General features: G+C 41.9%; 2 protein-coding genes across 8 annotated transcripts; one reads left to right on the forward strand and one right to left on the reverse strand.

Moving 5' to 3' along the window:
- Positions 1 to 9,620: 9,620 nt before the first annotated feature.
- On the reverse strand, positions 9,621 to 21,771 carry MORF4L2 (mortality factor 4 like 2). Of its 6 annotated transcripts, none has more exons than XM_015076941.3 (4): positions 21,706 to 21,771; positions 18,856 to 18,944; positions 12,510 to 12,614; positions 9,621 to 11,176 (listed from the first exon to the last, which is right to left on the reverse strand). In XM_015076941.3, the coding sequence occupies exon 4, from the start codon at positions 11,150 to 11,152 to the stop codon at positions 10,286 to 10,288; it is 867 nt and encodes a 288-aa protein (XP_014932427.1). In that variant the 5' UTR covers positions 11,153 to 11,176; positions 12,510 to 12,614; positions 18,856 to 18,944; positions 21,706 to 21,771; the 3' UTR covers positions 9,621 to 10,285. The 6 variants fall into 6 exon arrangements, with proteins under 6 accessions (XP_014932427.1, XP_026909163.1, XP_026909162.1 ...); XM_027053362.2 differs by having other exon boundaries at positions 12,510 to 12,587; positions 21,706 to 21,734; XM_027053361.2 differs by lacking the exon at positions 21,706 to 21,771 and adding an exon at positions 20,316 to 20,469 and having other exon boundaries at positions 12,510 to 12,587.
- Positions 20,657 to 48,065, forward strand: TMEM31 (transmembrane protein 31). Of its 2 annotated transcripts, XM_053201490.1 has the most exons (3): positions 20,657 to 20,923; positions 44,007 to 46,143; positions 47,125 to 48,065. In XM_053201490.1, the coding sequence occupies exons 2-3, from the start codon at positions 46,024 to 46,026 to the stop codon at positions 47,530 to 47,532; spliced, it is 528 nt and encodes a 175-aa protein (XP_053057465.1). In that variant the 5' UTR covers positions 20,657 to 20,923; positions 44,007 to 46,023; the 3' UTR covers positions 47,533 to 48,065. The 2 variants fall into 2 exon arrangements, 1 of the variants encoding a protein (XP_053057465.1); XR_008289808.1 differs by lacking the exons at positions 44,007 to 46,143; positions 47,125 to 48,065 and adding an exon at positions 22,281 to 32,394.
- Positions 48,066 to 72,089: the final 24,024 nt, after the last annotated feature.

Here is a 72,089-nt window from a genome sequence, read left to right on the forward strand (position 1 = left end):
AATGTAAACTATAAAATGAAAAAAAGAAACAAAAGAAAATATTCATAAGAATTCATGGGGGAATGCTTTTCTAAAGCACTGAAACAAAAAATTACAAATTGTAAAGAAAAATTGACATGTGTAATATATGAAAATTTTCTGTGAAGCAGAGCAATAATGAATGTGCCTTTGGCTTTTGGTTTTCACTATGATGCCATTTTGGGAGATCTTCACATTTCCAGACCATTCTTCAAGGTCGTGGAAGCCTGATGGATGCTAGTTGGGCTAGATTCCAGTTGGGGTAAGTTTTCAGGGGCTCACTGTGCCAGTTTGACAAGACAGGGAGAATGCAACTCTCTGGCTCTCAGAGGGGTGGCATTCAGGCAGAATGTGGAAGGGTTCACCCAAGTCACACTCCTCTGCAGGGTGCGTCTGATTTTGGTTTCTCTGCTCCAGGCTGCAGCAGGCACCAGACCCTCTGAGGCTGATGGCCAGATTGTCCTGGACATACTTACCTGGGGGGCAAAAACTGTCCCCATTGCAAGTCAGAACACTTTGCCTTTCCTTCCTTTTCCCTTTTTCTTTTGGGGAACTTTTTTTAGAGGAAGAGATAAAGTCCCAAGGATTCATAACTAGAAACATTGGCTGGGATAGTCTTTGAGTAGGCAGATGTCTGACCTGGGTCTGACCAGGTAACTTGGGGCTGAAGCAGAAGGAGCTGGCCCTCAGAGTCCAGTGAAGTAGCCCCCACAAATGGAGTTAGGCATTAGACAAAACCTCACCCACCCCTCTTGTACCTGCCTTATGTAGACTCCCCAAAGGGCCTCAGATGTGCCCCAACCTGTTTTGGTAGTCTTGTGGTGACTTTTGCTATGTGTGCCTGGTGTAGTGCTTCTGATGTCTGTGTCATCCTAGGCCCATAGGCAGAGGTGAGCCCAAGTAAAGGGAACTTGCAAAGGCATGAGGTTGAATGATGTAGGAGAAAACGGGTTTCACTTGTGTGAACATCCGCATGACTTGAGGGGCCAGGGCCATCAAGTTGTAAATTGGTGTGAAGAAGCTTTTGAAGGCATTAATGGTAGATGGTCAGCAACATCCAGAGCCTGGTTCTCTGGGGTTCTCACCACTTTCCTGCTCACACAGAAGGCTGGTATCCCCATTACATGTACAAGAAGTGACTTGCCTAGCCAACTCCAGAGCAGAAAGCATTGAGGGTCTCAGACCCTGGATAGAACCCTTTGCTAACCAGGATACTCAGGCTTTTAGGTGACAGTGCTTGAAAGTGGGAGCTTCTCTGGTGACTTAGTAAAAATGAATCAGCTTCTGGTTCCTTGCAAAAATTCAGTCTCTAATCAGAGAAGGTACGTGGATGACTGCGAGAAAAAGTCATTAGGCCTGTGGTAGCCATGGAGTCACACAGCTATTTCCTCAAAAGAACATTTGGATCTTGCCTGATGTTTATGCTAAAACTACACTTTCCTTAGACTGCTCCCACACTATAACTGAGCATAGTTGTACAGCTAGAGCCGGGCCATTTGTGCTCATTGGAGGACCTTTTGTAATCTTTTGTTTGTACTCCCTGTTGGCCTGGTGCAGACTTTCTCATTATTGTACTGCAGTCTGGGATTCTCCCTGCCTAATCCTCCCTCCGAACCTCTCCTTTCACAGGTGTAACACGTGCATCACAGTCTGAAGTCCCTCCCCATCTTCTGCTTCTTCCCCTTTTATCTTTCATAGGTGTTTCCCTAATAAATCTCTTGTATGTCTACTCTTGTCTTAGCATTTGCTTCTAGGAGGGTCTGAACTGGTAACAGGGTCAGGGTATTTTCACAGATGTGATCTCAAGTTTCATATTTCTCAATAGTTGTACTATTTTTTCAAGAGGCAGGCTAGTATAATAAAGAGCTTAACTGACCGTGTTCAAGTCCTAGATCTACCACTTTTGTGTAGCCACTGTTTGGCTTCTGTACCCCTTTTCTTAAAAGAGGATAATCACATTACTTCCTCTTAGGGTTCTTGTGAGGTTTATGTGAATTATTATACAGACCACTTAGTTTCTCACACATATTAAATAGCATCAGCTGTTTTACCATCTTTGATAGATGAAGTCAGAATAGGGGAAGGATAAAAAAAAAAAAAAGAAGAGGGGAAGGATATTACCAGGTCCTGTAGCTATTGAGGAGTTTGGTGCTGGAACTCTCAATCTAAAGTTCTGGAGCTCTTAAGTATGTATGCTTTATTGATTTTTAACCTAGAAGTTAAAATTCAGGTTCAGGAAAACACATGAAACAGTTCCATGGCATAACAATTGTGTCTCCTACCTTCAACTCCATTGGATGGAGAATGGTATGATATCATCCCTTTTCCTATAGTGTATTCATTAGACAACTTATTCTGGAATATAGAAAAGGCACTGAAGTGCATACCTGTGTCTCCCCTTATTATGTTTACAAATGCTCTTTATGGTAGAGAGTGTCAAAGGCATGTTTTTCAAGGAAGGAAAAAGGCAAGGTAGGTAGGGACCTAACATTTGCTTGAGTGCCCACTAAGGGCCAGATGCAGTGTTTGGTGTTTTGGTTTGATTCTCTTAAAACACTGTAAGAACACTGTAAGGCAGGTATTTCCTTACATGAAGAAGAAACAACTCAGAGAGTGTGAGTGTATTTTCCAAGGCCCTAAATATAGTATGTTGTGGAGCCAGTATTTTGACCTAGGTTCATAACACTCCAAAACCCATACTCCTACCTTTTACATTTTTTTGAACTTTAGATGGTGACCTTCCAGGACTGGAGATCTGGTTGGTTTAAATTTCCATGAGGGCTGTTAAACTGGAAGTTTCCTCTTTTGCATGAAGATGAAAATAGAAATTAAATTCCAAAGCCAGGTTTTCAAAGAAAATGACCAAGCAACTCTAAAACTTAAGAGGGTTAAAAGCGTTAAGAGAGAGGAGATACAGAGAAGGAATTTTTGTGAGGAGGATTTCTTTGGAGTGAGCTTCCAAGGGGGAAGAGTTGGGGTGCTTTCTCCTTCATCCTAAGGCTTCAACTGGACCCCATGAAGCTTGACAGGTTCTCCTAGAGTTTGGAAGCATAGTGAAATGGGATCTGAATCCACCATGAGAAATCTTATGGGCTAGAGAATGTGGCTGTGACGATGGTGTGAGCAAAGGAGAGATAACTGTATTGGGATATCTACACTCCCATTGTGTTGGGGGCAAAAGATATATGGGTGTTTCTCATGTACCAAAAGTGGGCTGTGCAGGAGAACAATCTGGTATTGAGGGGCCTGATGAAGAGAACTGTTTGGGGTTGCTATGGATTCCATCAGAGAAACTGTGGAATGGACAGCTGAGAAACTGTGGAATGGACAGCTGAAAAACTGAGAGCTTAAGAGGAAACAGCAATAGAATGTTTTGCTTCTGACACAAGAGTTGAAGTGGGAGAACCTCAGATGAGAATCTGCTTTTAAATGTTGGCTAGATCTAGAAAGCATGAAGCCAACTTACTACACAACCATAAAGAGCATTCTGTTTACTCCCTCCCTTCAACCCTAGACAGTCCTCAAGTCAAAATTAGCAAGCTAAGGAGGATGGAGAAAGAAAAGAAACCCAGCACATCACTTACCCCCAAAGTGAGAAGTCCACCTGAATTTGGTGCTAGCTGAGTTCAGAGGGTTCTTTATTATTAGGAACTGGGGGTTCTGGTCACTGAAATGAGGGTTGATTTAGGATTTTTTTAAAAAAGCCATTATCTTTATTTTTTATTTACAACTTTTTTATTACAATAAAATGAAATATATTGTGTATAAAATATACATTTAACCATTTTTTTCATTTTTAATTATTTTTTTTATTTTTTAATTTGCATCCAAGTTAATTAGCATGTAGTGCAATGATTTCAAAAGTAGATTCTAGTGATTCATCCCCAATGTATAAAACCCAGTGCTTATCCTCAAAAGTGTTCTCCTTAATGCCCCTCACCCATTTAGCCCATCCCCCACTCCCACTCCTCCAACAGTTTGTTCTCCATTTTTAAGAGTCTCTGTTTTGTCCCCCTCCCTGTTTTTATATTATTTTTGCTTCCCTCCCCTATGTTCATCGTTCTGTATCTTAAATTCCACATATGAAGGATTTAAAGTGACTGTAGGGCTCTTTGGGGTGAGCAACAAAGCCACAGGGCCTGGGCAAAGCTTAATTAATTAATTAATTTATTTATTTTTGGTATTCTTTATTTTATTTTATTTATTTATTTTTAATATGAAATTTATTGCCAATTTGGTTTCCATATAACACCCAGTGCTCATCCCAACAGGTGCCCTCCTCAATGTCCATCACCCACTTTCCCCTCTCTCCAACCCCCCATCAACTCTGAGTTTATTCTCAGTTTTTAAGAGTCTCTTATGGTTTGCCTCCCTCCCTCTCTAACTTTTTTTTCCCTTCCCCTCCCCCATGGTCTTCTGTTAAGTTTCTCAGGATCCACATAAGAGTGAAAACATATGGTATCTGTCTTTCCCTCTATGACTTATTTCACTTAGCATAACACTCTCCAGTTCCATCCACGTTGCTACAAAAGGCCGTATTTCATTCTTTCTCATTGCCAAGTAGTATTCCATTGTATATATAAACCACAATTTCTTTATCCATTCATCAGTTGATGGACATTTAGGCTCCTTCCATAGTTTGGCTGTTGTTGAAAGTGCTGCTGTAAATATTGGGGTACAAGTACCCCTATGCATCAGCACTCCTGTATCTCTTGGGTAAATTCCTAGCAGTGCTATTGCTGGGTCATAGGGTAGATCTATTTTTAATTTTTTGAGGAACTTCCACACTGTTTTCCAGAGAGGCTGCAGGAAAAAACCTCTCTGACCTCAGCCACAGCAATTTCTTACTTGATACATCTCCAAAGGCAAGGGAATTAAAAGCAAAAATGAACTATTGGAACCTCATCAAGATAAAAAGCTTCTGCACTGCAAAGGAAACAATCAACAAAACTAAAAGGCAACTGACGGAATAGGAAAAGATATTTGCAAATGACAAATCGGACAAAGGGCTAGTATCCAAAATCTATAAAGAACTCACCAAACTCCACACCCATAAAACAATCCAGTGAAGAAATGGGCAAAAGACATGAATAGACACTTCACTAAAGAAGACATTCAGATGGCCAACGGGCCCATGAAAAGATGCTCAATGTCACTCCTCATCAGGGAAATACAAATCAAAACCACACTGAGATACCACTTCACGCCAGTCAGAGTGGCTAAAATGAACAAATCAGGAGACTATAGATGTTGGCGAGGATGTGGAGAAACGGGAACCCTCTTGCACTGTTGGTGGGAATTCAAACTGGTGCAGCCACTCTGGAAAACAGTGTGGAGGTTCCTCAAAGCTTAATTTTAAAGTAATAGTATTAGACAAAAATAAACTTGCATTTTGCAACTGTTGTTCTTGCTCAGTAGATTGACTGTCTCTGCTTGGTATGATGTTTGTGATGTGCCATGCTGTATTTTTGCATTAATTTTGCTACACCAGCTTTCTTTTGCTTAGTATTTACCTGATACATATTTTTCCATCCTTTTATTTTGGACTTTTCTGGATAATTTTAAGAGCGCCTTTGAGAAAAAGCATGAAACTGAATTCTGTGCCTTGAAAAAAAATCCAATCTTAGGTTTTCTTTTACTATGAGTTTAATCTATGTACATTCATCATTATTGACATGGATATATTTCTTCCTTTCTATTTTGTTTTTTATCATGTGTTTTCTTTGCATCCTTCCCTTCCTCTCCTTTCTTGCCTTCTGTTGGACGAAGGGAATTTTCTTTGGAAATTTGGAGTTTACACATTCTATTTTTATTTAATTTTTTAAATTTGATAAACACATTCTATTTTTAATCTTTTAGTGCTTATATTAAGATTTTTTCTAAATTGTTTATCAAACTGTATTTTTAAACAAAATATAGACTATCTCTAACTTCTCTTCCTTACACAGACTTTTATATTTTGAAATTTAAAAAAATGCACAATTTCTGATAACTAGAATTTCTGTACACAAACTGTTAACCATTATTACAGTTCACAGTTCACAATGCATGTTTAAATATATCATCTCATTTGATTCTAGAAAAAGCTCAGCTAAGTGTTACTTCCATAATGAATTAATGAATGCGGCAAAAAAGAGAAAATTGAGCAAAGAGCTCTTCAATTCTTCATGGTAATCTTTAAAGTACCTTAAAATTCTGGGGACCTCAGGTTGAGAACCACAGATATTAGGAATATAGTCTTCACCCTTTCCTTGTGGGAAGGGAGAGAGGAGAGAATTATTTTTGAACATTTATTCTGTGCCAGAAACTTGTCTTAGGCAAAACAAGCCTCTATTTAATGGTTACTTTCTTTACTTTCTAGTTGTTTTATGGGTGTCATGAGAGTTATTTCACAACATGCTTCTGTACCAATCCATATACATTCTCCATTATGGAAAACAGGCTTATTTATGTTGATGATACTGATGAAAATAATAAATAGCAATTATAGTTACTATTTATTATGGAACCACAACATTAGCAAGGCACTTAATCTCCTGGGGTAAATAAACTCTTAGATCCACTCTTCAGTTTTAGAAGGGAAGCCATTTAGTCATCAAGATGGCTAGATGAAACTACATCACCTGTGTAGTTTCAGAATAGAGACACTTCCTAAATCAGCAGAGATTCTGGTAATAGTTTGCATATACTTATTATAATTGCCCTCTTTTTCGTCAATAGGATGGCCTAGTTTAGGTCCTAATAAAGTACTTTAGGTCTGTCCTGAACATTCCTAATGTGATATCTTTAAAAAATAAAGCAATTAACAAGATTAAATCAGATAAAGTAAAAAGAAACCACATATGAACTGTAAATTACTGACTTATCAGTCACTGGGATATTAAATGTGTATTGTGTTCTTAAATTTTTCTCTTTTCCCATTTCCTACAGAGATCCAGGAGAAGGAGATTTGTGGCACAGCTCTAAGTAGAATCTGCTTGAAGCTGGTGGCTTTTGTCTTGAAAAGGATTATATTACTTGATGACATCAAGTCAGATGTCCTTGGATGGGAATGGAGGGCATTTGAAGGCAGTGAGAGGTCAGGGTTTGTGGGTCCTTCCAGCAGTGGAGACATGAGTATTTCTCTTTATCAGCACCTAAGGAAGACTATGGTGGGCTCAGGAAAGCTCAGCACCTAATCTTGCCAAAGATTCCCCTATCCAGAGGGTTGGATAGAAGCAGCAGGAACAAGGGATCTGAAGAAATTGTGCCAATTCAGTAAATGAACATCTGATCCCTAACCAGTGTGGACAAACATGATGATGGGGAATCTCAAGCTTTGGTGCTAGATGAGACCATAGGATATTTGTACATCTCATGAAGATAGGGAATCCTTAATAATAACTGAAGTGGATATCCCACTGACATGCTACAGTTAAACATCAGGGTCTTATTTATGTTCATTTAAAGGCAATTTTGAAATGTGATATTCCCAATATGTTTTAAGTGTGTGAGCTAAGATCCATCTGTTTGCTATGCCTCCTATTCAAAGTTTCAATAACAAAGGAGGCAATCTCTTACAGTGTTTTGTGAATGTATGAACTGTTATACAAATTGTCCTCTGAATGTGTAAGAGTCCTTGAGAACTCTTCTAGTTAGCCAGGCTCTAGGTCCCTCAAAGGACATAATTGTAAGACCATGTGGCAAAGTATGAACTATAGTTGTTTCAGATATGAGTGTGCTAGAAATCTTAGTTGTCCCCATATTTCCCCCCTGCTCTGTGTCCCCCAGGCTTACCAATATGCATTACATCAAAAGTCTTCCTTGCCCTTTGGTTTCCAGTTTGGTTAAAGGGTAATACCCAGAAGAGTGAATTCAGGTATTTTTTGTGCCATCCTGGATTCTTTGAGGTCTCTATGAGCTAACTGCATCCTGAAGATCACAGATGCTGTCAGGTGGCTCTTTCCACACAGCTGTCTTACCATCCAGTAACCATTCCCACCCCATTCCTCCCCTCCCCCGGTTCCTCTCCCACCCCTCCTCTACACCCCCACCTTCCACTCCCTCCCCTCCTACTCTACTCTTTGCCTACAAGTAACACCATATTGGAGGCTGAATTCTGTCACCTCTAAATTCATATTGTGAATTCTTAACCCCCCAGCACCTCAGAATGGGACTGCATTTGGAGATGGAATCTTTATAGAGGTAGTTAAATTAAAACGGGGTCATTAGGCCTTTCCAGAAGAGATTAGGACATAGGTACAGAGGAAATCACAGGAAGGTACCCGTCTACAAGCCCAGGAGAGGCCTCAGAAGAAACCAACCTTGATCTTAGACTTCTGGACTCCAAAACTATAAGAAAATAAATTTGTGTTGTTTAAGCCATCTAGTTTGTGGTACTTTTATGTGGCAGCCCTGGCAAACTAACATGCACCACGAGTTTACTCCTTTGCTGACAACTTGGGGAAAAAATTCTCTATTAAACTTCTCAAATCATTTGAGTCCCATTTATTTCCTGCTGGGACCCTGACTGATCCAGTTGGATTATACAGGATTTACTTCCAGATTTGTTCTTACTGTATTTTCTAAAATTTCTGCAGTAACCACAGAATACATTTTTTCTCTAAAGTAAAAAATACTGTCGGGGCACTTGGGTGGCTGGTTAAGCATCCAACTCTTGATTTCAGCTCAGGTCATGATCTCCTGGTTTGTGAGTTTAAGCCCAGCATGGCACTCTACACTGATGCTGTGGAGCCTGCTTGGGATTTTGTCTCCCTCTCTTTCTGCCCCTCCCCTGCTCGTGCTCTCTCTCAAAATAAATAAACACTTGAAGGAAAACAAAAACACTAATTCATGAAACAAAACCTGGTTTGGGAAATCTCCATATACACTAGATTTATTTTTGAGAGAGACAGTGTGAGTGGGGGAGGGACAGAGAAAGAGGGAGAGACAGAATCTGAAGCAGGTTCCAGGCTGTCAGCAGAGCCCGACACCGGGCTTGAACCCAAGAGCCCTGAGATCATGACCTGAGCTGAAGTCAGACTCTCAGCTGAAGTTGGACGCTCAACCAACTGAGCCACCCAGGGGACCCTAGAATAAATTTATAATCATAGGCATCCAACATCAATCCTCCTTGGTAAATCCCCTATTCTATAGATTCCCACTGTTATGTCCTAAGGGATTATAAAAACAGGGACTATAACCCCAATGCTGGAACTAGGGAAAGCTGCCATCCTTGGTCCAAAATCTACAACTATTTCTGATCACATATGAAGGTGGCTGCCCATGTTTCCTTTTGTGGGAAAGAGAAACGCTCCGCATTAAGGTAAGGGACTGTTATAGTACCCACTAAATATCCTGTTATACCAGCCCAACTCATAGGGACAAGCAGCATCAGGAACAAAACTGGCTCTTACAAGCAGCACTGAAAGCAATCACACTCTGAGAAGCCACACTGAGGGAAGGGGAGGGGAACTGGCATGACAGCATATTCCTGGCTGCCACACCCAAGAAAAAGGAATTCTTTCACCAGGAGTCAGAACTCTCCTTTAATATCATCTAGAGCTTTCCTGGGCTCGCTGACTTGTTGTTCTCAGTAATATTAAAGGCACACTGCAAAATACTTGCTTTGAAATTTAGAAACAAATTTTATTTAAGATCTGAAATACAATTCCTAAAATATCAACTTCTCCAGAAAACCGTGGCTACACAATAATGCATTGCCTCTATCATGTTAGAACGTGCATTAGACTCAAATACAAAAACCATGAAACAAACCACCATCCTTCAACAATTTGAGCAGAGAGAGAATGCCTAAGGAACAACATAGATGGACTTGCAGAGGATGGGCTGTTTTACTTCAAGCACCATTAAAAAAAAAAAAAGAGCACAAATGCATGGGTTTTCAGGTATATACATTAAGTTGAACCTTTGGCACTAGGAATCAGGGCATTTTGTCATGGAGCATTAACGCATATTAGAAAATTGTGTAGTGTCAAAGGGATAGAACCACCAGCATTCAAGCAATGTTGTCAACTAGGCAATAAAATATTCTATTGAATGTTTCTTCTTTGTCTAATTACTGCGTACACTGGTAGCAACTTTGAAATGAGAAAAGGAGCTTGCACTCCTTTCATTTTCTGTTTAAAACAAAACAGAAAACAAAATTGAAACATAAGCCCTGTTATACATTAACAATTTTAAAGAACATCAATTATACAAGAAAAAGACTAAGAACCAAAAGAGTGTTTACAGATACCAAACATAACAGTGAGTGGTCACTAGACCCTCACAGGGCTTTGCGGTGGTACTCAGCTGAAGCCACTTTGTAATCACTGGCAGTAAACAGAGACGCAGCATTCTTTGCCAGATATTTTAGGAAATCATGCAAATAGCCCAACAATAATGCAAGGCTCTTCTCATCAAGGGGCGTATACGCCAACATTGCTCCGATTCTTACAAATAATCTCAGTAGATGTGGGGCTCCATAAACCTGGGACATTGGCGCATCAGGGTGAGCCAAGAGGATTTCGGCATACTGGGGCCTCTCAAATTTGTAGAGCAGCTGAGTGCCCAACATCACATTGAAATATTCTTTTATTCCTGCCACAACTTCATTAACTGCATATTCCTTATTATCAACATTTCCCTGCGACTTCTTACAATTTGCGTACTCCTCCAGAATAGCATCTACATTTTTCTTAGCAGGGAGTTGAAACAGCTGCTTCTGCCTGGTAACTAAGTCCCAGTCCTCAACAAGCCATGGTTTTAATTCTTCAGGAATCTTCACTTTAACTTCCATTCTATTCTTAAATGCCTCCTCACTTTCGACAGTGGGGTCTGCCCGGGCCCTTTTCTTCCGAGGTGGCTGAGGTGCTTCGCTGGTACTGCCACCATCTCCATTTCCAGGAGTCTTCTGTTTGTTCTTTCTTGTCTTCCTCACTGATCCTGAAGGGGGGTTCTCTGCAGAGCGACCCCCCCATCTGCCTGGGAGAGCTGGTTCCACATTCTTCTGCTGTGAACCAGCAGTCTTCTTTCCTGAAGAGGCCCCTCTCATCTTACTTCTCTGCATATTGCTTCTACTTGGTTTTTTGAAGTTGTCTTCTTCTGCAGATTGTTGTCCACGAGTTTGAGAACCCTGCTTTCTGGAACTCATTCAACCCTGTTTTTATTCCAACCACTGTAATACATAAAGCATTTTACTTGTTTGTTTTCTATAGTGACCTTTAACACACTGTGCTTAGTACAACACAAGTTACTCTCTTGGAATTTGGATCTCAAATCCTAATTCAGGATCATGTATAAGTGACTTACTACCTCCACCCTCTTTTTCTGATCTTCACTACTAACCACTACTCTTACCCATCCAATCACTCATCGGACTTGCCCAAAAGTTAGTTTTTTGGTGCCACCAAAAAGACAGGATTATAATTTTAAACAAATGATGAATTAAAATGGAAAAGAAACTACACAAGGCAGTGGAGGTCAAATTCAACACTCTGAACAGGAAAAAGGACAAGATGAACTTTAGTTGACTAAAGGCAAAATGAGTAACAGTAAAGGTTTCTGTAGGAGTCCAGGTAGGCCTGAACTAGAGTGATGACAGAGTCCAGACAAACTGAATACAAAACTTGGTAAATGAAGGAGAGGGAGGAGTCAAAGGTAGCTGTGTAATTTTAAGCCTGGGTAATTAATGAATTAATAAAAACACGGATTTTAATGATGAGTTTAGAAACAGCCATAAAATAATAGGAAATAAGTAATCCATCCATTGAATTAGCTATCATACATTATTGCACATCTGCTTTGGGACAGCTACTATGCTAGGTGTTAAGGATTCAAGTATCTAAAGTGGCAATTAAAAAACAATGAGGTTAGTACAATGATAGTAATAGGCACATAGTATTTAGTAGTAAACAAGACATGGTACATGACACAACTTTCAGTATTAGCTGAAATCACTTGGAGGAAGTGATATATCAGTGAGGGAGAAGTCAGTGATGACTCCCAGGTTTTGATAATGAATGATTAGGTCATTAGTATTATCACATGAAACCGCATCTAGAGGAGGAAATGGATTAGAGAGGAAAGAAGTTCAGTACTGGATCTATTAAGTGTGAGGTGTACAGTTATATATTTAACTTTAAAACGCAGCTAAAGGTCAGAGCCAGAAATAGAGATCTGAGAGTAATCATATAGCTGTTACTGGAAGCTATGAAAGCCATCAAAATCATTCATGAAGAGGAAAAAAAACTGAACCAAAGTATGGAATACTGGAAAAACCTAAAAAGACTGACGTATAAGGGGTGAGCAGAGAGACCAAGAACAAAACAAAAATGGTCAGAGCAGCAACAGAAGAATTAAAAGAATGTTCTTTTGGAAGCCAAAGAAGTTGAGAGTTTCAAGAAGGAATTGGGATAAAATGCAGCAGAGAGGACTAATAAGGTAAAGCTGAAAAAAAAGTGTTCTATGATTCTTACAGTGTGACAGATGAAGTAATTTCTTTGACTTACATAATCCTCTTCCTTCTTTCCTTTCCAAGAACTCCTAGTGTTTTCCTAGATGGAACCTCCTAGATCTCCTGGGATAGTCTGGAAGGAGAAGGTGGGAGACACAAACTAGAAAGGAAAACAGATACCTGTCAAGATGAACTTTTGTGAAAGAATACAGAAAAAAGTAATCTTATTTTATGACTGTGGTTTACGACTGTAATATCAGAGAAAATATATGAGCTCCACTGTTAGACATACTTCTACTTCAATTAGGCTCTGCCATTTATCAGTTGTGAGGACTTAGGTAAGATATGTAAGCTCACTTGGCTTCTTTTTCTCATCTATGGAATGAAGCAAATTACCCCCTAGCCTTCACAGGTTCTTGTTAAGAACTTCTTGTATACAACGTGGCTAAACAACAGCTACAGGAATACATGTGATTATGGATACCAAGATATTCACTGCGGTGGCATTTTTAATACTGAAAAACTGGAACACCTAAATTTTCTTCTAACATAAATTACGTATGCACACTATGGAAGAACATTCAAATGAATTAAGAGAACCATGTACCAACATGGTTCTGATGTTCAATTCTGTACTATTAGGTAAACAGGCATAATGCATAGTATGTACAATAGGATCCTTAAGAGATAGATAGTATAGGCTGAAAAATAACTATCAGTCTCACACAGTTCTTATGAACAGTGAGTGTGATCAAATTCCTGTTTTAAACTGATATGCATAAATGCATAGGAAAGTATCTAGATGAATAAATACCAGATTAAAATCAGGGTAATCTCTGGGAAAAAAATGAGGGATGGGGGTGGATCAGCCGTAAACCAGATTTCTCTGGTAACTGTGGCCTTTCACCCACAGAAAAAGCCCCTCAACCAATCCCTAGACCTCAACAATGTTGAGCAGATATCAGGGAAACCCTGAGGGGGGAAAGAAGAGGTAAGAAATGCTAGACAACCAGAGGTTTGAATCAAGGAAACCAGTTATTAGGAAGACAGACCTGGGTGCTAGAGCTTTCATTAAGCAAATGATATCCTCTAACCAAAAGGGCACAAAGCTCTGAGCAGAAAGGACAAAGGTGGCTCTCAGAGAGCATCAAAACCTGTAAATACAGTTACTGACCCTGTGGGAATCAGAAACCTTCTGGCTGAGAGGGATATACAGACACATTCTGTGAAGGATCAGAAAACAGCTAGTGTGTCATGGCATACATTGCAAGCTATCACGCTTACAAAAATATTTTTCTAAAAAAACAGTCACTGTGACCAGGACAGAAGGGACACAGTATCTGACGTTTTAAGAGAATTTAGTTAATATAGGTGAAATCCAGAAAATCCACCTCAGAACTGCTATATTGCAGAGCTTTCACAAAACAAGGGGACAGTTAAAATACCAACTAAAGAAAGCAAGATGGCCCAGTGCCAGCCAGCCAGACTGTGTAAAACAGAAGTAAGGCCAGGCTGGACAGGAAGTATTTTGGAAGTCTCACTGGTACTAGCAATTCCTTACTGAGAAACTTGAAAATGATAGCTGAACCTACCATACATCCTTGGCATTAATCACATATATTCATTCATAGGAAAACTACGAAAAGGAATTCTACCTGTTTGATTAACTGGGTGAGTTGTCATTCTCCACAAATTCTTATATTACTCATATGAAGTCTCAATGAAATATCTGCCATTATACAGAAAAACACATGTACCACAAGTCAAGGTTTGTGACCAGAGTGAATAAAGCCAGGGAAACAGCCTTTCTAGGAATTGTCTCAGTACCTTTATTTTCATTTGAATATCCTACAGATCAAATTACTACTACCTGGAAGTCAGAAACCAGACATCAAAGGAAGGGAATACCTGTCCTTTAGATGTCTGCTCCTACTTGTAGTACAAGTTTGTGGATAGCTTTGCACTTTGTACCACTCTTACCAGTTTAACACTTCTCCATGATCAAGGATAGATGTGCTGTGCACACCCATTTAAAAAGTTTGCACTGTAGATTCTCCAGTTTGTTTTGAGTTTCAGGCTTTATTAACATTGTTTATTGACTTAGCATGCCTACTCTTTGCTCCCATCATGCTCCCTCATCTCCTTCATCTAAATTCCACAGAAATCCTATCTCTTCCTTAAATCTCCAATTCTAGCCCGTTTCTCTCCCATCTCCAGTATGATATGAAGCTGATGCTAATTTTACTTATAGAACTACACCATTAATCCCTATTTGTCACAGGCCTTGTGTTATACTTATCTCACATACTACGGAGCAGCACTTAGGTCCCTGGTGGGTGTACAACAGTGAATCAAAGCAAGTGATTCAACACATGAAGAAAATGGAGGCAAATCAGGGACAAATCATCAAATATTTTTTCACTTGTTCTCTACAGGTCAGCTCTAGGGTAGGCTAGACTTTGAGAAAACACATTTGTAGGTTTGCCCTAGGTTTCTATTTTTAATTTCTGTGTAAATATTTAAACAGATATAAGCTAATACTGGTATCAAATCCTAGATCTTCCCTTTAAAAAAGTTTGTAACTACAACTCATTTTTCCCATACAATGTTATAATACGCAAGGATCTTGAGAGCTGTGTATTTTATTAAATGGCCATACCTTAAACCACCCCCTTAAGGGAAAAGTGATTCCCCCTCAGTTTACCCTGTAGTTAACTATTAAAACATTTTTGTCCTCATTTCCTATTAACATTTCCAGATGCAGATGTAGTAGGTCAAGAGGGAATAACAGGTTATCAAATTACTCCCCCATGCTATACCAATTTCCAACTTTACAAGTAGTGCGTAAAACTATCACACCCATACTCTCGTCAGCAGTGGCTAGTATCATTTACAAAATTCATAAAATTTGATAAAATGTTTAGCTGTTCAGCTTCTTAGTGATGCTTCAACATTTAAGGTGTCTATTGGCCATACATACATGGCTCTTGTTCCCTGCCCAGTTGATTCTTATAGTGATTTTAACATTTATAGGAGCTCTTTATCAAGAGTTGTCATTCTGGGGCAAATATTTCCCCTAGTGTGTTTTTATAGTGTCTGATGTTATGATTTTAAAGTTTTATATAATGACATGTTAGTTTTTCCTTCCACTGTTAAAACAGGTCATCTTATTGGATGTTTTATATTTTAATTCCTTAATCCACCCAGAATTTACTTTGTAAGTTATGAACTGAAAGGCCTGTATTTTCTCCAAATAGTTAATTTTGTGGCACTATTTTGGGGTAATATTTCTTTTACATGTGTGTAAATACCAACACACATAATGATGTTGGAATTCTCCCTTTACTTCCCTTCCCCAATCCCAGGAGTGTGCAGGACTTCAAATTTTATATACATATTCACACAAAACATACCTTTAAAACTAAATGTGTATTTTATATTTGACATGGCAAAGTGAGACCTACTGCCCCATACCTTTTCCTACTTTAACATGGGCATCTGTCATTCTTTTTAATATCCACATTACTGTATAATCTCCGTACCAGAATTTAACCAGTTCCTTATTAATGAACATTTACGGTGTTTCTTGATACTTCATTATTACAGAAATGCTATAATAGATGTAAGTGGACAGATATATTAGAGAATTAGGGACTTCAGGATTATTCTCAGAAGTGACGAGATAGAGGCAAATTCAACTTGTAAAGAACTGCTTTAATTTGTACTCCCAGCAAAAACCTTAAAGTTCATTCATCTACACCTTCAGCAACACTGAATAAACATCTTTTGGAAAAAAACTTTGTTCTGCTTATCCAGTATACAGTAATATTTTATTTTAATATGTGGGATATTGAGCATCTCTCATACATTCATGTGATGTTTTTCTTATGTGAATGTTTGCTTTCTTTATTGATTTCTAATAATTAAATCCTAAGTTTTCTTGGGTATGTTGGAAATATTTTTTCCAAACTCATTTTCCTTCTAAGTGGGTCTCTGTGTGCATGTGTGTGTATACACACACAAATATGTCAACCTTTTCCTTTGTGAACGTTGGCATTTATGTTATGTCTAGGTAAAATGCTTCCAAATCAATATTCTAAAAACGATTTCCTATATTTCTTGGTATTTTTATAGTTTCTTCCAAATATATAACTTTTCTTAATATTAATTATTAAAGAGGCCATCCTTTCCCCGCTGATTTAAAATGCTATTATAGAACATAATAAATTTTTAGATGAACATGGGTCTCTTAAGGTACTCTCTTCCCAATGATTTTTGATTATTCAATTTTTAAAGGTTATCATTGTTTCTAGGTCACCTGGTCTGTCATAGAGACCTCTGTTCTCACATCAGTATCACATTGGTTTAATTATCATAAAGATATAAATGTTATCCTAGAATAACACTTGTAAATGGTTTCCAATTATGTTTGATCATTGGAAGTATTATTTGAAGTAGCAAAAACACTGGAATCAACCTAGAGGACTATCACTAGTAATTTGGAAAGATAAAATGTGCTTTACCCATGAGATGGATTAACATGCTAGTTAAAAGAATGCCACTGTGAAAGGAATTAAATAGAACTCTAAGAATGGACATGAAGACAGCCAAGACAATTAGCTAAATAAAGATAGTAAGTTGCAAAACGATACCTAGAGCATACCAAGTCTATGTAAAAGAAAACACAGAACAGTATTTTATATATGGATATCCATATATGTTTTTAAACAGATACATAATTTAGAGATCTAGAAGGACTGATAATAGTGGTTAACTCTGGAGAAAGTTAAGAGAATCAGGTGTGGTGAAGAAATGGAAACTCGAACCTACTCTGTAACATTTAAACTTTTTCATTTTAAGGATAATATATTCACATGTCAATTACATGACTAAAAATTTATATTAAAATATAGATTTAAAATTCATAATCATATTCTGATCTATTCTTATCCTTGGATCTCACACATAGCTGAACTTTTCAGTGAATTATCACTGTGTATCATACATTTTGTAGGCACACCATTCAGACTGGTTTCCTTCCCCCCACTTCTAGGTTCTACCCATCCTTGGAGGCATAGGTCAAGATTCTTTTCCTCTTTGAGGCTTTCATTTCAGGATACTCTGGACCTTGCCTTCTCTGAGCTCCTATTGGCCTAAGAGCCCACCTCCCTCCCTTTTGCCCTTAATCATTCTCCAAAAGGCCTTCTGTATAGGTGTTTTTTCTGTGGGTGTGCATACCCATCTACTGTATCTTTTCCACCAGGGTAGCGCCCTCCTATGCAGCCTCGATTTCAGAAGGGAAAAAAAATAAGGAAAATATAGTGACTCCATGGGAAAATGAAGCTTTCAAGTGACCGGAAAAACCTTCCTTCATCTTCTCATGCAAGTAATGGGCCATTTAGGAATGCAGACTCCAAAGGCTAACATTTTTGGTATGGGTGTGTCACAAATGAGTGTAAACATCTATGGTTTGTTAAAATAAACCTTTAAAAGCACATATACCATTACAGTTAATTTATATCCATTCTCTTCTGGATCTTGGAACACTTCCTTTATGTTTAACATTATTGTTTGAGTCTGAGACAAAGGAGGAATGACAGAAAAGCAGTTAGCAGACTGAATATGTTTATGACTTCCTAGTTAAAATTATAGCTCCTGGAAATTCCCTTATAAATAAATATGATCAATATACTCAATATCTTTCTAGATTGTTAGGATAAGCCAGAAGTCATAATTTCAGATTTCAGTTCTAGTGTTAACTGCTGCTTCTGGAAAATCAGGAAAGAAACCAACAGTATTAATTTTGTTTTATATTTCCAAAAAGAATTATTCACTGCTTTTAGAAGTGTAAGAGTGTATGTGTGTGTAAACCAGGATGTACCAGAAGGACTAACAAAGCCATAATTATTATTAAAGCAAACACTTGTATGTGCCAAGCACTGTCCTGGTACTTTACATGTAATCCCTTCAAAAATCCTATGACATAGGAATAATTATCTTTATGTTACACATGAAGAAATTTAGGGACAAAGTGGGTTAAGTATATTGCCCAGGATCACACAGTAAGTGGCAGAGACAAAATTCAAATTAAAGAAGTTAGTCTTTACCCTTAACCACTAAATTATGCTGTACATGGGAGGAAACAAAATTAAAATAATAATAATAATAATAATATTGTAGTATTTCTTATAAAAGAATGTAACATTATCCAGCCTTCTGTTGTTTAGGCACTTACTATACTGGAAGCACTACTGGACTTAGCCTCATCTTTCCCTTCTTAGAATTTAGAGTGTTTTTGCAGATAGGTGCTTATTAATCTTCAAAATATTCCTGGGCAGTTAGGAAGGTTATGTGGAACTATCTTGTTTCAGAATTGAGGCCAAGAGAAGAGAGGCACTCACCCAGATTCTGTAATCAGGGATGATTCTGCAACCAGGATCAGATCTTCTGATCCTTATTATACAGCAAACTTAGCTTTTCTGATGATGGCCTGGAAGGTCAAAGAAGGGGACAGAAAAGGACATAAAATAAAAAGATATGAGAACCTTTTTTTCTTTATCAACCAGTGTATTTTATCACACACTAAGGATACCATAGCTGATAAATAATGTGCAAATGTTTCTTTTTCCCTTCTTGTAGTTGTATTTTCAAATTTACTGTACATTTATCCTGATTTTCAATAAAGTAACTGTCTTTTTTATACTTTTTATTAAGGATAATTTCAAATAAATAAAAATGTAGAAGGAAGAGTATTATAAACCTACAACAATCACCCAGCTTCAACAATTACCAACTGAAGGCCATCTTGTTTCATCTATAACCCCACCCACTGCTCCCCCCAACTCCGATTTTTTTAAGCAAACCGAATAGCTGATTTTCTGTATTTTATTATGGAAAATGTCAAACATATACCAAGGAAGACAATAATATGAGGAACCCCATATGCCCTATCACTTAACTCAAACAATTAACTTAGGGCCAATTTTGTTTCATCTATACACCCCTCCCCACTTCCCCCTACCGCTGAGATTCTGAAGCAAATACCAGTCATCTACGTATTTGAAGTAATTCCCAGACATTTTATTAATTAATCCGCAAATATTTTCCTATATATCTCTCTACAAGATAGACAATTTGAAAACAACCATTACTGCCATTATAACGTCTAAAAATAGACATCAATTCCTTTAAAAAAAAACCCATCAAACCTGTCTTCACATTTTCCCGATGCATCTTAAACATTTTTTTTTTTTTTTACAGTTGGTATGTTCAAATCAGGATCCAAACAAGGCCTACTCATCGCATGTGGTTCATCTCCTGATCGCTCTCGTTCTCCATCTCCCCTCACCGCCCCCCCCCGCCTTTTAAACTTTTAAATATGGAAAATTCCAATCCCCGCTATTTTGAGCTAATTCTCAAATAGTAAATTATTTCAGCGGTAAAAATTGATATGTCTCTTTTATTACTCGAATTTCTCCTAGGGAAGAAGTTAATGGGCAGGAAAAGCAATATAATGAACGAATTTACATAATTATATTGTTTCTCATTCTGTTACGCGGTTTTTCACTCCACAATAATAGCGAATATTTTTCTGAGCCAGCATTGGTATTGTCTTATACGCAGTAACACACAGTACAAGCCTCTGAGGTAAACGTCTCTGAGGTAGATACTATTATTATCACCATTTTACAAACATGGAAACCAAGACACGGAAAGAACAGGAGCCAGCCCAAGCAGGGCGTTGGCGAGTAGGAATTTGAATGAGGCTCCGCTCAGTTGTAAAGCCATATGATAATCTTGTCTATATACGCGGCAATAAAAAGAAATCATCAACCCTTTCACCCCACCCCCACCCCGAAACCTGAAACGAGAATCCAGTTCTTTCCAGCAGCCGACGTGTGACCACTGCCGTCCCTCCAACCGCCATAGTAAAGCCAGGTTTCTCTGGCAACTGATATCCATAGGCAGACACGTCACCCTGGAGGCGGGCTTATGCTCTCCAGCCAATCACAATCGTCTTGTCTAAGTTTTAGAATGTTCCATAACCAAATGATTGGACGAGGCCTACCACGTCAGCGATGACACTTCGCCGCAGTAAAGGCGGGTGCTAGCAACCTGCTTCTTCACGGTTAAGGCTGGAAGCAAACCAATCATCTTTCTCCTTTAGTGCGCGCTCTGGCCAATGACGCTCGCCCTCTTAGGCTCTTAGCCCGCCCACCAAAAGCGCGACAGCCGTTGGGTCATAAGTCTATAGGGCAGGGTGTTCACGTGGCCTATTTTCACGACCCAGAGTTCCCCTGACCAGAGTTTTTTTTTTTTTTCTTCTTTTCTTTTCTTTCTTTTTTTTTTTTTTCCTGCAGGGAGGCATTATGGGTTTTTTTTTCCACTGGGAAAGGAAGTGTCTACGTGGCCTGCGGAAACAGGATGGGCGGAAATGAGCTAAGATTCCCGCGAGTGGGGAAGCGCGAGGTCAATCCTGGGGCCACGCCCCCCAACCTCTTGCACAACTCTCGGAGTGAAAAAAAAAGCAGAGCGGGGTTTTTTATGTGTGTGAGGGGTGTGGGGGTGTGGTATTGGGGCCGTTGTGTTTGTGCCCGGGGGAGCTCCCGTAGCTCTGGGGTTAGGGTGTGCGCGCGCGCGGCAGTCCTCGTGGTGTTGGAGGTGGTGGGTGTGCTCAGGGGTGCGCCCCTAGCGTTGGGACTTAGTGTTGGGGCCGGTGTGTGTCCCAAAGCGGGGGCGCGCGCGCGCGCGCGCGTGTGTGTGTGTGTGTGTGTGCGCGCGCGCGCGCTCATGCCCGCGCGTTGTGTATGGAATGTTCTCTACTTTTCTATGAGTTTGAAAATTGTTCTAATGAAAAGGAAAATAAGTCAAGGCGACCATAACCAATAAGGAACCTTTACCAGAAATATTTTGGTCTCTCCTATCGATTTAATTTCAGACCCTAAAAATACACTTTCCTCCCACGTTTTTCTTTGTTGCCAAAATTCTGTTCTAAACCATAGTTCTTCAGTTAAGAGCCAAACCCTCCCAATCCCGTGTTAGCAATTCCAAGGAGCAGCTTCTTTACCGTTCTCTAGTATCCTCTCCCATCCCCCACCTACAAAGTTGGGTGCAGTTCTCTTGGCACAAACACAATTTTCTGCCAGCAATATCTGTATGTAACAGCCTTCTTCAGTCTCTCACTCTCGTGCTCTATCCATCTATCTATCTATACAGACTCCGAATTTCTGTAGGGGCTGAGGCTCTCTTACCTTTTTGTCCTGATCTCCAAGCACAGTGCCCTTCAGGCAATTATGCACCAGTTAATTTTCCAGAAAGTTCTCTGGGTGAGGTTTATACCTCTTGAGTCAGCCGCTAGATGCCACCAAATCCCAGCAAAGGATTGGCTGTTTAGTGCCTGGAATTATGGGATTTTGTTCCCCCTCTTTCTGATTTGTTGAATTCCACAATCTATAGGGATCATATATATCATTCATTGCTAGGGAAAAAATTAACTTCTGTAAATAGTCCAGCCAGGCAGAAGACTATGGCCCTAGATCTAGATGTTTTTCCTTGTTTCCTTTTTTAAAAAAAATTCTCCCCTCCTGCCCTCTCTTATTTCCTCCTTGCCTTTTTTGGGGGGTCAGAATTGATGAATGACCCCAGGCCCTGATGCTGATGAAGATAGAATTCTTTCTGTGCACCTTCTTTTCAAAACTGATCTTTTTCTCTTGACATTTGTATTAAATATGGGTGTTTGCACCCTATTTTTTGTAATGGTACTGCTACACTTTGTTAATGTCTTTGGAGTTAGAGACCTAATTTTATTTTACTTTTATTTTTTAAGGTTTGTTTACATAGAAAGCATGAACAGGAGAGGGGCAGAGAGAAAGGGAGAGAGAGAATCTTGAGCTGGCTGGGTGCTGTCACCACAGAACCAACATGGGGTTTGATCTCACAAACAGTGAGATCATGACCTGAGCTGAAATCAAGAGTCGGACCCTCAACCGAGTGAACAACCCAGGTGCCTGGAGACCTAATTTTAATTCCCTACTTCCTAGCTCTGAGACCTTGGGCAAATAATTTATGTTCTGTGACCCTCAGCTTTTTGCATGCTTTCTGTAGTTTAGATGCTGTGTCATATCCTTTACATGGATATTCTTCTCTCAGAAAATCCTTATTAGATGGGTATGAATCAATAAAGCTCAAAAAAACAAAAATTAATGTATCTATTTTTATTATTTTTTTAATGTTTATTTATTTTTGGGAGACAGAGAGACAGAGTGCAAGCAGGGGAGGGGCAGAGAGAGAGGGAGACACAGAATCTGAAGCAGGCTCCAGGCTCTGAGCTATCAGCACAGAGGCCGTCTGGGGGCTCGAACCCACGAAGCATGGGATCATGACCTGGGACAGGGCCCATAGGGGGGCTCGAACCCACGAATCTTGGGATCATGACCTGGGCTGAAGTCAGATGCTTAACCGAGTGAGCCACCCAGGAGCCCGTAAAAATTAATATATCTTTCAATGTCAATCATACATGTGTGTGCACGCACATGCACACATGTGCACACGCACACACAAAGGGGAGAGAGCAAGATTTAGAGCTGTGGTTCTTCAAGTGTGTTTTCCAGACACACCAAGTCGCATTGCATTATTACTTTGGGGAAATTGTCAGAAATTCAGATGCTCAGGCCCCACCTCAAACCTAATGAATCAGAAATCTTAGGGATAGGGTTTGGTGATCTGTATTATAACAGAGTGTTCTGCTGATTCCTGTGTACACTGAAGTTAAAACCACTGCTTTGGAAGACTGAAATGCAATGCTTATTTTTGTACACTCCACTAGAGGGTGCTACAGAATGTAAAGCAAAACAGTAAATGATCTGTTTATTGAGACACCCTGTATATTTTTTCAAAAATTCTTGTCCTTTTTTATTGAAGTATAGTTGACATACAATATTGTATTAGTTTCAGGTGTACAATACCCTGTAAATTAGCAGTCCCATTTTAAGATTAAAAACTAATGTATAGAGGTGTTCAATTGTTTTCTCAGTGCATACAAGTGGAGGAGTCAGGATTGAAACTACCTGCTTCTCGAGCCCAAGCCCTTGACAGTACTCTGTTGTTCAGCTATAATAGCTTGTCTTTCTGGGCCTCAAAATACGTTACACCTACCTTGTTCCCTGCTTTGCCTAACATTGACTAGAGCACCAAGTAGAGGGCAGAAAAGCAAACCAAATAAATGGAAATATTTTGATGATTTCATACCCTCCCTCATCTCTTTTCTATAATAAGATATCACATAAAAGCTCATAAGTGTTTCCCTTCTTGCTTTTCTATTCCGCAAATGTTCTCTCTATCCTACACTTAATCTGTTTTAGTTTATGTCTGAACCTCTTCTATGTGTGGGGGAGGAACCAGGATAGTGAGGAAACATGGTTGTTGAAAGCCTATTGTGGGCCACACTAATAACTCTATACACATTAATCCCAACAATAGGTCTGTTAATTAGGTGGTAATTATCATTTTATAGGTGGTAAAAGTAGTTCTAGAGGCTATATTTATTTTTCTTTGCTCATATGACTTGTAAGTAGTGGAGTCTGGGTAATTCCTGGTATATCTCACAGTACCAGCCTGCTAAACTTTTTACTGCTCAGTTTTGAATCCGGTTTAGGTACTTACTGTTTATGTAACTTTTAACAAGTTCTTTAAATTTTCTGAGCCTCAGTTTTACCATACATTAAATGGGAACAAATATTCCTGCTTCATAATGTTAGAGCTGTAGTATCTAAAGCAGTAGCCACTAGACATGCGGGTATTTAACTTTGAATTAAAGTTAAGTAAAATTAAAAATTCAGATCCTCAGTTGTACTAACCACATTTCAAGGGCTCAGTAGCTACTTATGGCTAGTATTAGTACCAAACTGAACATCAACAGATACATGATATTTCTACCATCCCAGAAAGCTGTATGTACAGTGCTGATTTAGAGTTATAAAGCATGAAAAAGAACCTAGTATAGTATATAATTCATGGCAGGTGCCAAAGTGATTCCATCTGTTCTTTCCTTTCAGTATCAGAGCTAGGTATGTTCTCCTGTTTTATTGACAGAGTCAGGAGAGGGGAGTAACTTACCCAATGCACTATAATGGAGGATACGTCTGGCATTGGGACCTACATCTCCTGACTTTCACTCCAATATTCTTTCTAGTAGAACCCATCCTGTTCTACTCTGTTGAGTGAGATCTCAAGGCCAAGGATGTGAATAATGTGAATTAGCTTTCGAGTCAGGGTAGTAGCAGAAAAAGTCATAGGAACTGAATGCCTTCTATGTGCCAGGCAGCACTGTGCTCAGTTCTTTACATACGTTATCTTAGTGAATCTTCCACTGAAGCCCAGAGAAGCTAAGTACTCACTTAAAGTTGCCAACTAACAAATGGGAGAGCAAATATTTAGATTTATTTCTGACTCCAAAGCCCAAGTTTTTTTCTTCATTATGCCATGCTATCCTCTTCAATGTAAATACCCTCCTGCCCCTTCCACTTACTAAGTAGGATAAACCTTCCGTAGATTCCTGACTTAGTGGGTCCTCAGAAAATGTGAGTTACTCTTCCTCCTTCTTACATTTATAACTGAGTCATTGTCTTCACAATTTGTTTCAACTGGAAGGGAAAGATAGCTTAGGTCACTTTTTGGTTGGCTTCAAGACCCAAGTCCAGACAGAGACTGTTTATGGTACTGGCCTTCAGAGAGAACACCAGGTGGCTCCAAGATCTCTGTTATTTTCAAGGCCATCATTTCCTCATAAAATGCCTTTGTGCTAATTAGGAACACGAGCCACCTGAGAGCAGACAAATTGTAGAGAAGTGTCCACTCCAGTGAAACAATGAGAAAAATATTTTTCTTTCTCACAGCTGTTGGAGCTCCACCAGGGCAGTCGAAGAATGAATTTCCTCTAGTTGGGTACACTTGTGCAGGGACAATCTGCTCTGCCTAATAGTAACTGTATCGGTTGCCCTTGCCTTGTGACTAAGAGCCTTCCTAAGTCTGGAAGGTAGTGGTCAGTCTTTTCTGGAGAGTGGAGAGGGACACCAGTGTCCTCTCATGGCTTCTGGATAGTAGGTGAAATTGTTGCATTCTAAGGTTATTTTGGATTTTTTTTTCATTTGGTTCTGACCAGCTTATTGGATGATATTTAAAATAATGGTTAATTTAAAAGTGAAAAAAACTTAATATTTCAAGGCTAAGCAAAATAGTATTTTTAAAAATAATAATGTTTTCTGGGAATGCAAATTGGTGCAGCCACTCTGGAAAACAGTATGGATGTTCCTCAAAAAACTAAAAAATAGAAATACCCTATGACCCAGCAATTGCACTACTGGGCATTTATCCACAGGATACAGGTGTGCTGTTTCGAAAGGACACATGCACCCCCGTGTTTATAGCAGCACTATCAACAATAGCCAAAGTATGGAAAGAGCCCAAATGTCCATCGATGGATGAATGGATAAAGAAAATGTGGATGGAGTATTACTCGGCAATCAAAAAGAATGAAATCTTGCCATTTGCAACTACATGGATGGAACTGGAGGGTATTATGCTAAGTGAAATTAGTCAGAGAAAGACAAAAATCATATGACTTCACTCATATGAGGACTTTAAGAAACACAACAGATGAAAATTAGGGAAGGGAAACAAAAATAATATAAAAACAGGGAGGGGGACAAAACAGAAGAGACTCACAAATATGGAGAACAAACTGAGGGTTATTGGAGGGATTGTGGGAGGGGGGATGGGCTAAATGGGTAAGGGGCATTGAGGAATCTACTCCTGAAATCATTGTTTCACTATATGCTAACTAATTTGGATGTAAATTTTAAAAAATAAAAAATAAAATTAAAAAAATAATAATGTTTTCTATTTATACCTGCCTCATTCCATAGGGATTTTACAAAAACAGTTCAACAAATTAGTCTGCATAAGTCTAGTTTGCTAGCCTATGACAGACAGGGCAAAGGATGGAAATAGTCATGGAAGTTTTATCCTTTTATGGTGTTTGTTCTCTTTTAGCTCCTTTCTCCTGTAATCAACCCTCCTCTGCTTCAACTGGCCCATCCATTTAGCAGAAAGAGGTTACTTCAAATGACTGAAACATAAATCTAATCAATGTGGTCTTTGGTGACCTTAGAATGCCAAACTTGCACATAATGCTTTGGTTCCCACTTCCTGAGTCAGTAGTTTAGGATGCAATATACCGAAGTTTGTGGTTTTGTGAACCACAGGATTTACTTGGAATCATGTCAAGTTATCCATGTTACACATCAACCAACAGAGGTAAGGACTGATTTTCACCAGTGTATTCTGACTCCTACAATCTGATCATTGTCTCAAAGAGGTTGCCTTGAGCCAGTTTTCCAGAGATAATTTGTTGATGCTTATAAGCTGCACCCACAGTCCCCATTTTACTGGGAATGATAAAAGCTATGTCTTTCATAAACTTCAGATGTCATATTATTAAAGAGGACAAACCAGTAGTATTTAAAGTGCTGCATCTTTAAATTGTTGAAGCTTTATGAACCCCATGGGTACATGGCAGTTTGTTATACTATTCTTTCTACGTTTGTGTATTTTTAAAAGTCTTCCATAATAAAATAATTAAAAATGACCAAAAAAAGTGCTTCATTAGTCGTGAGGAAGAGAACACTCATAAAGTTTCTCTTTAGAAGAGTTCTAATTAACTTAGGGGTGGGGTGGAATGTACACCTCTTTAGTAGTTATGTACCATGTAAAAATCCAGGGAGGGGATATTTTAGATTGATAAGGCCTCTGCATTAGAAATTCTGATAAGGTCTTCTGTAAGGAGAATCTCCTCTGGCCTGCAGTTCCCCTCCACCAGACCCCTGAAGAAACCGCTGTAATGAGCCACTATTAGTGAAAGAAGTGTATCATATCCATTGGACATTTGGGATTGGGAGGAGGGAGTTTGAAAACCACAGAAATGGGTGTCAACTAATTAATTAAAGCTGTGTTAGACAGCAAGAAGAGAATCACAGACAAAGTGAACCTGGGGACAAGAGACTGCTAGTAGTATAAAAAGGCTTCATTCCCATCCCAGGTGAGTGCTGGAGAGAGCAAAGCTATTAAGAAAGGAGGGGACTAGGAGCGCCTGGGTGGCTCAGTTGGTTGAGCATCCTACTTCAGCTCAGGTCATGATCTCACAGTTCGTGAGTTCGAGCCCCGCGTCGGGCTCTGTGCTGACAGCTCAGAGCCTAGAGCCTGCTTCAGATTCTGTGTCCCCCTCTCTCTCCACCCCACCCCTGCTTGTGCTCTGTCTCTTTCAAAAATGAATAAACATAAAAAAATTTTTAAAAATGAAGGAGGGGACCAGGGAGCAGAATATGTGGCAAAGAGGCCCTCACTTGGAATCTCAAAGGATATTCTTTGAAGACTCCAGGCCCTATCTGATTTGTACTTTTTAAAACAGTTGGGAAAGCCATCTGAAGGCAAAGAGTTCACACAGACAACATATGCAACACAAACATACATGCACTTATGCCTGAGGACCTGGAACCTGTCTTCTCAGTTTTTAAAGGTAGTCTCCATAAAGTACACATTGAAAACTATGTGGTTTGGTTCTTTTTGTTGTATTTTTACTGTGCCACGGAGCAAAGAAGGGTATTGGTACATTGTTGGAAGTGAGATATGGTTGGAGAGGTGGGGCATTGTTTAGAGTGTGGGGATGTAGAAGGACATGTTCTTTCAAGGCCTTGAAGTTTGAGGTAACACGATTAGAAACTGGGGACAGAGAAGATAGCAAGGGCAGTTATTAAAAAGGTACAAAGCTGAGATTCACCCAGCTGCTCCTAGGCCAGAGTTGTGGGTGGGACATCAGCGAGACCCAGGCGGGTGCCGCCAGCTTTCAATAGAGCTGGTCTGTGAAACTTGGCCGGGAGGACAGAGGAAGATTGATGTTTGCTCCAGAGTGGGGCTGTCAGCTGTGCTCACCACCGCACCATGGTCCCAGCTGTAAACAAAAGTCCTGGCCCTTCATGGCACTGCAGAGCCGTCCAGGCTGGCGTAAGTCTCTGAGGACAGCTAGACCATTTTCTCATCCTGGCTGACAACCAGAAGACAGAAGAAACAATAGAAGGTGGTGGTGGTGGTGAGGGGTGGAGGCAGGATTGGAAGGGGGTGAGAAGCAGTGTCTAGTGGGAAAGAGCTGTCGATTTCAAATCTTAGGTCTTTGGATGCAAGTAACAAATCTTTTAAAGAAAGCAGACCCCTTTTCTTGTCAGCTTCACAGATAATAGTGAGTTACTAAAGGAGGCCTGCAGGGACTATATAGTGCCTCATTCACTCATTCATTTATTTCATGAGAGTAATTTAATGTGCCCATCACTGGGCTAGGTATCCTGGATGATGCCAAAGTAATAGAAGACAGTTCATAAATTCAAAGAGCTTGCAGGGAGTTTGGGGATATGTGTACAGCTAAGTAACAATGCTAAATAGTGTATCTTTAAGTGCTAAGTGACAAACATTGGAGTTTAGAAGCAAGAGAAGCCATATCTGGGCATGATCAGAGAAGGTGGGATTTGAGAAGGCCTTAGAAAGATAGACATGATTTGGCTAGAAGGAAAAGGTAGTTGGGATTCCAGGTTGGGACCAAAGCATTACAAAAACGAAGACTGCTTTAGCTAAAGCAGAAGGTTATTGTGTCAGAGACTTCCTTCAACTGTTCACCCCCACCAAAATCCTCACCATAGCTAACCCAGACTTCAGGTCTCACTTGAAATGTTACATCTTCAGAGAACACTTCTTTGATCTCCAGGTTAAGTACCCTTGCTTTATATTCCCCTAGAATGCACTACTTTCCCCTTTTTAAGCTAGGATTATTTTCAACTAATAACCTACTCTTGTCTCCCTAGAATTTTTTCTCCACGCTACATTCAGAATGTTCTTTGCAAAATGCAGATCTGTTACATCACTTCCTTCTTTAAAACTCTCCTACCCCAACCCCTTCATTCTCTTTTGCCTCCCTTTATGTCCTTCCTGCTTCCTTCCCTCTTCTTTTTCCTTCAGGTTATATCTTAAATGCCTCTGTCTCGGGGAAGCCTTCAGGACATCCCTTCCCCCAATTTTAACCTCAACTAGGTCAAGTCCCCCTCTTAAATATTTCCATGATACTTCCACATATTCTCCATTTTACTATTCTCTAATAACTTAGTACAAGTTTGTCTCCCCCACAAGAATATAAACCCTCTGAGGGCAGGGGCTATGTTTCTTCTTCAGTGTTGCCCATATATTTAGTACAGTGCCTGGCATATTGTGGTAGGTGCTCCACAAAAATTTGAATGAACCCAAGGGAGATGAGGCAATATTGGTAGGTGAAAGCCAGCCTGAGGAGACTGTTCTTATATCTAGGGGCAAAGGGAAAGCTTTAAAAGTGTTTGGCTCTAGAATGAGGAAATCATTAGACAACACTGACTATTGAAAAAACAAACAAAAATCTATTCAAACAAACTAAACCCAAAGAGCTCAAACATCAGCTTACCCCAAACCCTAGCCTTCCAATTATCTTGTGGACTCATATTCTCTCATACCTATTCCTGCCACCACTTGCTCCTCCAAAAACAAAAGAAAACTTACTCATTGATTTTTCCAACCAGAGAGATTTGGCACTAGAGCCAAATGCACTTACTTTAACACTTGTATTTGTTCATTCAGTTGGTATTTATTGCCCACGTCCACTGTTTTAAGCACTTTTGATCTTAGCTACAGATGAAGAAGATATTCTTACCTTAATGGAGTTCACAACTGAGTGCACTCTTCAGGATGATCACTCACTTGAGTGATCACTCACTTGATAGCTCCAAATTTCTAGTAAAGGATTTTGCCTTACCTGGATTCATTTAGGGACTTTTCAGGGCACCAGGAGCCTGAATCTCAGGGTTAGGTCCTCTGTAAAACTGGGGAGTCAAACTCAGAGAATGGATGCTTATGCTAACCCACACTAGACTTTTATCCTTCCATGAGGAGGCTAAATGGCACAGTGGAGAATGTCTTCAAGGGCATTCAGGGAATATCCATTCCTTAACCATATGAGTCTGGGCATAATAAGGCAAACAGGTCTCTAGGGTATATCCCTTGAATGGAGAAACTCAAGGAAGGACAGGAAAAAGAATTAGATTTTCCAATAAAAATTGAAGAGTTGTCCTGTACCCTGAGGGGAGCTGAAACAAAAGTGTGGCTCTAAGAAATCTTCCAAAAATAATCAGAAAATACTCACCCTCACCCTAGGGTAGATGTTAATGCCAGGGGATGGTTTCTTTTCATCTTAGGTTCAGTCCCCAAGTGGTTAGTAAGATAGTAAATGGAGATGTCAGAAAGGCAGTGTTCCTCTGCCCTGCTCCCAGGAAAATTAAAGGGAAGAAATTCATACTGTTTTGTAGTTGTAGTCTTTCCTAACTGGTTATCTCTTGGTTGAGGGATAACATCAAACATGGTATCAGTGATATTTTGAAGATACATTTATTAGTTTTGACCCTCTCTCTCTCTCAAATCCTTTACCCTGAACAAGAATCCACAACCAGGATATCAGGAGAGAGAATATATATAATTAGCAGATAGACATGAATTAGATAAATGTCCATAATTCATTGCTCTACTCTGTTAGGTGGCCTTGAGTGCAGAGGGTTCATACACTTGGAATTTGAAGTCCTAAGAGACAAGCAGAAAGAAACCAGTGGAGTATATTTCGTAGAAGGATAACAATGTACTGAGAAACCATATTGTATCCTTCCTTAAAGGATCAACTTGAAGCTTAAGCCTAAGGGATTCACAAATAAATTCACAAGAGAAACCTGGAGAACACCTGAGTTTGTAGAATTTGGAGCTTGGCATGACCATTTTTTTTTTAAGATTTTTAAGTAATCTCTATACCCAACATAACATGGGGCTCAAACTTACAACCTTAAGATCAAGAGTTGCCTGCTTCACCAACTGAACTAGCCAGGTACCCCTTGGCATGACCACTTTATACCTGTAATTTTCTAACTGGTGCCAAGATTTTTGCTATCCTCTTTTTATGAGGACTGTGGATATCTAATATGGATATCAGCCAATGTTTAACATGGCAGAGATTGGGAACTGAATGGTCATCACAAAGACAGTTTCCTCAGCTGCAGATTACCTTTGGCCTTTAATCTTCTTCAGTCTGTCACAGCAGTCTCAGAAATGAGCCTCTGAAGTTAACATATTATGACAGCCTTTGGTCTTTCACTTTCTTTTCCATTCTTTCCCTTCATAGCTTCAACTAAGTTGAAAAAAAGGGGAATTACACTTGGGCCTGGGCTTTGCCCAATCAGGCCTCAGTATCCCATGTTGTCTAATGAGCAGACCAGACTAAATGATCTGGAAAGGCCCTTCCATCTCTGTTGTGCCAGGTTCTAGAATTCCAAGACATTGTGATTCATTGACCCAGAAGCCTTATGGGAAATCCCATGAGAGATTAGTTTTCTAAAAGAGCCAATTGTTTCTCTGTGTGGGAATAGTGGTAAATACAGTCAATATAGCAAATGTGCTGCTGTGACCATAGTCCCAAGCATTCTAGCCCTTCTGATGGTCAGGGATATCTTTATAACAATGATACTCACTGCCTGAAGTAGGTAAGGATTCATGCAAATTGAGGACTGATAAGACTGTGATCAGTCAGAAAAGCATTGTCAGTAAGTGAAAGGGGAGGGAAGTTAATAAAGATTCAGGACTTCTGTGGGTTGATAACTTGAAGGGGAGCTTAGAGTCAAAAAGATGTCCAATTGCTAGATTATTTTGTCATGACTGCCTTTCATTTTGGACTGTACTCAAAAACCAAGCTCTTTTTATATACTATTATCCAAGTAATACAGTTGTAACACCCCTTGACCTGTTAAATGAATTACCTCTTAAAGTTTTAGATGATGTAGTTTTGTTTTTCAAATTTTCATTTTAAAATTTTTTTTAATGTTTATTCATTTTTGAGAGACAGAGAGAGAAAGAGCATGAGTGGGGAAGGGGCAGAGAGAGAGAGGGAGACACAGAATACGAAGCAGGCTCCAGGCTCTGAGCTGTCAGCACAGAGCCCGGTGCAGGGCTCGAACTCACAGACTGTGAGATCATGACCTGAGCCAAAGTCGGATGCTCAACCGACTGAGCCACCCAGGTGCCCCTGTTTTTCAAATTTTTAAAAGCAGGAGTAACTTATCTTCTTGCTTCCCCTATCCCTACCCCAAACAAAATATTATGGTGAAGTAAATATATCAGTCAAAACTAAAGTTAGTCTAACTGAAATATGTGTGTATAGTTGTGTGATGGGGGAGGGACTGCCTTTTCTAGGGTTTCTTGAAGCTGACTTTGAAAATCTTTTGCCAAGTAAATAGGGCATTGAACTGAGATATGAAAAATCTGGGTTTTGGTTTTGCCACTGTCACTAACATCGTGAGACTTGGGTGAGTCACTTGGCCTCTGTAAGCCTCATTTCCTCATCTCTTGTGTGGATATATGGTTATTTTACCTTAAAGGTTTACTTTGAGAATGGCATGCCACCTAACTGCTTTGAAAAGAAAAAGGCTACAAGCCTGCTTGTTACCTTGATAGTATAGTCCCTCATGATACACCCCTTGCAAAGTAAGTATAGTTGGTGAGAACTGATGTTGCAATTGGATGCTTGAAAAAAATTTTTTTGAAGAACTACAGTGCTCACTAAAAAGAAATTATCTAGCAAACACTAATTAATTTCATGCTGTAAGCTCAGTGTGGGAAATTCAATGATAAATACATGAAAATCCTCGACCTCAACTCATATATATGTATGAGGGAAACAGATAAAAAGAACCCTATATAATCTTACAAGTATAAATATAGAGCTATGTACAGAATGTTATTGGAGAACCAAAATTTGTCTGAGTGTTGGGGCAACAGGTGTTTGAGACAGCTTCACAGAAAATGTGATATCTGGTTAGAATTTTGACAAATGAGTAGGGATACCTCAGGTGGAAGAGTTCATAGGAGGGCATTTAAAAGCCCAGGGAACAACAAAGGCACAGAGCATTAAACTGGTTGAACTATTGGGTTCAGGGTTCTGTGGGTGTTTCAACATGGCCAAATACAGGGTGCATTTAGGAGACTGAGGGGACTGGTGAGAGAAGAGGCTGGAGGAACTGGCAGGGTCCAGAGCAGAAAATCTCTTAGAGGTCAATTTCAGAAATGTGGAATTTTTCCATGGGGTGCCTGGATGGCTCAGTCAGTTGAGTGTCCAACTTGAACTCAGGTCATGATCTCTCAGTTCATGGGTTTGAGCCCATGCCAGGCTCTGTGCTGACAGCTCAGAGCCTGGAACCTGCTTTGTATTCTGTGTCTCCCTCTCTCCCTTCCCTCCCCTGCTCATGCTCTGTCTCTCTCTCAAAAATAAATAAACATTAAAAAAAATTTAAAGTTAAAAAAAAGGAATGTGGACTTTTTCTTGAAGACAATAGGGAGCTATTGATGGATTCAGAGCAAGAAAGTGTCATAAATAGATTTGTGTTTTAGAAAGGCCAAGTTAGCAATAGTGTGGAGGATACAAAATGATACTGGAATTAAAAGTTGAACCAAGGGGTGCCTGGGGTGTCTCAGTTTGTTAAGCTTGTTAAGCTTCCAACTCTTTATTTCAGCCCAGGTCATGATCTCACTGTCTGTGGGTTCGAGCCCTGCAGTGGGCTCAGTGCTAACAATGCAGAGTCTGCTTGGGATTCTCTCTTTCCCTCTCTTTCTGCCCCTTACCCTCTCGCTTTCTCAAAATAAATAAATAAACTTAAAAAAGAAACTACCAAAATGAGGTCAGGGAGAATAGAGAAGGGGTGGGGACAGATTTCAGAAATATTTGAAAGGTAGGGGTGCCTGGGTGGCTCAGTCTGTTAAGCGTTCAATTTCAGCTCAGGTCATGATCCCACAGTTCCTGAGTTTGAGCCCTGCATTGGGCTCTGCGCTGACAGCTCAGAGCCTGGAGCCTGCTTTGGATTCTGTGTCTCCCTCTCTCTCTCTGCCCCTCCTCCACTTGTGCTGTCTCTCTCTCTCAAAAATAAATAAATGAACATTAAAAAAAGAAATATTTGAAAGGTAGACTCAGCAGGACTTGGTGATTGATTTGATCTGAGGGCTATGAAAGAAGGAGTTGTAAAGGATGACTCCCAGGTTTCTGGCTTAGGTCATTGGGTAGGTGGAAGTCCCACTGACCAAGATTGGGAAGATTGGTGGAGGGAGTGGGAGAGGAAGTTTGAAGGAAATTGTGAGTTGTTTGGCTATAGGCATGTTGAATTTGAGGTATTTGAGGGATTTCCAGTGGAAAGGTTCAACAGAGAATTGGAAAATAGGACTAGAGTGGTGGAGAGTCTGAACTGAAGGTAGAAATTCAAGAACCATCTGCATACAGGTTATCACAGCCATGAAAGTAGTTAAGAACAGCCAAGCAATAAGTATGCAACAAAGGGAGGTAAAATCCAAAGATGAAATCCTGGAGAATAAGGAAAACCAAGAAGCAATGGCCCAGAGGAGCAAGTGAAGACATTGGGGAATGAAAGCTGAGGAAGAAGAGAATTTCAAAGAAACTGTGATAGCTCTGACAAATGTTACATGAAGTCATGAGACATTAGGACAGAAAAGTATTGACTTGATATAGCAATTAAAAAGGAAGTGTGAGGAACATGAGAAAAGCATTTTCATGAGGAAGATAAGGGGAGGAAGCAGAGGATAGGTTACAGTCTGTTAAAGAGTAAATGGTAGTCGTGAGCATGTGGAAATATCTAATAAGAATAGGCCTTTTAAGAAAGTTGGTGATGAATGAAAAGAGAACAATAGATCAATACCTGGAGGGAAATTCAGGATCAAATGAAGGGTGGTTTTGATTTTATTTTTCATTTTTTTAAAATATTTTATTAATTTTTTTAATTTTTCAATGTTTATTATTTTTAAAGGAGGGAGGGAGGGAGAGAGAGAGAGAGAGAGAGAGAGGGAGAAAACACAAGTGGGGGAGGGGCAGAGAGAGAGGGAGACACAGAATCCAAAGCAGTATCCAGGCTCTGAGCTGTTAGCACAGAGCCCAGTGCAGGGCTTGAACTCACGGACTGCAAGATCATGACCTGAGCTGAAGTCGATGCCCAACTAACTGAGCCACCCAGGCACCCCTTAAGATTTTATTTTTAAGTAATCTCTACACCCAATGTGGAGCTTGAATCCATAACCCTTAGATCAAAATCCTGATGCTCCACTGACCAAACCAGCCAAGTACCCCTATTTTGCATTTTGAATGAGAGAGATTTTCCCTTTCTTTCCTCTCCCTCCCCTCCTCTCCCTCCCCTTTCCTCTCATCCCTACTTTTCTCCTTCCTTCACTCTTCCTCCTTCTCTATCTCCTATTCCTTCTCCCCCTCCTCCTCCTCCTCCTCTCTCTTTCTCTCTCTCTTTTAAAAAGCTGAGATTCAGAAAGAGATTAAGCAATTTGCCACGGCTATGTAATTTGTAAGCATGTTGTATACATCAGCAGGAAGAACCCAGTAAGAGTGGAAAGATTGAAAAACTAAAAAGTCCATGTGCTAGAAATTTGATATGTGTATGATTATGTGGTCTGGTCATGTAATAGCTAATCTTTACTGAGCACTTACTATGTGCCAAGCACTGAATTAAGCACTTTGCCGAAGTTATCCCATTTTATTCCCACAATAACCCTATGAGGTTGGTACTGTTATCACCTTCTTTTAACAGATGTGAACATTGAATCACAGGTTCAATGATTTGCTCAAGGCCACATAGTTATTGTGTGCTAGATCTTTCAGAGCCTTCAAATGACCCTTTAGAAGAGGAAACTGAGGCTGAGGGAGGTGAAGTCATTTGCCTAAGAGCCCATATCTAGTGAGGATTGGACCTGTAATGCAAACCTAGGCTCTGTTTGGTACCATAACCATGCCCTTAATCACTACACTGTCATGAATGGAAGCTGTTACAATAGAGTATATGTGCATATTTTTCTAGGTCCAGCTCTGTAAGACAAAAATGTTCCCCTTGAATTTAGTTGAGAGTACTAATTGCCCTTATTCCATAGAATTGATAGAGTATGCACTTCCTTGTAATGAACCACACAGTATAATGCAACCTGGGTATTTGTACATAGTCCCATGGTGAAAGCAGAGACTAAAAAAACAAAGCTAGTCAGGCGAGTAGCAACAGTTGAGTTCTCATGTGACTTTTTCAGGTGGCTTTTTCAGCAGCCATGCTTCATCTCTCCATGCAGAGAATACTCTGAATGAGAAAGCTCCTGGCTCAGGTGTCCTTCCTCCTTCCAGCCTCAGATTTGCTAACAAGCTGTTCTGATGCCACTAGTCCAAGTCTGTAGAATGTAAATGTTATCCTAGATGTGAAGTATAATAGAGCAAGCAGTATAGGGCTGGGGAGAACAGCCGAATTGCTATCCTTTCAAGAATGACTGGCTCTCCAGTGGGAACAGCACGTGGATCAGGGAGAAGTGTATTATTGTAATGCCAAAATCCCCACTTCTGTACTCGCTTGTCACTGCCAGAGTTTTCATTTGGTGATTGGTTTTTGAAATATAGTTTGATATTTATTAGTCTTCATATTTGGAATAGTATTAATGTTTAATCAGATCATTATTATTCTTTATTCAACAATGCAATTTACCAAGTTTTGATGTTTTCTTAACTTTGGTTCTATTATACCCAAGGACCAGCTTGGGTGTGTGTGTGTGTGTGTGCATGCACATGTGTGTGTGAGTTCTATCTGATTTGATAAGTCCCCTTCTAGGTCTATTTTTCTGTGATCAATAGGTTAATGGAGAGGGAATGAATAAAAATGTGCTATATAATAAACCATGTGAGAAGGCATACTTTCATTCTATATATACCTACTGAGTATTGCTATGTATCAGGAGCTGCATGAACTAAAAAGCTGTGTAAGATGCAGTCCCTGCCATCAAAGAGCTTATTCTACATTTATTCCATTCAACAAGTGATAATACTACCTGAGTTCCTAATCCCTTGATAGTTCCCATGCTTGGCTGATTTGTCTTTTATTAGCAGTGCAGCCTAGGAAGATCTTTAATCTCAACAGAGTGTATTTAAATTTAAGATTTTGACAGCCAGAAATAAGATAATAATAATTACAATCTTGAGAATAGTAAATTGAGAAGGGAGAGAGGCAAGTGGGGACACAGATTTCCAGGAGGTGATAGGTTCTGGACAAAGTTGGGACATTTGCATGGCTCAGTGAAAAGGGAATATAACTTCAAGAGTGAACTTAATATTTCAACTATAAGTGTCAGTTCTTTGGTGATAGGTGGGGAGAAAGGCTTATGGGAGAACGTAAAAGGAATAGATTGTATTCACTACCTTTCTTCCACATCAAAAGTTCTTTTTGATTTGACTGTGAATTCTGGGAGAGCAAGAGGCCCTGCTGGTGGATTGAGGGGAAAGAGGAAGACAGATTCCTGGTTTTCCAAAGAGCAGAGCAAACTGAAGGGAAAATGGAAAATCAGAAAGCCTTAACAACAACTGCATGACAATAACTCCCTTTTCTCTGGAAAAATATATGCATAAAATATTCAACTGACATTAAAGATTAACGATGAATTAATGAAAACACGCAAAGCACTTTATTTACTTAGGAAGTTTTTTTCCCCTTTAGAAAATATGCTGTTTTGGAGTGCCTGGCTAGTTCAGTTGGTGGAGCATGTGACTCTTGATCTCAGGGTCATGAGTTCAGCCCCCACATTGGGAATGGAGCCTACTTAAAAAAAGAAAAAAGAAAAAATGCTGTTTTAAAACAGAAAGTAGTGTAGGTCTCAGGAGGGATGAGTACTATGAGGATAAATGGAAGTGACTTTCAAGTGAGTCTCTTCTGTCACCTCCTGCCAACTCACTGTGGTGAAAAGCGTCCACATTCAAGAATTTCATGTTTGAATGGATTGGTAGGTGTCAGATACTTCCAGTGGGATCCAACTTTCCCATCACCCCTCCTCCATACATGTGTGGGAAGGATGAGGAAAATGAAAGTCATTTCCACCTGATTCTGACACCATGTGTCTCCCTTCTCCACTTGGGGGCTCTGATGGGGAAAGACAGTACCTTCCACCTGGCATTGCCTCTCAGTATCTTTGTGAACTCCCTTGGGCTATTATGTTGGTTGGTACTTTGGCTTCTTTGGCTCCCAGCACCAGCTGATGCACTGAATTGAGTCCCAGTTGGGCAGGCTCTATTGCTTAGTGCTGTAGCTGTCTCTAGGGCATTGTTCTTGAGACTTCCAACAGGGCAGATTTGTGCAGTTGGCCCATCTGGACAAGATCTATAACAAGTAGAGCTCTGTGCAGTAAGCTCATCTCCATAGTCCACCCCCCACTACCCCCGCCTTCGGGCTGCAGCAGCCTGACACTCCAGCCCTGCCATGGAGAGTATCAAAGAGATACTCTCTGCTCCTTTCAAAGGGGTATTGCTTGTGGCCTCTCATTGATTGGCACTACCTAGGAAGAAATGGGAAAATAGGGACTCTCTGCCCTCTTAATATCCTCCCTTAAGCCAGTCCTTTAGTTTTGAATCCAGTTGGCACCAGAGTTATAATTAATATCATCAGTAAGATTAACTTCTGGTCCAGCTGCCCTGGTCAGCCCAAATTCTCTCCTCAAAACCAAGAGACAGACGAGAGGAGTATCTCAGTGAACAGAAAAGAGCAGATGAGCTCAATAGGAAAAAGAGTGAAAGAAAGAGGTGAGCTCTTGCTTTGACTATAGGATTTGCTTTGGTCATTGGATTTATTGACTTTCAATTTGGAACACCATTTTGAGGAAGAGAGGGAGGGAGGGGATGGGAGGAATGAAACAGAGAGAAAGAGAGAGAGAGAGAGAGAGAGAGAGAGAGAGAGAGAGAAAGAGAGAGAGAGAGAGAGATTAGGTTCACATAGGTACTTATTCTAGGTCCAGAGAAATGGACAAGATATTTAAGAGATCATTGTGTCACCCATCTTCCAGCTGTTAGCCCTATACTTTAATCTTCCCTTTTTCAGTTCTTCATAGTTGTGTCACTTCAAAGGATTCAGCATACCAGACCCATGCTTCCCCATGTCCCATTGGTATTTCAGACCTGAAATGGGCTCTTTCACATCCTCTCTATTCTGACATTTCTGGTAGCTTCCACTGACTGCCACCCTTACTCACTGTGGAAGGAGAAGAAAAACAAGAGAAGGGTTAAGAAATAACTGCAACTTATGGGGCTTTAACTTCTACAACTACTACTCTGATGTTGGCCAAGTCAATGTTTGTCCAGGATCGGGTCTTCTATATGCCTAGTTCCTTTCCAGGAAGCTTGAAGCCCACGTTATCCTGGACAAAGTTGAATGGCACTTTTATTTGCTCACTAAAAGAAGGTTAAAGAGCAAGTTGAAAATGAGGGATCCTGGGAAACAAAAAGATTTCAGAGAAAAAGAAACAAATGATAGCCCAGCCAACAAAAGATACTGTTAGGATATTTTCTATATTTTACTCCTTCCAGGTCCTACTACCTTGGATTTCACTTTTTTTTGAAGGTTTTCTAACATCACTAAGTTTCTTAAAGAGTAAGAATTTTTCTCTTTTTACACTCCTGAGCAGCCAAACATACCCTGCCACCATACTAGTTAGGGAATAAAACAAATATTTCTGAGACCTGGAAGTTCAGATGAATCTGGAAGGGTGTATTTTCTGAGAGTCCAAGATTCCTGACTACATTTCTGACAGTGTTGAACATCCTAGGAGATTTGAAGACCTCTCTGTTGAGTAATATAGCAATACCCTACCTCAGTGCAGCCCATGACTGTTCCCACCTTGCTGAGAGGTAGGGAACCTGTCACCCTACCTTCTTCCCATAGTCAAGGACAAATGACTGGGTCACAAAAGGCAGCATTTGTGGATGAAAAAGACTCCCTATTTGAGCCTGTGGTAGGAGGGACAGAGGACAGAGCAAAGGCCAGGCTCTGGGTGGGAGGTAACAGCATGAAGAATGGTGCAGGTTAAGATAACAAATACCAGAATATAGTAGCAATGATCTGAAAATTCTCCACTGGAGAATTGGAAAACAGACAGGCTCCAGCAAGGGAAAAAGGTCATCCTGGACTCAGAAATATGGCCAAACCTTACTCTCATGAGAAATGGGATAGCATGGAGAATAACTGGATTCAAGCAGATAAGCCATCTTTCTAAGTACAGCCACCACTGGCACCATGCAGTGTAGACATGCATAGCTTTGGGATTGGCTGTTGAGGTTCCAGAAATGAACTCTCCAAGCTCCTGATGGAATCTAATGGAGGGGGAATCTCACACAGGAAGAAGCAGGAAGACAACAGCTGGACTTTCTAGCCCTTAGCCGTACCCTATTCACAGTGCCTGGTGGATATCTTCTGACCGTAGGACTTTATGGACAACCCAGTAGAAGATGTTGAAGATGAGGAAAGTGAAAGGGAAGACAGCCCGGGAGAAGGTGTCAATCCTCTTGGCTTGCTCCACGTAAAGTTTCTGCATGGTTTCTCCCCCCCTTAGAAGAGGGGCTGGAGGTTGGGGTGTATAAATGTCAGAACTCTCCTTTGGACCTCCATCCCTTGCCTGCAGGCAGTGGCCTAGGCCATAGCCACGGAAATAGAAGTGACATTCTTGGATGATATCTTCCTCCTGAAATTGCATGGCAGAAAAGACAGAATTTGAGGTTATAGCTCTAAGGCAGAGGAATAGAGACCAGGCCACACACAAATATCTCATAGGTGATGCTATGCAGACAGGTAACTTGGTACACAAGACCACTGCATGCTTTTTATGGCCACAAAACTCATGAGATAGATGTATGCTCAGCAACTATTCATGGTACATATGGTATATTTTATGATTCCGTTTGCAGATAAATCCCAAGATGCCTTTTTAAAATGCATAACATCATTTAGAGCCATCTAAAACCCAGCGAAGTGCCAACCCACTGTGAGAAAGATATCTCAATGCCAAGTTATCTCTGACTGGTGATCAACAGAATAAACAGAACAATAAAACCTTTAGAATGCACAGTTAAGATATTTAGACTTGGTGAACTTGACTTGAATGACTTTCAAAAGCTGCAGGATTAATTCTCCTTCTATGTAGTATCTTTTAAAAAATTGTTTATCTCCATTCAAAGTTGAAAATTCCAAAAGTTTTAAATAACCTCGTTGGTCATCCAAGTTACGGTAAAGCTGATTACTCTATTGCAGATACATGTGCTTCTCTACAACTCAGCAGATTTTGACAAAGGGGTCAGTACATCTAGGGTAACATTTATTACCCAATACATATTCCATTTATGTAGAATATATGCATTATCATGAACACATTAGCATTGGGGAAATAAATTTTATATCAGCATTAAATAATGTAGCAGCTACACAAAGTTCATTTATCCAATAGTCAGCGGATAACCTTAAGTAGCTATAATAGTTGGAAAGTGAAGTAAGTAAGGACAGAAAGAGAGATAGAGGGAAAGATAGAGACAGAGGAATAGGGAGAGGGAGAGATATAAAGAAGGAGACATAGAAATAAAAAGAGAAAGGACCAAAGCCCCTGAGCTATCAATAGAGAGAGCTTTACTCATATGAGAGCCCTACAGGCCCCTACTCACAGCCTATTTACTCTTAGCTTATATACAACCCAGACACACCTAATTTTGTCTACTTCTAAAGCACACACTGCCATTATAAATGATGGTTCACAGTCTGGAAAATAGAGGACAGCTAAGTACACACTAGAACCTAAAAATACTTCATTCAAATATGGTTACAATTTTTGCAAGTGTTGATGTTTACAGGAGTAAAAGCTTCAGCTATCTAGGAAATCACCTAAAGTGAAATGCCCCCTTGTGGGATGATACCAACTACCTTCTTGGTTTGCCTAGGACTGGGGGCTTCCTGAGACTCAGGACATTTAGTGCTAAAACAGAATAGTGTATACGTATACTGAATTGATATGCCATATATCTGTATATTTATATATGTATATATATACATGTATATATGTGTATGTATATATATATGTATGTATGTATATATATAACGTGGATAAAGTAGGTTTTAAACACATTGTAGAGTTAGAAGGACATCATAGGGTCTTTATAATGGGACCTTTGCAGCTATGGTAACACACTGAAAAGTGGCTTCATAGGTGAGATATTGGTGTGGTGGGTCCCAGTAGCCCTTGATTATTACTTCACTAGAAGGCTGAGTCTGTCGCTGGGCATCAGGAACAGGCAAGTTCAGGCCAGATATTTACCAACAGATTCCATCTCTTTCTGTTTCCTTTGGGCTCATAGGACAGACCTTGGGAAGGGCATTGGTCTTGTTCACTGCCATGTACCCAGCATGGTGCCTGGTATCCAGTAGGTACCCAGTAGATATCAGTTGAATGAATGAATGGACTGATGAGACATATGCTTTAGAATATAAGACAGGGAATGGCTTTGTTCTCATGAAGCTGGCATCCTCTTAGCGTCTCAAACTGAAGAGTCTACTCAGAAGAGAGTCTTAGTTACAAAGTGCTTGGCAGAAAAAATGATTATTCCTTGTCCCACCCATGCACAATGGCCTGATGCCCTTCATCCTCTAAAAAAAAAATGGCACTTTTGGCATAGGGAAGAATATAAGTTTGCCAACCAGAGAGCTTTGCCACCCAATCTCTGATTTTGCCAGTCTCTGTGAAGAGAGTTGTATATGTGTAGGCCAGAGGCAATTCACTACTGTGGCTTTGCTTTGACCCTGAGTGGCAGTAGGGCAGCCTTAGCAGTCTGCTCAAAATTACTTCCATAACCTTTCACCAGAGGCCGTGTCTCACCTCACCTGTATATTCTAGTTCATTTTTATACTTTTCCTACATGGCATTTGTGTTGGACCCATTTTGGAAATGAAGAACCAGAGGTAAACAAAATATCTTTCAAGTAATTGAAACATGAGGGAGGAAAAAAATTTCCTCTTTTGCTTTCCATTTCAGGGTCCCTCAGACCCCTAGTTCCCCACTGCTCATTCTTGTCTCCTCAGCCTCTCAGCTCCTCAGCTAGAGGATAAAAGTATGGAATACATTTGTTTGCCAAAGACTCTGAAAAAGAAAGTTGAATCCACCTGCCGTTTTCTGTTTCTATAGATTCATTTACTTCTTTTCTCCAATCATAGTAAATATGTAAATTTTTACTATTTTACTATTTACTATAGTAAATCATAGTAAATCTAAAGGGAATTATTTGGAAAAAATTTACCAGGCTGAAAAAAAGCTATCCCTCATGGGACAAAATATATGACCTCTAGAGTAAGCTGCCCTTGATTCTTTTTGATTTTAACATATTGTACCACTTGCAGTTGGTGACAAAGATAAGTGGTCTGAAATCCAAGGGTTGGGGTCTTAGATAGGAGTATTATCTATTTAAGCCAAATTCTGAGGTGTGTTTGGGGAGGGGGGAGGGACAATGGAGACTTAAACACCACTTAGTGGCTTCCATGGCTATTGAAATAGAATATTTTTGTTGCAGGTATCTATAGGGGAGGACAGCTGGGCGCTAGAGAGTAAAGATATTCCAAAACCAAGTTGGGGAAGGAATGAACAATGTGAGAGGTAAGGTGTGGATATGGGAAAGAGTGATAGGTATTTAGTAATATGTATTGAAGTGAATGAAAAGAAGAGATTGGAGAGTGGGGGGAAGTGCTGGCAGAAGGAGAGAGACAAGCAGGGTTCTGGGACTAAGCCCCTGAGAGGACTTGGCAGTATTTTGAAATTTCTTCCATTTCTCAAGTTATTCTGCTGATAATGGCAAGGCCTCCTCTCTGTTTAGCTTGAAATACTGCCCTCTCCAATGAGCCTGCAAAGGTTGGTAGAATAGGTAACATGGTTGCTGTGTCCAGAGCCTAGTGCTAAGGCCTGTTGATTTTATAAAAAAAGAGAGTCAGACCCTTCCCTGTGAAGCTCATAGCCTAACTGGGAAGACAAAGCAGAAATGTAGGGAAAAGAAATTAAACTATTTTAGACAGTGACATGAAAAGAGACCACCATGCAGTGGAGATGGGTGGTTGAGGAGAGATTAGAGAACATGACTAAGCCTGGAGCTTGATGAACAGCTGGCTGACTCCTAAAATACTCCTAACTTCCTCTTGGCTAAGGGCTCCCTGAAAATCATATGGTTGCTCTCCCCTCCCCTAAGAGGCTCCTCTCAGACCAAAGACTCCAGCTTTTCTAGCTGGAACAGCACAGCCCAGAGAGAGGTTCTAGAAATAGATTAACTCTGCATAAACTTTTCCTGCCAGCTCAGTGGCCTCCAGGATTCCTGCTACAGTTCCACTGCAATGGTAATGGCTTTAGGAAACCCGAAAAGGGACATGGGCTAATGGCACAGGTTTTGATTTTCAGGTTTTATTTATATTAGTAATAAGCCCGGCCCACTTTTTGGCAGGATTCAGGAGCCTAAGTGGGGCCCAGGCCGTAGTTATAACTTTGTAATAATTGACCACTGGTTATGACAGATTCCATTTGATGTCGGGATCAACATATATATGACCAGGAAGGGATAGGCTGTGGGCAATTGGGGGCTGGAGAGGTGCAGGGAAGGAGGTGGGACTAGTGTCAATCTGGGGTAGCTCTACAGTAATTGCAGCAGTACTCTGTTGCTAGGACACTCACAAAGGCAATTTAGCTAGCAAAAGGACACTGAAAATGTTTGGCAGCAGGTAGGCATTGAGAAGGCATCAAGATTAAAACCCCTATAAAGATAAGATTTTGGTAGCTGAAGGCAGGTTTGACACAGATAAAGAGGGGGTAGTTACAGTTACCTTAGAAAAGGGAGCATTCTCTTTTCTTTCCCTTCTTTCAAGTCTAATATTATTTTTCTAACACTCAGCATGCGATAGGAAAGGTTTTAAGCCTCCTGAAGGAGTCCTACTCAAGGAGATGCAGTTGTGGATCAATCCACTAGAGGGCATGTTTCTCAGTGCTTGACTAAAGTCCAGGCAAGAACTGATGAATTCTGACAAACCAATAGATGAAACAGGAGCCCTGCTTTCAGCAGAAAGGGATCTTAGCTAAGGACATGAGATCCAGGAGTTGGTTTTTAAAGATATTTTTAGTGTGTACATATGGTTGGGCACTCCAGAAGCAACTGAGGTGGGAGGTGGGGTATTTGGAAGAGAGAAAATCTTAGTGCTGGAGTGGCCCCAATAGGCTACAACCAGTGGGATCAGATCATTTTCTCTCCCCTAAGAGGTCATATGTGTACATTCTCTGGCTTTAAAGCCTCCAAATTGGACAGAAAACAAGGAGTCAGAGCTCAAGATAGACCAGAACTCTGATGATTAGGCCGACAGTATGTAGCTCAGCAAAGGCTTTTGGCTTTGCACATAATTGGGCACTTGCTTCTGTGAAAGTGGCCCAGGAACCTCTGTTGTCATGACAACATACCTAGCACCCATTGTCTGGAATATGGGGAGGGGCAAACTGCCTCTGTTGTCAGGGTCACAAGATCTCTATTTCCCCTGGGTGATCATTCTGCTGTAGAAGAAATGGGGTTAACAAACAAGAGTGAGGGAGAACAACACCTCACACCCAACAACTCTGATACACCCAACAACTCTGATGCACCCAATGAAGATCAAGGTGAAGAAATCCAACAGCCAGAAGAGGCAAGTAGTGGTTTTCAATTCCAGCTTAGCTATGGGGACCCTCTTATAATGCTTCTCTAGAAAGGCCCCAATGCCGGACTCTTGAATTCTTAACCACCAATCAATGTATGGCAACCTGGGGTACCTTCCTCCTGGGTGAGGGGAGAGCCAGGGAAAACCATTACTAATTCTCAAAGTAATCTCATATTGACTAAATTGACAAGGTTCTAATACTAGCTAACATTTTTTTCAGTGTTTATTATGTGTCAGGCACTGTTTCATGCTTTTTTTTTAAAGTTATTTATCCCGTGATAAATTATTTCAGTAGTTTCCCAAGGAGACAATATCTCTGTGTCTCTCATTTACCTTGATAGCTTTTTAAAAAACATTTTATTTTTAAGTGATCCCTATACCCAATGTAAGGCTTGAACTCATGATCCTGATATCAAGAGTCACATGCTCTTTTTTTAAAAGAAAGAGAGACAGTGAGAGCAGGGGAGGGGCAGAGAGAGGGAGAGAGAATCCCAAGTAGGCTCTGCACTGTCAGCACAGAGCCCACGAACTGCGAGGTCATGACCTGAGCCAAAACCAAGAGTCAGATGCTTAACTGATTGAGCCACCCAGGTGCCCCGAGAGTCACATGCTTTTCTGACTGAGCCAGCCAGGCACCCCTGTATGTCCATGCTCTTAATCACTCTACTAGACTGCTCTTACAGGGATTAACGTCTCATTGGACAGATAAAAAAATGGAATCAAAGAGGTTAAAATACTTAGCTTATCTGTGACCAGCCTAGGACTAGAATCCAGGGTTCCTGACTGCCTGTCTAGACCTTATAGCACTATGTTGGGTCTTGGTTTGTGGGAAGAGTAGTAGGTAGGAAGGAGTTCAAAGGAGAAAGGAAGTGGGCCCCTCTCTAGTTATATTTACCATACATTGGCGCCTCTGCCTTCTTCGAAGTCGCATGAATTCCTTATGCTGACGGGAGACAAAATTGACAGCAGCATACTCCAGCAGGGCTGCGAACACGAAGAGCAGGCACACAGCCATCCAGATGTCGATTGCCTTCACGTAGGACACCTGCAACATCCACCAACAGAACAGTCAACCTTCTTGGAGCCTTTCCATGGTCTATCCAGTGGTTTGCCAGCCCATATCAACTGCCTGCTATTCTTCAGTTTTATCCTGAATTTCTCCTGGTTTTTAAAGAAGCTTTCCACAATATGTCCCATTGCCTGAAGGCCCTTGTGAAAGAGATTGGGCTACCCATCATCCTTTACTTCTCTGCACTCTCCACCCTCCACTTCCATCTCCCTTTCCTCCCTACACTTCTTTTCCTTCTTTCTTTTATTCCTTTGTCACTTCTGCTTCTGTTCCTGTTTATTATTCTTTTCATTATTATCTTCTTCTGATTCTCTTCTTTCAATAAACAGCAATGAACATGAACACTGCTTTTGTTTGCCCTCTGTTACTCTCCTAAGGTTCTCACAGCTCTGATGGAAATTGGGCACGGTTTGTTACTCCCGTGTGAGACGTGTGAGGACACTTGAGGCCTAAAGAGGAAAAGTCTTAGCCAAGATTACCCAGTGAGAAGTTGGCACTAGGATTTGGGGGTTCTGGGCTTTCAGTTCAGCATCACTGCTATTCATCGAGGCTACAGTCTCAATATCAGACTAGGAATTCCTTCCTTTCCCTCCTCTACCCCCATTATTCTCTTAACCCTGTGTTTTTTTTTCTTCTGCTCTTTATGAGAGGACCTGCTACACCTGTTGGGATGAGCACTGGGTGTTGTATGCAAACCAATTTGACAATAAATTATATTTAATATAAAAAATAATAATAAAAAAAGAGAGGCCCTCCTAAAGAATTGAGCTCGGTGGCCCAAGGGAATGCCACTCAACCCCCAGCTATAGACACTTCTTTAATTTCAAGGTGCTGTTGGCATTTACCTTTCTGGTTCTTAGTGCTCTCCTCTCACTACCTGCCTTGGAAGCCTTTAAGTACTTTTCTCTTCCATTTCCCTTGTGAAGATTGAACACTTACCTCTCCTGGAATGCGGTTATGGCTGAGTGGGGCCAGGAGAGGTACAGAACTTAGGTTTATGAAGTCCTTTCACCTCCTCAACCAGATGAACCCCCTACATAGTTTTGAGCTGCTGAGCCCACCTCATGGGAGTCCCCAGTTGGAGTAGGATTCATGAAAGACAACCTCTTTTACCAGCTATTTTGGGCAGTGAGGGTGCTATAGGCTCCAAGTAAGGAGCAGGTCTCACTGGATAAACCTTCTACTGTAGTGGTTCTTGTGATGCCATCCCCCCACCCCTGCCTCTTTACCTGAGTCGAATTTGGCAATGTTTAGAGATATTTTTAGTTGCACAATTTGGGGAAGGGTTGCTACTGGCATCTAGTGGGTAGAGGCCAGGGATGCTGCTAAACATACTATAATGCACAGGACTCCTCCCCCACCCCCACACATAGACATACATATACACAACAATTATAAGGTCAATAGTGCTAAGGTTGAGAAAACCTGCTCTCTTTTAAGACAATTCCACCAAGGCAACCCTGATTAAGCATCCCTTGGTGTTTCCACTTTGCTGCCTATTAAGAGGGCATCCTATTTCATTCACCATCTCCCAGTCCCACTGTGTCCCCAGGGATGTCAAGTAAGTGCTATGAAAATCCATAATAAGGTAATGACAAGGGAGGTCCATGAAGGGCTTTGGACCATCAAAAGAAAGGACACCTCAAGCCACAGGAATGAAGTCTTATTAACAATAGTGTATCAATAATACACCTTAAATATCTGTGGAATCCATCCACTCACTATCCTAGCTCATCTGAATGACTCCACACTTTCTGAAATGGTCTCCCTGCAGCTATGCTTGCCACCTACAATCTGTTTTCCAGACAGCAGCTAGAGTTTTGTTTTCAAAATGTAAACCTAATTATATCATTCCTCTGCTTACAACCTTCATGGCTCTCCATTATTTTTACAATACAGTTTATGCTCCCCTTAGCATGACATTTAGCCCCTTGCCTACTTCTTCAGCCTCATCTTGTCTCTTGTAATCTGTGACTCTCCCATGATAAATTTTTTCAGTAGTTTCCCAAGGAGAAAATCTCTCTGTGTTTCTCATTTACCTATTGCTTTAAAAAAAAAAACACTTTGTTTTTAAGTAATCTCTATACCCAACATGGGGCTTGAACTCACAACGCTGAGATCAAGAGTCACATGCTCCACCAACTGAGCCAACCAGGTACCCCAACCTCGATAACTTTTAAATGTTCACTTTATATATGACATCCTCTGGTAAGCCTTCCATAATCATCTCACTATGGTTTGGTTGCCCCTGCTATATGTGCCCAGGTTACCTACACATTCTTAGCATCCATCAAATATACCTGGCCATTTCCTTCAATAGATTGTGAGTTCTCTGATGGCAGAGACTGTTTCTACTATGTTCATTATTCTATCCTCAGGGCCTAGCTGAGTGCCTGGCACATAGCAATTATTTTGTAAATGAATGGATGGACGGGTGGATGGTTTAGCAGTGTATTTGTCTCTGCTGGCTTCTGTTTGCTTTCTTGGCCCTCTTCACTAAAACCTGCCCCAGAAGTAGCGGGCCATTTAGATCACAGTTTCTCAAGAAAATTGGGTCCCTCCTCCCTGCTGCAACTTTAGGTCAATTCTGTTAGTCTCTGGCAGAAACTTCCATTTAGCCCTCTGTCCTGGTCTGAGCCACCCAGAGGTATGTAGACTGAGAGCAGGCAAAGAGACTGTGATCAGTGCCTTTGGGAGCCCCCATAAAGGCAAAGTGTAGTTTCCTGGGAGTATGAGGAATGGCCATGCCAGCTGAATTCCATACAAGTGAGCTTCTGCTTCTCTCATCCTGGACACTAGAGTTGTATTGGGAGTGAAATTACTGACCTTTCCAGAAGCCCCTGACTTTATCCCACCTCCTTCCTTAGGGGTCTCCCCAAATCTAACATTGCACAAACTCAAGAGTGAACAGAAGCTCCCTGACTTAGTCCCTTACTTTGTGGGCTGGCCAATGAGTCTATTTACTTTGGGGGTGAATGCCTACATATTTTGCTTACTGGTCAATGAGACCACAAAAAGGTCATCAAAATATGATGAGAAGGCACAAAATACTGCAAACAAACAGCCCTCTAACAAAGTCCATTTTTTTTTTCCAAATGAGGAAACTAAGTGATTCCTAGGAGCAGACAGATCGTGCTTGCTCACAGGAGGGGACTAGAAAAGGAAGTTATCTTGGCAAGAATAAGGCGCTAATTGCAACCTCCCTGCAGGTCAGAGAAGAATCTCCTTGCATGGCAGCTGCAATAAACCAGGGCAGGTTTCTAAGGTCTGAACTACTTTTCTGTCTCTGGTTTTCCTACAAGTCTACTACCACAACACAGCCATCACAGCCCCACCTGGCCCTTTCGTCCTTACCTAAACCCCATCTGTCTCTCAGAGCCTTTTCAATATCCTTGTTCATTTAGGAAATACATTTATAGGAAATACTTTCTAACAACTTCCCCTGAAACACTTGATCCTAATCTGAACTTTGTCACCGTTTATCACTAGAGGACTTTGGTTACCTCAAAGGTTTTCCAGCAACTCAAAGATAATTGGGAGCATCACCAGCTGCTTTAGCCCCAGGTCCACCACTCCATTCTTTCCACTTAACACCTAACAATTTTAACAATAACAAACATTTATTGAGTGGTTACTAGGTGCCAAACACTGTTGTCTGTGTTAATACATTATCTTATTTATTTCTCTCAATAACCTTATGGAAGAGGTAATATTCTTATTCCTGTGTCCCAGGGAAAGAGACTGAGAGGTTAAGGAATTTACCTAAGAATACCATTGGTGAATGATGAGGGTGGAACTTAAACCCAAATCTTCCTGCCTCCAATCTACCCTTAACCACTATACCATCCCCATGGCAAGTTTGTAAATTCACCATGGATGCTGAGATTACACCCTGTTTAAGTTCCCTGTAAACGTCTTCTTAGGAATAAGCACTGGGAGATGGGAGATCATAGGGCCTGGTTCCCATCAAATCAAAATGAGAGGGACTATGTTCACAGTAAGTTCCATAAGTAACTGTGTTGCTTTTGCTTCCTATATTTTTCCATGGCCTAGAACAGTGCCAATAAATATTTACTGAATGAATGAATCAGTTTGTTCCCTGATTTCTCAGAATCTTGCTGACTGTAAGGACATTGAGGTAATCTCTTCATTCCCTACATGAAGACATAAGGCAGGAAGAACCTGGGCCCAGTTTCATGAGCACAAATCTATTTGTGTAATAAAAGCATCAACAGGCCACAAATGTTCAGAGTCCACTGACTTTAACTGCCATTTGCTACCCCAAAATGTTCTCACCCCAAAAGAATGGACGTTGTCTCTAGAGCTCTTTATAATAGTGTCCAACTTCTGACATAGTAAGAGACACATGTTGGTTTAAAATCCTTATGTATTTTTTTGTTTCTTATGGGACATGACATTGAGAAGGTTTATTTATCTCGCTGGGCTTTATTCATCTCATCTGTACTATGAGGGAGTGGGACTTTCTACTTGCTAAAGGTCTTTTGATTTTGGACATGCTAGTATTTCCAGATAAGAGTCAGAGTAAGTCAGGCACTGTCTGCTTAGTCCCTACCCAGACAACACCCACAACCTCATCTTCCACATCTTTAGCAATATCATTAGCAGTATGCTGTAGGGGAAGAGAAAACTCCGGCCACTTGCTCTTGTTCAATGGCTCTCCTCTACCTTAAATCCAAGGCAAATAGTGATCAGAAGGGAACAGGACTATGAATGGGACTATGGCAAGCAAGTTCTCTTGGATGTCTCTTCACCTTAGGCAAAGATGCCCGGGAGCCAGAGCTCTGAGTTGTCATGGTGAGCACAGTGGTGATGCCTAGGCCCATGCGAGCAGGGGCGGCATCCATGTTGATCCAGAAGGAGACCCAGGACAGGATAACGATGAGTAGGCTGGGGATGTACATCTGAATCAGATAGTAGCCCATCTGCCTTTCCAGGTGAAACTTTACCTCTATGCAGGTGAATTTCCCTGTAAGGAAAGAGGTGAGGTATCAGGCCTCAGGTTCCCAGCCTGCAGCTGAGCCTGAGAGGCAGGACTAGGGCATCCCTATCTCTATAGGTCAGCCTCTGGGAGCCTCAGCTGGGCAAATAAATGAGACTTTCAAAATAGTCCCAAGGAGCACCAGAAGTTTGTTCTAAGGAAGCTGTCAGAGCAGCCACCACAGACTTGGCCTCTTGGTCCAAGCACTAGTTTCCAGAAGAGGGCCTTCCCTGTGACCACACAGCAAGAGGATTAAGCACAGAAGGATTCCAGAGCCAGACTGCCTTGGTTTGAATTCTGAACCTTCCACATACTGTGTGACCTCAGGCAAAGCACCCAAGCTAACTTACCTTCAGTTTCCTCGCCTATAAAACAGAGTAACAACAATATCAACTCCATCATTGTAGGAATTAAATTAGGTAATGTATTTGGGGTGTTGAGCACATAGGTAGTTGGTACTATCGTCATTATTAACAAAGCAATGAGATTAGACTCTGCCCAAATCTCAGCAGCCTTGCTTGAGCTTGCTGGTACCCCAGATGCTCTCTAGCAACAACAATTCACTGAAATAAACACTGTCTGTATCTTAAGCAAGTGGGAAGAGCTGGATAGGAAATATCTGGAAACAGTGTCCAATAGAGATCAGCTCTGGATAGCAGGCAGCAGGTGCCCAGAGAGCATCAGGCAGCAGCATTCTATCCCACCAATAAAAAGTGCATTAGTCCAAAGCACATGTACCAATGCTCTGCCTCCTCTGCCAGCCATCTTCACTTTACCCTGCTTCCCATGCCCTGAGGCTATGAAAACACTAGCTCAGAGCTTCTCCCAGCAGCAGAGGCTTAGGATAACCAAAGCAAAAAGCAGGGGATGTGTATATTGCTATTTCATTCTGGACTAGGTTTGCTCTTATCAGGCCTGATTCCTCAAGGCTAGTAACTTCATCAATGACTGATTATGGCTATGTGATGCTGTGACCTCCTATTTTTCCCTGAGTCCACCCCACCCCAGACTTTTTGCTATGACATGTCTTTGTTATGTATCCATATTTTCTTTCCTTCCTTCATTTTTTCTATCTATCTATCTATCTATCTATCCATCTATTTATCTAGTTTTGGTAATGGTAGTTTATTTTTAATTAAAAAATTAATACTTATTTAGTATAGGAAAGAAGTGAGAAGTAGAGAAAAATAATAATATTTATAAGCTCACATTTATCAAGCCCCTACTAAGTTCCCTGATTTTATATAGTTTATCTCATTAAAATTTCATAGCAACTCTTTGGGGCAGGTAAAATTATTAATTCCAGTTTTACATATAGGGATACTGAGGCTTAAAGAGATTAAGTTATGTTTTCTTGAAGGCACCCAATAGTAAATGGTAGAATCAGAATTCCAACTCAGCTCTATCTTACTCCAAAGTTGTTGCTTTTATCTACTGTATCACATTACTTTAGAAATATTTAGTGATATTTCCTTCCAGGATTTTTAAACACATGCTTTTGGTTTGTTTCTTTTACCACAATATAATGATTCTGTGTATACAATTTTGAATCTTAGCCTTTTCCACTTGTACTTTCCATGTTGATATAAGAATCTTGCAAGCATCCTTTTAAACATCTGGATAATATTCCACCAAACAGATGCACTGTGTAATTTACTTAACCTCTGTCATGTTGGTGGATATTTAGAACAGTCCTAATTTCTTTGTTGTATAAGCAGTGACCCAGGAACCTTCTTGGGGTCTAAAGTCAATGTGGTATTTTGGAATATTTCCTTCTAATAAATTCCAAGAAGTGGGATTCCTAGATCAACATATAGGGAAAAAAAATAACTTTTAAAGTTTCTCAAAGTATGCCTCTCAAAGTATGCATCAGAAGCCTCAGGATGCTTATTCAAATGCAGATTTCTGGGGCGTCTGGGTGGCTCAGTCGGTTGAGCGACCGACTTTGGCTCAGGTTATGATCTCACAGTTTGTGAGTTCGAGCCCCACGTAGGGCTTTGTGCTGACAGCTCAGAGCCTGGAACCTGCTTCTGATTCTGTGTCTCCCTCTCTCTCTGCCCCTCCCCCACTCATGCTCTGTCTCTTTGTCTCAGAAATAAATAAACATAATTTTTTTTAAATGCAGATTTCTGGGCATCACTCCAAGTGCATATAATCAGAATCTCTGATAGGCAGAGCTCAGGAATCAACATTTTAACAGGCTCCGTAGAGAAATATAATGCAGACTGAAGTTTGAAAACCACTGACCTATATACAAATTGCCAGTTTTCTCCCCAATACAAGTTCTACTGATTTCCACTCCCATGAGCACTTTCTAAATTCAATGGTTTGTTCCTATCTCCACTTCCCACACCCCTACATACACAAACACACATATTCATAAGGTGGCACCCAAAGCGTGTCAGTACACCATAGGAGGATCTACCTCCATTTTTTAAGATAAAGTTTATTTATTTTGAAAGAGGCGGGGAGAGTGTGAACAGGGGACGGGCAGAGAAGGAAAATCCCAAGTAGGCCTCTGCGCTGTCAGCACAGAGCCCAATGTGGGGCTCAAACTCATGAAACTGTGAGATCATGACCTGAGCTGAAATCAAGAGCTTGATGCTCAACTGACTGAGCCACCAAGGTGCCTCAAGGATTTCCCTTCTTTAGCCTCTAGCCTCTACCTCAGGTTCATAGCACTTTGTAGCCAAATTTCCAGGGCAACTAAGGAACAAGTAGTTCTTAGGGAAGCTGCAGGGAGCAGATGCTCAAGCTGGAAAAGCAACCTTTCTCCACTTCCTGGCCCACATTTCACATCTGGGAAAACAAGCCAGTTCAAGAGTTGGGTGACGGTGGCTGTGGTATGAGGCGTGGATGTTAAGCCTGCCAGTGCCCTGAAGCCTATTACTTCCTGGTTCAGCAGAGCCATTGGCTACTGTCAGATGTAGATTCCCCACTTTCTATATAATGTTGGCCCCAGGACAGGTGGGACACTTTCACTCACTGGCACACGCCCATCTATTCTGCAGCATGCGATAGGGACAAAAATATGGGCTTTGGAGTTAGATCTGGATTTGAACTCTAAATCAGCCATTTTCTAGGTATATGACTTGGAAAGTTGATTTAACTTCTTAGAATCTTAGTCTTCCCTTTCTGAAAAAATGGGGCTCAAAATTCCTACCATAATGAGATAAGGCATATGAAGCACTTAGCACATTTGGCACAGAGTGGACTTTCAATAAAAGCTGACTTCCTTGTCCCCTTTCCTCCCTCTGGAGGCCCTTCTGTGGCTTACAGCCAATAAAGATCCTGGTTTTTACCTGTGTTGTAATGCTTGGTACAGTAGCCTAGATCCTTCTCATCCCGCAAGATAAACTGGGGCAGAGTCAGCCCCTCAGCCACTTGGACAGCAGGAGCATCTTCCAGCCACTCAAACACGAGGTCATTCATGGTGTAGCCAACTAAAAGTGACAGAGATGGCAGAGGGCTGCAGAGTGTGGTTCTGGGTGGGGTAGGGAGAGGGTTAGAACCAGCAGGAAAGAACAGATGAGGAGGTAAGGCCTGGGTTTTAGGAGCTTCATGCTCATCTTAGAGAGGGAAACCTTTCTGAAGAGGGAACGTGGTCAATTGTCTTATGGGCCTAACCTAAGTAGGTAAAGAAAAAAGATTTCAGATTCCTCTTCTATTTAGTTCTCAAGCTTTAGAAAGTCCCAGAGAGAAATTATTCTGGCAGACCTATAAAGCAGGTCAAAAGGGTTGGAAAGATGTCAAGGAACCCAGCTAGGAACCTCCTGACATGTCTCAAATCCAGTGGAGTAAGGACGTGTACTGACCACATGTCTTGAACAGAACCAGCCTCAGAGCTAGGCCTTCTGCCACTTCACCCCAGGGAGGAAAGACTATTTGTACCCTGCAAATCATGCATGGGACAATGTGCATACCACAGACTCCTAGCCAGGGCCCTGAACTGGGGCAGATATTGAGAGTTAGTATCTGAACATGCCAAGTTGCTCACAGCTAGCAGTTTGTAAAGGCTCCTGCCATATATTTGACTGTATTCACACATGTCAGGTAGAATTGGAAGAAGAAACACTGAGGCCCACAGATGTCCAATGTAGAGCCTTGACTCAGAGTAGCTGTGTGACTTTGGACAAGTCATTTCCCCTTTGGTAAAATGCTCCACCTACTTTTCACAGTTGTGAGGGGGTAATAAGAACCAGGATGTGAAAGTGGTTTGAACTCTAAAGAGCTGACCACATTCTACCCATCACTGTTATTATATGCTGGAAACAGCCTGAGAAGCCTTCTTCTCTGAGAATTGAATGCATGTGTATTGATCTCACAGGAGATGGCCAAGGACTGCATATAGGTGATGGTCCAGCCTTGTCATCCTTTGACTTCTCTGCAATTGGGGCAGCCCCTAAAAGCTGGCACCCCTGCCACAGACTAGCCCTTGGCTCACCTTGACACCCTGGGCACTGTCCTATGCCTAGAATTGTCCTCTTCTGGTTCTCTACAAGTTATCTTTGTTTATGAGCAATCAGGGTTCAGTACCCCCTCTACCGTCTCTGGCATTTTTATAGGCATCTTGACTGTCTTAACTCAGGGCGAGTAAAGGTAGAATTACTCCAGGCACAGTGAGAGGGAATATCTATTGGCAGAGAAAGTATCTTTAAAATAACCCCCCACAACCAACACAAGCACATTTGTATGTAAAGCTGGTACCTTCCCATTCCCCAGCCCTGTGGAATAGCCAAACCAGTAAACAGTGTGAGGATGGAAAAACACATTGGGTTGGGTGTTAGTGGGTCCCGGCTCCTAGTCTCATCTGTGCCAACAACTGATTGTGTGTAAGGGTAAGTCCCCATTCTGGGTTGCCCTTTTCTTGTCTAGAATATCATGGGATGGGGTTAACTACCTGATATTCCAGGCCTTGTTCTGTGACTCTCTAGAGACACTTACAGCTCTCCAGCTGCATCGTGCAGGTCTGGATATCCATGGGGAAGTTCTTGAGGTCCATTGGGCAGGACAAAATGAGGGTCAGCCTGGTAGGGACAGTAAAAAAGAAGTGACATCAGCTTACTGAGGCCAAGTACAACACAGGGAACCCTCTTCCCATCCTTCAGCCTCCATCTGGTTTCTTCCTCTTGACCCAAACTTTCCTGGGCATCCACCAGGTGCACCTGATGCTGTAGAGCACATTCCCATTCTTGAAGATGCGCAGTAACTTGTTGTCTGTGGTCACCTCATGGAAACTGGCCCCTTTCTCATTGGCAAAGAACAGGTCTGGCTTCCAGATAGAGTCTAGCATGGAGGGATCAAGGTCCAAAGAGTCATCAGGATATTCTCCATAGGCTAGGCGTGGGTCATTCCACTGTTGCCGCAAGAATACATTCACCCGGTAGCCCTGGGAGGGTGCACAGATGGGCCCATCAGAGGCAGTGTTATTCCAGGGACCCAGCAAGCCTACATGGGCAGGAGGGTCATGAGGAGGAAATGCTGGGAGCATATCTCAGGGGCAGTGGACATTTTCCACTGGATAAGGATCCTGCTTTGGCCTGACATGGCAAAGATGGGAAGGGAAAAGACATTTATTAAGGACTTACTATATGCCGGGCTCTCTGCTAAGTGCTTTATTTATATGCATCATCTCATTTAAATCTTACACCAACACTGTGAGGAGGGTACTGTTATGATCCCCATTTTACAGATGAGGAAATTGAAATGAGAGATTTAAGTAACATGTCACACAGCTATTAGATGGTAGAGTCAGGATTTGAACATGGGTTTTGTCTGATTCCAAAGACTGTGCTCTGTACCAAGCTACCTCCCATGATTGGCCATCTGCTCCTTAGGCTAGTCTGCCTTTAGCCACTGAACCCCAGGCTAGAGAAATATATCTCCCAGTGACCAACTTCAGACATCCCATGGCTTTAGCCATGATCATGAAACAGGGAGAGGAAGGCAGAGGGAGGAAAGGTTCGGTATCTGATGGGTTTCTTCCATTCACACTAGAATGGAAGCAGGGAACAAAGAAACTCCTTACCATAGTAGTCTCAGTGACAGAGCCAAAATTGTTGATGAAGATGTTGCAAGTCACATTCACAGGTGGGCCTAAAGGTGGCAAAACACAGCCATATTGGCAGGGCATTCCAGGAGTCTGGAAGCATGTTCTAGGACTCCCTCCCTGAGCTTAAGGCCAAGGCACTTCTGGGAGAAGGCAGTGCCAGCTACACAGACCTATGGGCACTAGGGAGGGGAAGCTCCTTCTGAACTGTAAGAGCTAGCCCTGTGCCCCCAGCCTCCTCTCCTTGGGGCAGACAATAGGGGTGGCATGGCAGTGCGCTCCCAAGAGGAGTGGGGAAGAAAGGGTTTTTGTAGGATGAATGCTTCTTACCTTTAAAATTGGGTCGAATTCTGGCATCATATCCTGATGTTCGTCCCATAAGCTTGTCCAGGAAATCAGTTGGGGCCCTTTGGTCCCAGAATTGACTTCCTCTTTTGCCAAGGCCATTCTGGATAGGATAGATAAAGAAGTCTGAGGCCAGTTGTATTCTACATTTATCACAGACCCTCTACTTTCCTGTCCCTACACACCTCTGGCTGGTCTCTCCATCAGGCAGGAGGATAGGAGAAGATGGGTCTCTGGGTACCCATTTGCAAAATGAGGAGAATAGAAACAGCCATAAGCCAACACTGCAGCTCAATAGTTAGTCCTAAAAAAGTGCTTTCACATATATGAGATCTTTTTACCCTCACAATTCTCAGTATAGTGAGGGTGAAGACAGATGAGAAAAGTGACTTGTGGGATTGGAACAGCCACTATAGAAAATATTATGGAGATTCCTCAAAAAAGTAAAACTAGAACGACCATATAATCCAGAAATTACACTTCTGGGAATATATCCAAAGACAATTAAAACACTAGTTAAAAAAGATATATGTACCCTTGTGTTTATTGTAGCACTATTTATAATAGCCAAGATATGGAAACAATCTAAGTGTCCATCAACAAATAAATGGATAAATGGTATGCACACACACACACACACACACACATATGTACACACACACACAACAGAATATTATTCAGCTGTAAAAAGAAGGAAGTTCTGCCATTTGTAACAACATGGATCTTGAGGGCATTATGCTAAGTGAAAAAAGGCAGACAAAGACAGACAAATACCGTGTGATCTCATTTATATATGGAATCTAATAAAGACATAAACAAACCAAAAGAGGAGTGGCCTACCCTAAAGTCTCAAAGTTGGTGAGTGACAGGATCAGGGCTCAAACCCAAGGGGTTGAGACCTAATCTAGTATTCTCTTTCTGAAGGTGTTTTGAAGAGTGACAACTCACTGGAAATAACATGTTTGGTGCAATGTTTTGGCTTAGCCAAGGATGGGAAGGACTCAGGGACAATTTGCATCACTGAGAGTTGGTTTTAGTTGCTTAGCCTTCATGCTAAGCCACTCAGGATCTAGGGACCTAGCTTCTAGAGAGAGAGAGACTTGGCTTCTGGTGTTTAGTCCAGCAGGAAGCTATGTTTTGAGCTGGATTTCAATTAATGCTTGGGGAAGCCTCAGGCATATAAACTCTCTCTGGCAACAAAACAGGTGAGGTAGCAGGTCTCTAGAAGCATGAGAAGGGCTCCCAGAAGGATGGCTATGCCAAAAAGGTCAATTTCCATCTTTTCCCCCTAACAGCTTGATTTTGAGGAAGGGACCAGTGTGCTTTGGCCTAACCTAGAGGCTGGGCCCCTTCTCCCCTGACAAGTTTCCTTCTAAGAGCAGCAAAACTCCTTCCATATGCCTTCTTGTCTGCTTACCAGCCAACAGCTAGCCTAGGGACCAGGAGCTCAGCCTTGAGGGTCGAGGTAGGGCTCAGGGACAAACTCAGGTTGGACTCCTGGCTGGGCCTAGCCTTCCTGCTCCATCCTGCCATCATCATTGTGCTAGCACTAGAGTTAGCTCTCTCACAGCCACTACTATTGCCACACTCTGTGGTTGAGAGGCAGGGTGACTACTGTCCTTCTGGGTCTAATTCTCTTTGAGCCAACAGACCCTGTTACATCTGTGCACCATGCTAGGCCATATAGATCATATGCACTGTGATCAGTAAAATAAGAAAAATTGCTAAGGCATCATGCTACATGCTTTACTCACCTTATCTAGTTTAGTTCTCATATCAGTGCTCTCAGATAAAGGTTATTATTATCCCCCTTGTATATATGAAGAAACTGAGGATCAGCAAGATAAAGTGACTTATTCATGATCATACAGCTAGTAAATGGTAAAGCCAAGATTCTAACCCAGAGCTATTGACTTCAAAACTAAGTCCATCTACCACAATGCAATGATGCAAGCAGCCCAGGGTGGGCTTCCAAGGAACCAGAGTGGGGGAAGATCAGTGGAAGCCACACCCTGATGTCCTAGAGTCCTGCCTCTTTGAATCCCCTGAGCAAAGGAAGCCCTTACTCTGGGAACAGAGACCATTGAGGCCACAAACAGGGGCTGCCAGAGCAGGTGGCTTAAGCATGCTCTGAAAACCCAAGGAGGCTTGCGGTGGTGCTGGAGCAAGCAGAAATCTGTGGCTTCACTACAGGGTGTCCATGATGGCCACATGCTGCTGCTGGCCGCCTGCCACCTGCCTGCTGGGAGGCCACATTATACTGTACATGGAGCAGCCAGACCCTCGCCAGCATCTTCGGCCCCACTCTCAAGTCACCTCTCCCAATAGTTCCAGAGCTAAATTTTTTTCTCATGCAAGCCTCTGGGGTGGGGTAGGGGAAGAACTCTGATTCTGCTACTGGGTGGTGCCTGAGTGACCTTGGACAGGTCACTCCCCTCTCTAGGACTCAAGTTTCTATATATGTACAATGAAATGCTTAGACTCAAGACTTCCTAAGGTCTTGCCTTGCTCTAATTGTCCAAGTGGGAATGCTGCCACTAAAGCTTGGGCCTTGAGGCAGCCTCCCCTCCAGGAGGGCCAATGAGCTCCACCATGTGCCCCCTTCTGCCTGCATCCTCCTACCAACTGCAGCTGAGCTGCCATTCTACTCTGGGCTATTTTTCATTCTTAGGAAGTTTGTTGTCCCACACATATCACATCCCTGCCTGCCTGCCAGCCAATGTATCTGTAAGCAGTGAGGCAGGAAGCTCCTCAGAAACAAGCAGTCCTAGTGTGTTCCTTGAATTAAGAGGAGGAGGAGGTTATTACCATGGCACCTGGCCCTCCTCACCTCAGGAGGCACCCTTCTTATGACCAGTTCAGCCCAAGCCACAGCCATCTTTCCTCCTCAACTCACCCTGTCCACCTAGACTGGCTCCTGGTCTCATGAGAAAGTGGGAATGGGTAGGGGTACATTTACAGGAAGCTGAAAGCATGTCTTGCCCTCAAGCCCAGAAAATGATTTCCACTTAGTGCCCCTTCAGGGACAGCAAGCTGCCACATGTGCACAGGCAGGGTGACTGCAGAGGGACAAGGTTTGCTCAGCCCAGCTTCATTCTGATATGGTTTAGAGCAAATCCCTGATACTTTGAAGCCTATTTGGTGGGCAGCTGATAGATGTTGGTGTCATTTTTAGGAATTTGAGCAGTGTGTGGCCATACTGGTAGGGAGACAGGAAAGGATGGTAGGACAGATGACCTCTGTTCTGGGGCTCATCTACCCAGCCCATACCCAGGCCCAGAAAGATCTCACCCATGCAGAAGCCTTCCCACCAGCTCTGGGGCCTTGGCATTCCTCATAAAAGCCTCCCAAGTCCTGGCTGGGGGGAGAGTGTCCTTCCCTGGAGCCCTCCAGACTGTAAGCTTTTTTGTAAACTTAGAGGAAACTGTGCCAGAAGCCCCTGCTGCCCCCAGCCAGTGTTTGCATGCACCTTCTTCTCACTCCAACTCAGCTCACCTGAGGAGGACTTGCCCTGGCAGGGTCCAGAGGAGAAGGAAGGAGAGGGTTGCAGGAACAAGAGTTGTCATTCCGCAGGGAACCTGGAGCTCTTTCTCAGCCTGGCTGCCAAGGTAAGTGTGATATCCCAGCAAGGAGAATGCTGCAGAAAGTAGAGAGCCTTTCTCCAACTTGGTCTGCTCACATGGAGCCTCTGGGGCCAGGCTAGGAGTTGTGCACTCTCCCTCCTCTTCTGCTCTCTTCTCTGCCCTGCTGTTACCAGTCAGGGGCCAGAACTATTCCCCCTGGAAATGATCCTGATTTGGATAACCCTACCAGCTCCTGCTCTGGCTTGCCCGGGGGCTCCGGAGGGCCTCAGCCTGCCTGCCTGCCTGCCTGCCTGCCAGAGAGCATTCTCTTTGGGCAGCTCTCACCAAACCCAGGAGTGTCTTGGAGGGAAGGAAGGAGGGCGACTGGTAGGAAGATGTTGCCCTCCCTCCCACCTCCCCCTAGATACACCCTCCTAAAGCTTTAAAGGCACAGTCGCCTGGCAGCTGGAGTGGGGTTCAGAGAGTGTCGTGTGTTGGGGAGGACCTCGGGCTGCCTCTGCTGCCGCTTGGAGAGGGCTGGAGGTGTTCTGTCCAGCTTCTAACTCTCCAGCTGGAGGAGTGCATGCAGGCTGCCCTGCTCCCAGCTCCCCAGCTGGGGAGCTTATAGCCTGGAGCTAAGCTGGGACTGAGCTGTAACATCCTAATGATTTTTGTAAGGGGGAAAAATACCTGAGAGGGTTTAGGCAGAGGCATTGGGTTTTCTCAAGCTGACAGCTTCGGGTTTGAGAGCAGGTGAGAGGGAGGCCAAGGGCAGGGTTGGCTTTTCCTCAACCCTCTGGATGGAGGCACAGGGCATGGATGATACAGAGGAACCTTGGAATCTTCCTCATATTGTTCTGCCTGCCTGTCTGTCCATCTGTCTGTCTGCCTGTCCCATCTCCTTCATCCTTGCAGTTTCATATCCTTTTCCCTGACTGCTTTCTTCCCTCAGGTTGTCTCTGGTGAGCTTGGCCAGCCCTCCATAACTCTTGGAAACTCTCTTTACCTGATACCCTTCCCCCAGCCCAGCTTGGCTGTGGGAAGAGATAGGTGTCCCTGGCAGGGCCAGAGCAGGCCTGGCAAACAGTAAGTTTGCAAGCTTCAGAGGAGGCAAAGCAGCCGAGAGCAATGATCTGGTGACCCAGCCCTGAATGGGAAAGAGAGGCAGGGAGAGTGGGTCTATCTACTCCCTGGCCTCTGCCCATTTGCTTGCAGCATCCAGGTACTTTAGCAGCAACACATCTCTTGCCAGACCCTTGCCCCAACTTTCCTGAGCAGCAGCTCAATTGCACTGAGACTTCCTCCAGTGTGTTTCCCTCTCTCTTCCTCTACTCTCTTCCTCCTTTTCCCTGATGTTTTCCTCCATCTAGCCTCTCTTTATCTCCACCTCCTTCCTGGTTTCTTCTCTGTGTCTCACCTTTTGAGTCTGTCTTCTCCCTCTTCTTTGGCCCTCACTTTCTCTCCATTCCCTGTTTCTCTCTCAACCTCCCTGCTATATCCATTCTCTTACTCTCTTCTAAATCACAACAGCGAGAAGCCAAGTGTTTTCATCTTCTTCAATGGAAACTCTCATACCAGTTCTGCTGAGTTCTGAGTGCATACAGGGGGACGGTCAGTGCCACTTTACAGGGATCCCAGAGCTGACTGCAACAACCCCCCCCCCCAGCATCACCAGAAAGGGGTTTTGGGGATTGCAAGCTCTTCTAAGGGCCCGTTGGGTTGTTAGAGGAAGTTATGATGACAAGGTAATAATGCATAGAACTTGCACTGCATCTCCCTTTGGCTGTGTTATTATTCACAGGAGGAATTTTTTAATCACAAATTACATGGAAAGAAGATCATTTTAAACAGTACACACTGAAATGTTGATGGAGAGGATTGGGCTTTTGGAATTGGGACTAGAGACATTACAAGCTGCAACTAACATTTATATGGTCAGTAAGTACAACAAAGTATTAATTTTCCTAAAAACATTTTTAGCAGTCCTTTCACCTGCTCACCCTCCCTCCTCATTTCTGGTAAGCCCACTCTGCAGGCACAAGCGCAGGTGGGAAGAAAATCTTCCAGAACCTCTCCTGGCAGAGCTCCTGATTAAGCAGCTAAGGGCAAGTGTGGGTGTGGAGAGGCACTTGCCTCCTCTGTGTAATGCACTCCTTGTGCCAAACCTAATCATGTCATTTCCCCTGCCTCAACTGTTCCCTATTGACCTCAGGTTGAAGTCCAAGGTTCTGCATGATCTGGTCACTCTGCTTGACCTACTGATGTGTCTAGGGTCACCATCTCTCCAGCTTCCAGGTATTTTCACATGTTCTCTCTACCAAAGCACTCTTCCTGCCTCTCTTACTTATTCTTGTAAACTAAGTTTTATTGTCACTTTCTCAAGAAAGACTTCTTTTTTAATTTTTAATTTTTTAATTAAAAACATTTTTTGGTAATGTTTGTTTATTTTTGAGAGAGAGAGAGAGAGAGAGCATGAGTTGGGGGGCAGAGAGAGAAGGAGACACAGAATCTGAAGCAGGCTCCAGGCTCTCAGCTCAGAGCCTGACCCAGGGCTCGAACTCACAAACTGTGAGGTCATGACCTGAGTCAAAGTCGGATGTTTAACTGACTGAGCCACCCAGGCACCCCTAGTTTTTTTTTATTTCAGAGAGAGAGAGAGAGAGACAGAGAGAGAGAGAGACAGAGACAGAGCAGGGGAGAGGGGAGAAAGGGGGGGGAGAGAGAGAGAGAGAGAGAGAGAGAGAGAGAGAGAGAGAGAGAATCTTAAGCAGGCTCTATGCTCAGTGAGGAGCTGAAGGCTCAATCCCACAATCCTGTGATCATCACCTAAGTCAATATCAAGAGTCAGATGTTCAACCGACTGAGCCACCCAGGCACGCCAAGAAAGACTTCTTGAAGTGCCACCACTCCCTTCAAGTCTGGGTTTGAAGACCCTCCAATGTGTTCCCATAGGACCCTGGCCTTCCCCCTTCACAGCACCCATCGTACTTCATTATAGTTGTCTGCTTACTAACCTCTCTCCCCTGCTGTACTGTGAGCTCCCTGAGGGCAGAGACATATTATCCACCAACTCCCTGGAGCCCAGTCCAGAGCATGGCACATTATAGGCAAATCTTTTAACATTTGTTAAAAGATGCGTCCTGGGCACTCAGAGATGCTTCCCTGAACCCAGTGCCTGTGCATCTTTGTCGGGCAAGAATGATAAGTTTGACACTCAGAGAGAGGGCCAGCATGAGGTAATGGTAATAAGGAGAAATGAGGAAGCGGTTTTTATTCCCTTGCCCCTTAAGCCTGTGGCCTCATACTCAGTCATTTGGAATTCTTGGCTAATGGAAGTCATAAGCCCCTTGGGACTGGTGCACTGTCTTGATCTCACCTTCTGTGGGCCCTGTGGGATCCTTGAGTGGTGCCAGTATAGTAGGGTCAGCTTGTTGGGAGGAAAGATCCTTTCTTATGAGAGGCTGCAGCGATGACCAAATGTCTGGCTGGCATGATGAAGGGGTACAGCTTTCCTAAGGTTCTGGAAGCAAAGTTTTTGGGAGGAGAAGGGATGGAGAGGTGGCAAAGAACTGGGTAATTTCTCCTAGGAATTGACAAGAGGCAGAGGAGATGCCTATTTAAGAGTTCCTGTGCCAACAGGAAGCCACACTTTGTGCAGGTGACCTCAGCAATTTCTGGCCTGGGAAGGGTACAAAGTTGTGTTCAGCTTTGCTGTATATCCCCTTTCTCTTCTTATTATCAAACTATGATGGATATGATTCTCCATGTTCCAAAATGTATCACACCGTTTTCCTGTTTTGCAATTGATGGCCACATTGGCCCCAATGTTGGGGTTGTGTAGAGGCTACAATAGGCAAAGTGTTTTTCAGGATAAAAGATATTATTTCATCATGACAAAATTACTGAGCTGCTAAAAATTGATTAAGCACATTTTCATAAATGTTTCATTCCAAGAAAGAGTCTGTCACATTTCAGCCCTATGCAAAGAAAATGGCAATTGCCCCCTCCTGACAAGCAGACTTCCTGAAACCTCATTCTGGAGGACAGCATATTATTTGGTTAACTCAGTGATTTCTAAGACTTACTTTTGGGAGAAAGCTGGAGAATCACTTTGCATACCTTCCTGGACCCAATCTCTCATACTGCCTGTCCAACCTATTGAAGTACAAACTGGTCTGGGGTATACCTCAAAAGGCAAGATCTTTCCCCTGTCTGATGAAATTTGCAGAGAATTAGGTACTTCTCAGAAGCATTGAGGTAAGATTTTTTTTTTTTTTGGTGGTGGGGGGGTGAAATAAAAGACAAACACCTTTTTAAAAATCTGCTAACAAGTACCAGGACAACTGCTAACAAGTACCAGTTGGATCTCCAAGGAGCAAGGCTGCATCTTCTTGATGTGTGTGAGTTTTTCTTTTCAGGGTCATTTTCAACCACCATGTATGTGATAGTTTACTCGAAAGTGGAGGCTCAACTTCTGGTGCTGAGGGAGCACTACCAGCAGAGGTGGGAAGCCCCTTGGCCCTCAGACTCAAGGAGACATGCATACTGTATGCAGGTAGTAGCAGTGCTGGGATTTTCACAGTCCTCAATTCATCCAGAGGAAGGAAGAAGAACAAAATGGCAGATGTGTCAGGCATATTCTGTGCTCTCCTAAGACTTTTGGAGACTACCTGGTTTAAGTCCGATGTTTCAAATATTAGCCTTTCTTCTTTTTATGGAATTTTTCAAGCATGGGTTTTACAGACAAAGCCTGAGGCATCTGAACTTGACCCACAGAGAGGTTTACTGAGCTCCTCCCAGTCCTCAAAGACAAACCAGGTATCACCACCAAGTAGCACCAGTGAACAATGGTACTGCCTCTGTTAGGCTTTCTGTTTAGTGTCCAGGGGACAACAGAGGTGTAGGGCTTTAACCAGGGAAGGTGTATTGACTAGCACCCAAGTATGCACCATTTATCTCCTGTTGGACCCTCAGAATCATTCCTCGTCCAATCATCCACTTGAGAGCAATTCAGTAGGCATGCAGGAGCGTTTCATTAAGGTTTCCACAGAGTTTGCATTGACTTTCCTAGTCTCTTGGCTCTCATAACTCTGAAACATTCTGTTTTGGAGACAATAGGACCATGCCATGCCTCTCCTCGAAAGTAAATTGGTTTTTGCTTGTGTTCATGCTCATGAATATCTTATTTCACTCCTTTGGGAATTGTGATCATCCATGCCATGTAAGGTGTGAAGCCCTTACATAACATTAAAGCAACAGAATTTGGAAAGATGAATAAGTATTTACTGTTTGGAATGGATTGCATTCCAACCAACTCATACATGCACTCAGCAAATATTTATTGAGTGCAAATCATATGCCAGATGTTCTAGGTGCTGGACATACAGCAGTGAACAAAGCAGATGAAGTCCATGCCCTTATGTAGCTTATATTCTAGTGGGGTAGTAATATAGTTCTTTCCCAAAGAAGGATCTGCATGGGTCATCAGCAGTGCCCCAGGTCTTGAGTACCTCTCAAGTAGGGCACTACTTGAGTGGGGCACTTATTCCATATCCTGACAAAAAGAGAGACTACTTTTCAGCAGGAAGGAATGAGATTAATTTCCATCCATCCCAGAATCTGTCTGCTAGTAACATCACACAGGTCATCACCTGCTAGACACCCTTCCAAGAAGCTTATCCCCCAATAATCCAACCCTAAACAGAATACACATGTCCAAGTCCCATGAGTATCTCTAATGGTGCATACATATCTGTCTGTAACTGCTAATAAGCGCACTGCTCACTAGGAGTGTTGGGATTAACAGCACATTTAACTCTCTTGCTGTGGTGCTTCTCTAAGTGGCCTCCAATTATTTACAATTCTCTCTCTCCCCTGCCTCTCTTCTTTGCCTTTCCTTTCTTTCTTTCAGCCTGTTTTTTTTTTCTGTCTTCCTGTCTTTTCTTTTCTCTTTATTTTTTGGTTTTACCACGAATAAATTCAATGTCTGCTACCATAGGACATTGGTCACTGAAGTAAGGAAAAGTTTAATTGATGACTACATGGAACTAGGCAGAAAGCTGAATTTGCACTAATGGTATCAATCATATAGTTATAGTTAAGTTAGGAAATTTTACATGGCAAGACTTAGAAATTTAACATCAGAAAAATACCATAGCTTAATCTTTCACTCTTGTCTGAACATATACACATGTGTGCATGCAAACACACATACACACAGAGCTCTTCTTGATAATCTGAAGATGCCCTTGCAGCCAGCAATTATCCAAGGGTGTGACTGTGAGGTGTGATGAAGTTGGGGTGTGATAAGTAGTCCTTTTCATCCTGAGTGCAGGTGGATCTTGTTCTTTGGTTTGTGGCTGTGGCTTATAAATGTACTGTACTAATGAGACCCTTTTAGCCACAGTTACTTATGCAGAATAATTGGAATCCCTAGGTAAGGTGCCAAATTGAACTACTTGTCTTTGTACAGGGTAGGTTAATTTATTTTGCAAAATTTATGCTGCATATGGCCCAAAGCGACAGATTATAATCAGTGACTCACTCCCAAAGAGTCACCAGAGATGTTAATCAGACAAAAGTCTACTCTAAATCTCAACAGGTCACATACACCAGCTTTTGCTATCAACCACTCCTGCACTGTCAGCAACATTATCGTCTGACACCGAGAGCATTGCTTTGAGAACTCTGACTTCTCTTTCCTGCCCATTGTCAGTTTCTTTCTGTAACCTTCACATTGCTTTTCTACCATGCATTACATCTCACATGTTCTATAATCCCCTCTTTCCACAGCAGTATGCCCACTGCTGAGTCAAAGGCAGGTGATGTTTGACAACTGCACACCCAGTGCAACCAGCCTCAATTATGGTCCAGTTTCTGGAGAGACAAATAGGATGCTGAGGTCTTGACATTTTAAAGCAAGCAGTGGCACAGGGCCAGGGAAGTCAGCTCAGTTACATCACTTTAAGCAAAAGCACTTGAGAGACAAAATTATTTTCCATGTTCAGAGTTAGGTCTATGAAATGGTAGAATGGAATAGAAGAGGACCATTTAGAAGGTTCATTGAATAAGGATTAACATTTTTGTGCTTTAGAGAAGCATCCAGGAGGAAACTGGAAGCATGGGCAGGGGAACTCAGCTCATGCTGAGCTACTGAAGGGAGAGAATTTGAAATGGCTCTTTTTTGGTGGCTCAGATTCTGGGAAAAAGTTTGCTGAGATTCCATTCGAGATCAAATAATAACCAGCAGCAGTTAGAAGATTCCTAGAGAAAGTTAAACTAAAGATACATGCCTCAGACCAGAGACCATATCCTGGAGAAGCTGTTAATCAGTGCTACAAAGTCCAGTGCATCAGGAGTCTTAGCTCAAATTAATTACATCCATTGAATCCTAGGGTAGAAGTGAGTTCACCATAAACTCTAACGATGCCAAAGGGCCCTCCTCATCTCCTTACTATGATAGGGTTCGTCTGTTCTCATTACTGTGGAAGGGAAGTTTCTGGCATTCAAGTGCTTCCAGCTGGTCAGAGGTAAAGAAGATTCTTTGTTCTAAGTTGGTGGGATTCATAACTATAATTAGGTACATTTCAGTGTCTTTAGCTGTTAACTGATTAATTTCAATCTATCTGCTGTTATTGGTCTTCCCTAGATCCATTTCACAGATGGGAAAACTGAGACCCACAATACTGTTCATCTCTGTCTTCTCTGCCTGACATTCTGCACCTGTACTCTTATTCTGCCTCTACTTTGCCAACATAACTATACTATGTTTACTAAGTTTGTAAAAGCCAAGCCAACCAATAAGACTGACTGAAGCAGAGATAACACTGGGCTTCTTCTTGTAGTTGTTAGCCAGGAAATGCTTAGATGCCTTTCTCATGTCTAATTCTATATTCTGTCTCTGGCCTCTCCGGTGCTCTGCACCTACTCAGACCTCTACTCACCTGCACATTCAGAGTGTCATCTTCTAGAGATTAAATGAAATCTATTGATGCCCAATGAGGATCAAGGTAGGTCTCTTCATTTGAAGAAGAAGGGAATAGGAAGTACAGTAATTAATTCATCACAGGACTTGATTCTGCCATTCAGATCCCCCTTGTCTCAGGAGGTGAGTAGAGAATGGAGAAAGGACAAGTGTCTTGCTTTCCTAGGAATCAAAGGATACTCTGGAGACTTTTGTAGGAAAAAACTGCACTTTTCCCAGCCTGCCTTGGTCATGGGATAGGCTTCTTTTCTCAAAGGTCAAACAGATTGGCCACGAGGCCAGGAGACAAAGCCAGGTGGGCCTGTCCCGCAACTGACTGCCTTAGTCAAATGAGAGCAAACTGGATACTTAAAACATTAAGGGACAGTGGACAATCAATCCATAATCAATACTTCCTTCCAAATCAAACTTTGCTGTGGTTAGTGATGAAATTATCTCAAAGTGATAAATGAATTTTTTCAACCACCAAAAGAATCATGGATGAAATTAGCACAGAAACTATTTTTTTCTAAAGGGCTTGATTCTTTTCTGATCTACTCTACAGCCTCCTGTGCCATACCATATATCCTCTTCAACCCTGCACTGTGCCTGAGTTGAGTAGAAGGAAAATGCCGTTGATTCCCAAGTTCCTTCTAATGTCTTTATGCAGAAGCTTGGCCCAGCCAGCTATGAGTAGAGATGGTAGCAACCTTGAATGTCTTCTCAGGTGGTTTAGAAGTGCCTTGTGGCTTCCATTTGGTGCTTGAAGCATATTAATGTGGTGAGGAATGGGGGGAAAGGAGACTAAAATTCAACAAGAGAGACTTACCTGCATGGGACAAATGAAGAAGAGGGGCTGGAATTTTCCTCAATATCTCATGCACAACCACCAAATCATAGAATGTTAGAAATGGCTAGGATATTAGAGACCAAATCCAATCCCATCTTTCTGAAAACCAAAGAAGGTGAAATGATAGATGATCTAGCCATTTGGTGCAGAGCTGAGAGTAGATCTCAGAAACTTTGGCTCCCAAGGCAGCTGCTCCCTATGACATTGCTGCCTTCTACACAAAGCTCAAACTATCTTCTGTGTTGTGCTCTGTGACATTTTCCCTATGCCTCTCTCTGCAAGGCATGCATGTGCACATCTACATTCTGCACAGCATGTGGTAACCACGAACTCTTCCCAGCAAAGCACAGGCCTGGGTGATCTGGCCTTCCCAAGTTGCTAGCTTGCAGTAAAGGGTTAGCAGTAGGGCCAAGGGAGGCCCTTTATATTAACCCACAAGTCAGCTAAATTATGCACACACATGCTGCTTCCATAACTGTTTACTCAATAACTCATTCTCTTTCCCCACCCCCAAAAAGAGCTGAGGAGAGACATGAGAGAAGAGAAGAGAGAAGAGAGCAAGAGAGAGAAACAGAAATGAGTAGGTTCCCATAGAATATCTTGCTACCCACCCCCGATTTACTCAATTTGTTTAATCCCTGTTCTGTGGGGCCAACTTCCCTTGCAACCCTGGACACACATTGTCCCATTACGATTATGATAATGATAAAAAAAAATGTTGCCTCAGCAGTGTCTTTCTTTATCCAGAGACCTCATCAGCATAAAAGATTGGGGTCAGAACCAAATGTTGTGTTCTACAGATGGCTGAATCTCTTCTTCAACCACAAGAAATAAGCAATTTGGAAAGAGGAAGCTGCATGCTACAAGAAGCAAGTTGGTATATGCCATGAGAGCCCAGTCTTGCTCTTGCTGTGAGAAAGCCCACTCCTGAGACAGTTGGTAGGCAGTCCAGCACTCCCAGACCCATTCCATCTCTGGAAGAATTCAGCACCAATCCCCTTGTTTCAGGTGGAACTTTCCCATGTAGCAGCGATCTATCTCTACAAAGATGGCCTGTCTTATATCAGGCATCATGTCCGGTACTTCCTTAGCCATG

This window comes from Acinonyx jubatus, chromosome X (genome assembly GCF_027475565.1).
Source record: "Acinonyx jubatus isolate Ajub_Pintada_27869175 chromosome X, VMU_Ajub_asm_v1.0, whole genome shotgun sequence".
Taxonomy (NCBI): domain Eukaryota; kingdom Metazoa; phylum Chordata; class Mammalia; order Carnivora; family Felidae; genus Acinonyx; species Acinonyx jubatus.

Coding starts and splice junctions, on each gene's coding strand:
- MORF4L2 (XM_015076941.3), bottom strand. CDS start 11,152: ATGAGTTCCAGAAAGCAGGGTTCTCAAACTCGTGGACAACAATCTGCA.
- TMEM31 (XM_053201490.1), top strand. CDS start 46,024: ATGGGGTTAACAAACAAGAGTGAGGGAGAACAACACCTCACACCCAAC. Junction 46,144..47,124: donor AAATCCAACAGCCAGAAGAG/GCAAGTAGTGGT, acceptor AATTGACAGCAG/CATACTCCAGCAGGGCTGCG.